The 72,089-nt window shown below is 35.9% G+C and overlaps 1 protein-coding gene and 1 non-coding gene across 2 annotated transcripts; one reads left to right on the forward strand and one right to left on the reverse strand.

Moving 5' to 3' along the window:
- Positions 1–17,018: 17,018 nt before the first annotated feature.
- LOC150034759 (uncharacterized) lies at positions 17,019–18,404 on the reverse strand. Its single transcript, XM_090316839.1, has one exon. The coding sequence runs from the start codon at positions 18,402–18,404 to the stop codon at positions 17,019–17,021; it is 1,386 nt and encodes a 461-aa protein (XP_090172965.1).
- A 343-nt stretch (positions 18,405–18,747) lies between these two features.
- On the forward strand, positions 18,748–18,851 carry LOC120084341 (small nucleolar RNA R71). Its single transcript, XR_005483701.1, has one exon. It is a non-coding gene; the product is annotated as a small nucleolar RNA R71 (small nucleolar RNA).
- Positions 18,852–72,089: the final 53,238 nt, after the last annotated feature.

Raw genomic sequence — 72,089 nt, forward strand, 5'->3', positions numbered from 1 at the left:
AATTTTGTCTTGTGTAGCTGAGTTTCTAGCTCCCCAATTAGACAAATCCCCGAAAAGGTAGGATTGTTGAGTTGGCAATCTGGCCACTCTCACCCATACTAATCAAAGGACTGCCCTCATAGGCAGGAATTCCCAACTCACTCAGGATTAAGGTCATGTCACCTATGATCATTTTAGTGAAATGTAAGTCTCAATTATCAACAGATTTATATAAAGAGACTAATCATCTCGTGGTTTGGTTATACAAACTCTTTGTATAGGATACCCCCACTCGTATGTCTCCACATGAATAGTCAGGATTAGACCATTTGTAGCACTTTATAACACTTGTAAATATCAACAAAGTGGGTCATATTCATAGTGTCACCAGGATAAGGTATACTTCTTTATCCATCTACTACAGACCATTTAGGTTATTACTTAAGTCATGATCCACTTGTATGTCTCACATACATGCTTAAATTACATGAAATAACCACTGATCTTAGTTTATTGGATATGAGTAAATGCAAATAAAATAACATTTATTTTATTAAAAACAATGTGTACAAAATGTTTACAAACTATGAGTCCACCGAGAGAATTAGGACACCAATCCCAACAATCTCCCACTTGTCCTAACACCTCAGGAGACTAATGTACAATACATAAAAACAGTACAATATAACTAGGACATACTCTATACCCTAGTATCATCTCCCACTTGCCCTAGACAAGGTTCCACATGTACCGTAGACCCAGACTTTCCAGATGACCCTCGAACACTTTAGCCGTGAGAGCTTTTATAAATGGACCAGCAACGTTGTGCTTTGATGCGATCTTCGTGACTATCACATCATCACAATTCACAATCTCCTTGATCAAATGACATTTCTGTTCAATATGCTTGGCTCTTCGATGATTCCGAGGTTCCTTTGAATTTTCCACAGCCCCGCTGTTATCATAATAGAGTGTGATCGGCAAAGACATATTTGGAACAACTTCCAAATCTGTAAGGAACTTCCTAAGCTAAACACCGCTTTACCAACCTCACAAGCGACTACATAATCGACTTCCATAGTGGAGTCCGTGATGCGTCCTTACTTGATGCTTCGCTAAACTACAACCCTTCCATTTAGAGTGAACACTGACCTTGATGTTGATTTCCGAGAATCTCTAATAGTCTGAAAGTCAGAGTCTGTGTATCCTGTAAGGATCAAATTCTTTTCTCCAGACACGAGCATATAGTCTCTTGTTCTCCGAAGATACTTGAGAATCGTTTTGACCACCGTCTACTGATCTAATCTTGGATTGGACAACGACTTACAATCCCTATTGCATAGCAAATGTCAGGTCTAGTACATAACATTGCATACATGAAGCTTCCAACAGCCGAAGCATAGGGAATCCATCTCATTTTCTCAATCTTTTGAGGTGTCTTAGGACATTGTTCTTTAGACAAAATAATTCCATGCCTGAAGGGTAATAAACCCCTCTTGAAATTCTATATTGAGTACTTGATCAACATCTTGTCAATGTACGATGCCTGAGACAAGGCCAACCTCTTGTTCTTACAATCCCTAATGTTCTGGATCCCTAGAACATACCGCGCTTGTCACAAATCTTTCAGTTGGAATTGGGCGGCTAGCCACGTTTGATTGTCAGTCAGAAAACCTACATCATTCCCAATGAGTAGGATATCATCCACATACAGTACTAGGAAACCTACTGAGATGTTGATGATTTTCTTGTAAACAAAAGGCTCATCAACATTCTGATCAAAACCAAATGATTTGATCGCACTATCAAATCTAATGTCCCAAGATCTAGATGCTTGTTTCAGCCCATAAATGGACCTATTAAGCTTGCAAACCTTTTGCTCTTGATCTGGAACAATGAATCCCATTGGTTGAGCCATGTAGATGGTCTCCTCAAGATTACCATTCAGAAAGGAAGTCTTGACGTCTATTTGCCATATCTCATAATCATAAAATATGGCTATGGATAGGAGAATCCTGATAGACTTCAACATGACAACAGGTGAGAAAGTTTCCTCATAGTCCACTCTCTCGACTTAGGTATAACCCTTTGCCACGAGTCTAGCCTTAAAGGTCTGCACCTCGTTTTCTCTTGTAGATCCACTTACATCCTATAGGTTTTACCCCATCAGGCTGATCCATAAGTTCCCAGATAAAATTGAAGTACATAGACTCCATTTCCTGATTAATGGCTTTAATCCACTCATCTTTGTCAACATCCTCCATTGCTTGCTTATAAGACAATGGATCCTCAACTCCATTGCTAGCTAAACCCATATAGCATTCCGGTGGGTTCATAACCCACCCACTATGTCGAGGGTGTCTCAACTCTTGAGATGGTTGACTAGATGAACCGACGTCAACAACTCTTATTGACCTATCAGTCTTTTCAAAAACTCTTGTTGAACTCTCAGTAGTCTCACTAGAAATCTCATGTAAAACAAGCTTGCTTTGTGGCTTATGATCCCTTATGTGGTCTTCTTTCAAGAAGATAGCATTTGTCGACACAAACACTTTATTCTCTCTCAGATCATAGAAGTATCCACCCCTTGTTTCCTTGGGGTAGCCTACAAAGATGCAAACATTCGAACCCCGTTCCAACTTTTTAGGGTTAGCCACTAGCACGTGGGTCAGACATCCCCAAATTCTGAAATGGCATAAACTACCTTTACGACCTCTCCATAGTTCAAAAGGTGTTTCAGAAACACTTTTTGAGGGAATGTTGTTCAAAATGTAACATGCAGTCTCCACTGCAAATCCCCAAAACAAGTCTAGAAGATGAGTATAACTAATCATTGACCGAACCATGTCCAACAGGGTCATGTTTCTCATTTTTGATACACCATTCTACTGAGGTGTACCTAGAACCAAGAGTTGGGATGTGATTTCATGTTCTATCATATAGTTCTGAAATTCTAAGTCCATATAATCTCCACCACAATCAGATTGTAGTATTTTTATCTTCTTACCTAATAAGTTTTCAGCTTTAGTTTTATACTCCTTGAACTTTTCAATAGCATTAGACTTATGTTGCATTAGGTATAGATACCCATATCTTGAATAATCATCTATGAAAGAGATGAAATATTCATACCCACCTCAAGCTCTAACACTCATCGGACCACAAAGGTCTAAATGTATAAGCTCCAAGGTTTCCTTGGCTCTATAATTTTTTCTAGTAAAAGGTCGTTTGGTCATCTTGCCGTCAAGGCATGATTCACATATCGGCAAGGAGTTTTCTTCTAAACCATTTAGAAGTCCACATTTCACCAACTTCTCAATCATATTGAGGTTGATGTGACCCAACCTTAGATGCCAAAGATGGGTTTTTTTCTTAGGAGAAACCTTTGGTATTTTTGTAGTTTTCGCTGTTTTGAACATTTCAGTATTAAGCAAGGCTTTTATGACTAACGACCTTAGTACATATAAGTTATTTTTCATTGAACCAAAACCAATCTCCATTCCATTCTTGAAAATAAACACTTTATTCTCAGTTAAGAAGACAATATAACCCTGTTCAACCAGACATAAGTTCCTCTTGATATGAGGAACTACAAAAAAATTATCTAGTAATAGATAACGTTTCTTGTCCAAAAATAACTTCAGCCTGCCTACAGCAACAGTTGAAAAAACCTCACCAATACCGACTCAAAGAACTAAATCCTTAGTAGGAAGAACTTACGTGATTAGTAGCACCTGAATCAAGTATTCAAGCAGAATCATCATTCTCTACCAAACACGTCTCCAAGACAAATAAATCACATTTACTGTCTTTAGACTTCTTCCTCTTCTGAAGAGTAGTGGGATCGATATCAGAACCTAAATAAGCTCCAAGTTCCATTTCAGAGAACAATTCTCGTCCATGAACTTTTCCAGAGTCAACAATAATTGCTTTCTCTTTTAGTCCCTTGACATTCAAGAAAGATTGGAGGTTATCTTGGGAACTGACATTACTGGTTCCTTTATCATCCATCCCATTTTGCTCAAAAAGTGAGAACTGACATTCAAATAATTCTTGCAACGAGTCCATGATCTCACATGCAATGACCATATTCTCAACCCTGTTGGCTAATGCATCAACTATGCTAGTCAAAATATGAAGTCAGGCCATCGAATTAGCCTTCATCCACACCTCATATGCATTATGAACATTTCGCGATGCATCAAGGGTCGGGACTTGAGGACACTCCTCGACCATGACAAACTTGAGGTTGTTTACCACGAAATATGTTTTAAGAGGATTTTTCCGATGTATGTAATCGGTCAAATTAAAAGAGGCAACTAACGGAAAATCATACATGTTGCTAAAAAAACAAATACATTGATCTACATTATATTTTAGCAAATACTCTTTAAAAAAAAATCCAATTTGGTTTAGCAAAATCTAAATGAAACTCGTGTGACATCTAGTTTTGCAATGACGCTTCAGTGGTTTAGGACAAAAGCCACCGAAGGGTAGTCAACTTATCCCTCCTCTGAATTAAGGCAATCTCAACCAGTCATTAATATTAGAACAACTCTTGTTCCTATAACGACTAGTCATCATTGATTTGGTCAAGAAATCATTAACTTGCTTAACAATTTCCCATAAGTGTGACCCTTCATTTTAGATCCTAGAGTTTCACCTCAGGCAGCAAATCCAAAGGGGGAAAAATTCGATTGGGGTAAAAACTAAAGCGACTCTATCCATTTTTGGAGTTCACCTTGATATTGACCAACCGCACAAAGCATCCAAAGGGGGACGCTCCTAGGGCGCCACAAGACTGTGCAAAAAGATCTCACCGTGCAAACCAATGAAGGAGACTATAGGACATATTGACACACAACCTTTACCCACTTACTATAAATACTCTATCTGTCCACCTTGATATTGACTCATGCAAACACCATCTGAAGGGGGATGCTCCCAGAGCACCACGATGCCAACCATGAATCTCACGACATGAACATTCAAGGAGAAACGTGAGTTGCATTGACATATCATATATATCTTTTCCTCCCACTGAGTATTTTATAACCTAAAGTTTAGTTTACTTAGAAAAAACGCGGCTATGATTTTAACTAAGTGGATTTTTTGGATTTCCCAAAAGTAATGATTACTTTATAAAGTTGAACAACTTTTGATCATCATTCATTAATCTCTTTAACGAAGTCTTTGATCAATTGTTTCATGCTTGTAGCAAATCTATATAATTCACCTTTCCAGGTAGGTTCCAGGTAGGGGTGTTCTGTTTCCGTCAGCTTAAATATACCAGCCTAGACAGAACTCGCCTTAGACAAAAGGTCTCTCATAGATAGATTTAATACAAATTTAATATTTTATTCAAATCAATTTAATCCTATTAAATCGATTCAAAATATTAAACTTAGGTATCTAATTTCATTAAAACCAAGAACTTAGGTCTATCTCAATCAAATTTTAAAACCCTTTTAAAAACATAAGTTCACCTAAGTTCGCATACAACTCTTTCTTATTAATTTTAATTATAGTTTCCATTATAACTCTTATAAACAGACACAATTAAAACCAACCACAATGCAAAGCAACACATATAAGGCATTCATTACTCTTATAAATAAGCCTAAGTGTCATGCTCCATGCATTGTTCATTCATTACTACTGGTATATAACACTTATATAACAAAGCACTGAACCAAGCATACATGCTCTCATACACCCTTATGCTATAACTCTTATAATATAAAGATGATGCATGAATATGATTAATGCATGCATACATATAACTCTTATATTATATGATGCATGAGCATGCTTTCTTGTAATTTCATCATGCCATTTACTATATTATAACACTTATAATATATGATGCATGAATAAAATGCATAAACTAAAGTGGGTTTAAATCTATATGTCATACATTATGGCATATAAACAAACATACATCTCATGTACATTAAGTAAAAGTTGATGGACCAGGATAATTAGCCTCAAATACTGAAAAAAAACAAAGCTAACTATTACAAAGAGCAATAAGTCCACCAGTTCAAACAGGAAAACCGGGTCTTGAACCGTCTGGGCGAAGATCGCGTCTTCTTGATCATGTAACAACTTCTTGTGATCGTCTAGCAACGTTGTAAGAGCATAAACGATCATTTAGCAATGATCAGGTACCTTTGACTATGCGATGAAGCATGAAGGTCACGTGATCATGCAACGCATGTCTAAATGATCAAAGGGACGACAACGATGCGGTGAAGCATAATCATCTAAACAATCGCTGAGCAAGTGTAAGGTATCGTATACTGAGTGATCGTGTAGTCAGTGACTATGCGATGAAGCATGTTGAACTACACGATCATTTAGTGCGCGTGGCTATTAAACGATGAGCATCAAATATTCTATGCGATCGTTTACCTCAAACGTCCACGCGATCAAGCAGCCAACGCTATGCGATAGAGTAAACTCTTTACTCAATTGCTAGCATCAGCTATACGATCGTTTAGTAAATACTATACGATCGGGTAGAAATTTTCTACACGATCGTTTAGTCAAGTCTGAACGATCGTTTAGCTTGGGCTACACGATGTGACCAACTTTTGGTCTTATTCCTCGATGAGGACAACAAGTCCATGCTTCAAAACTTCATCATGAATGACTCAAAAAACATCAAACACATTGAATACAGACTCGATTGCTTGTTAATTATGCCCAAAAACGCAAGGGCCCTTACAAATTAACACTTTGTAAACTTAAAGAAAGCTTTAAAATGAGGCAATCATCCCGTAAACATCCATCAATACATCCACAAACACATTTAACTCTTAAACGCATTGTAGAACATACTTAAAACCCACCACGACTGTAAAAAAGTTCAATATAACAATGAAATTTGGAATATCAGAACAACTTGTCTCTGATACCAATTGAAGGATATCTAAACAGAGATTTCCATGAGCAGCGGAAGTGGATCGTTCCAAATCCGATTAAGAATGAACACAACAATTACAGTCTTAAACGGAAATGAACAGAATATGCATAAATAGAAATTACAGCATGCTACAAGAGGATACAAGGGATATAGTATGCATACCTTTGAAGAACTATTCTTCAAGTATCCCTCGATCAGTCTCCAATGCGTCCAAAGTAGCAGTCAAATGCAACTAACAAAACACAACCTCCACGAACGTCTGAATGAGCCTCGATCCAAATCGAGTCTAACTCGATCCATGAATGGATTTAGAACACCACCACAAGTGTTACCTTGGTATTCTTGGTGTGAGAATCTAGGAGTTGTGGGCTTTGTATGGTCTTGGATTGAGGAAGACAGGAGGTATACGATCGAGTAGAAGATCAAGTAAGTGGGAGATGAAGACTGTCTATCGTATAGACGATGTACTCGATCATTTAAAAGATGGAAGCCTATCGTATAGACTTTGCTACTCGATGTTTAGCAATGATCAACGAGTAACTATCGTATAGTCAACTCTTAGCTCAATCGTGTATGCTGTCAACACTATCGCTTAATAAAAACACTTTTTACTTGATAGCCCTTTTTTTTAGATTTTCCGAATTGAATCAACTTCTAATTTTGGAAAACAATTTTCCTTTTATCTCACAGTTACCACAAAACTTCCAAAAACCTCCCACTCAAATCGGTTATTAGAGAAAAAGAATTAATTATCATATAACTAATATATTATAAATAAATATGATAACCAACTTATCATATTATATCTATAACCTATAGTTTTAATATTTCATCATATGAAACATATAAACTATAGTTCTTTTCTTATTTTATGGTACTTAATATAAATCATATTTATATTAGTTTCTCCAATTAATGTATTTAATACATCATATCAATTATATCACATATAATTGAATTTCCTCCTATTAATTTGAACACTTAAAACTAACCCAAAATCTTATTCTCAATTGAGCTACCAAGGGGACCTCATGGACCTATAGTTTGAAGCTCCAACGGTACATGAATAACTGACTAAACTCTTTAATCATGAGATCCACCATCCGTTAACTGTTGGTCACTCCACTAAAGACTGACAGCTGCACTCTTCGCATTACAAATATATTTCTGTGCCCATATGATCAACCAACAGTGCGAATAACCCTTCACAAATCGCTCGTAAGTACAATTAGGCCAATTTACCATTTTGCCCCTATAGTTACATCTAACTCCTTAAGTACCACCAATTCCTCTAATGAACAATAAGTCTTAGTCCTACTATGACTGAGTCCTCTTTTCAAAAGAGAGGGTCTGACCACTATGTTCAAGACCCGAAATCAGCCCTTAAGGGAGCAATTTATCTACTTACCCTTGCTTCGGGGAATGAGTGAATTCCGTCTTGTGTAGCTGAGTTTCTAACTCCCCAATAAGACGAATCCCCAAAAAGATAAGCTTGTTGAGTTGGCAATTTGGCCACTCTCACCCATCTAATCAAAGGACCACCCTCATAGGCAGGAGTTCCCAACTCACTCAAGATTAAGGTCATGTACCTATGGTCATTTTAGTGAGATGTAAGTCTTAATTATCAACGACATTATATAAAGAGACTAATCATCTTGTGGTCCGGTATTATACAAACTCTTGTATAGGATACCCCGCTCGCATGTCTCCACATGAATTGTCAAAATCAGACCATTTATAACACTTTACAACACTTGTAAATATCTACAAAGTGGGCCATATCCGTAGTGTCACTAGGATAAGGTATCCCTCCTTTATCCATCTACTATAGACAATTTAGGTTATTACTTAAGGCATGATCCACTTATATGTCTCACATACATGCTTAAGTTACATGAAATAACCACGAATCTTAGTTTATTGGATATGAGTGAATGAAAATAAAATAATATTTATTTTATTGAAAATAATGTGTACAAAATGTTTACAAACTACGAGACCACTGAGAGAATTAGGACACCAATCCCAACAGTAAAGGTAGCTTATACCATTTCAGAATATGGGGTTGCCTAACACATGTGCTTGAGGAAAATCCTAAGAAATTGGAGTCTCGTTCAAAATTGTGTCTTTTCGTAGGTTATCCTAAAGGAATAGGAGGTGGTTACTTCTACGAACCTAAAGATAATAAAGTGTTTCTGTCGAAAACGCTACCTTCTTAGAAAAGTGAGCATAAACCCATAGTAAGATAGTGTTAAATGAACTTTTCAGTGAAACTATCGAACCTTCAACAATAGTTGTTGAAGAACCCAATACCTTAACAAGAATTGTTGAAATTGGTTCATCTAGTAGGTCACATCTACCTCAAATGTTGAAGAAGCCTCAATATAGTGGGAGGGTTGCGAACCCACCTATTTTTTATATGGGTTTATGGAAACTCTAGCTATAGTAGCTGACGATGATGTTGAGGATCCATTGTCTTACAAGAAGGCAATGGAAGATGTTGACAAAAATGAGTGGATCAAAGTTATGGATCTCGAAATGGAGTCTATGTACTTCTATTCAATTTGGGATCTTGTAGATCAGCCTGATGGTGTCAAACCTATAGGTTGCAAATGGATCTACAAAAGAAAACGAGGTGCATGGGAAGGTACGGACTTTCAAGACTAGACTTGTGGAATGGGGTTATACCCAAGTTGAAGGAGTCGTCGACGACGAGATTTTCTCATCTGTTGCCATGTTGAAGTCTACTCGATACTCCTGTCCGTTGTCTCATATTATGACCATGAGATTTGGCAAATGGACGTCAATACTTCTTTTCTGAATGACAATCTTGAGGAGACTATATATATGGAGCAACCTGAGGGATTTATAATCCAAGGTCAAGAGCAAAAGGTTTACATGCTTAATCGGTGCATTTAAGGATTGAAACAAGCTTCTCGATCTTGGAATATAAGATTTGATACTGCGATTAAATCTTATGGCTTTGATTAAAATGTTGACGAACCTTGTTTTTACAAGAGAATCATCAACAGTTTAGTAGCTTTTCTTGTGCTTTATGTAGACGATATCCTACTCATTGAGAATGATGTAAGTCTACTGACTAAAATTAAAAATTGGCTAGCGATCCAATTCCAAATGAATGATTTGAAAAAGGCACAGTTTTTTCTAGGCATTCAGATCTTTAAAGATTGAAAGGATAAGTCGTTGGCCTTGTCTCAGACATCGTATATTGACAAGATGTTTGTCAAATTTTCGATGCAGAACTTCAAGAGAGGCTTGCTCTCTTTTAGGTATGTAGTTATTTTGTCTAAGGAACAGTGTCCTAAAACACCTTAAGAAGTGAGGAAATGAGACGGATCCTCTATGTGTAAGCTGTTGGTAGCCTGATGTATACGATATTATATACTAGACTTGACATCTACTATGCAGTGGGGATAGTCAGTAGATATTAGTCTAATCCAGGATTTGATCACTGGATCGCCGTTAAGAACATCCTCAAGTATCTTTAGAGAACGAGGGATTACATGTTTGTGTATGGTTCTAAGAATTTTATCCTTATAGGATACATGACTCTAATTTCCAGACTGATAAGGATTCTAGGAAATCCACATTAGGATCAGTGTTCAATCTTAACAGAGGGGCAGTATTCTGAAGAAGCACCAAACAAGGGTGCATTACTGACTCCACTATGAATGCTGATATGTAGCAGCTTGTGAAGCTGCTAAGAAAGCTTTGTGGCTCAGGAAATTCCTGACTGATCTAGAAGTGGTTCCAGAGATGTAAAAATCTTTCATCCTTTATTGTGATCATCATGGTACAGTGGCTAATTACCGAGAATCTAGGAGTCACAAATGCGGAAAGCACATAGATTGGAAGTATCATCTCATTCGAGAGATTATGCATCAAGGGGACATGATTGTCATGCAGATAGCTTTGGCGTATAACATTGTTGATGTTGGATCGATACCATCACGCAGCAGAAGAGTTCAGGATCCATAAGCATTCTAATTCACATAATTTTGGTTCAAAATAAACATGCTAAAACAGAGTATAATGGGTTTCAAGAACATACCTTGGTCAAACCAACGAAATCTCTATTTCCAGCTACTAAATCCTTCGAATCCTTGTGTAGACCACCACAAGATCTTCCCTACTATCCTCTTGGTACTCTAGATTGAATTATGAGGCTCAAAATAAGTTGGAATCAAAGGGAATATGGAGAAAGCTCACTGAACCAACCCATTGAAGAACACCTTTTCCATCCAAATTTTTCAGCAGAAATTCAGTCGGGTTTTTTTTTTCATCCTTTCTTCACTCCAATCTCTTCAATATATTGTAGACTACCATGCAAAAGAGATGTGCTACATGGGATGCAGCTCATGCTTGGAGTAAACCAAAGGAAGAGGTGGGTTTCTTGTAATCTACTTTGAAGATGACTTGAAAAACCCATTTTTCAAGTTTGTATGATTTTTCAATTTCCAAAATTTGTTTTGATTTTAAAATCATATTTTATTTCTAAAATCAAAATTTATTAATTTTATAAATTAATTTCTTAAATTAATTTTCCAATAAAATTAATAAATAATTATTTAAACAATTTAAATAATTCTAATTAATTTAATATCCAATATTAAATTAATTTTTACACAAATTCAGCTTCATATATTTAAATCATATTTAAATATATTTTCTCCAATTCCTTTTGATTCTATTTTGAACGTTTCAAATTAACTTATCACACTATTCTAGAGCTAATCCATTTTCGAGCTAGTAGAGGGACCTCATGGATCTACAGATCATGGACTCCAATGATCCAAGATTAATCGGCTAAACTCATTAGACCGATCTAACCCCCATTTGTTAACTAATGAGTCACTCCACTAAAGCCCATAGTTGAACTCTCCTTACTGTAGATATATTATGTCCACTCGATATAACCATGATTAGTAAGTTATCCCTTCACAGGTTGTTCGTCATAACGGCTGGGTCAAATCTTTGTTTAATCCCGAAATTACCTCTTGTTCCTTAAGTCCCCACTGATCCCTTAATGAACAATTGTTTTGTGATCCAATCACAAAATCGAGTCCCTTGAGAGGGCGGGATCCCTTGTTCAAGCCCCAGAATTAGCACTTAAGGGAACAACCTCTCTACTATCCCTAAAGTAGGTAGGAGTGAATTCCCTCTTGCATCCTATGTCCCCAGCTATCTATCCGGTCTTACCCCTGAAATGGCAGTCATATTGAGCCGACACTGTTCAGCCAACCCTCACATATCCAAATCTAAGGGCAATCTCAAATAAACAGGAGTTCATAGTTAGCTTAGGACTAAGGTCAAGTTACCTATGTCATCGCTTTGAAATAGTCAGTCTTAAACAGTAAATAACGTTATAAAGTAAGAGTGACTCATTTCGTAGTCCGATCTTGTACAAACTCTTTTGCACAAGGACACCCAAACTTCTCATGTCCAACATGAACGAATTAGGATTACTTCGTTTGTAGCACTTTACAACTCCTTGTAACAACTATGGAGCAGGCCGTATCCAATAGTGTTACCAGAATGAGGTACCCAACCTTATCCATTAGATCATTTTGACTATTTACTCGAACCTGATATACCTTTATGTCTCCACATAAAGTTCAAGTACTCATCCAATGGTCAAGGGACTTTTAGGTTTATTGGATTTCTATTCAAGCAATAGATCTATTCAATAACACCTTTATTGAATTTTCAGAATAAGCTACATTATTTACATACCACAAGTTTTAGGACATAAAACCCAACAGTTGATCTATTTACAAAGGTCCTCACGACTAAGGTGTTTGAGGGTCATCTGCAAAGTATGGGTCTACGGACATGCAACATCTAGTCAAGGGCAAGTGAGATTTTGTACTGGACGCGTTTTATACCCTAGTTTCTTACTTTGTGTACTTTAGTATTAGTTTGACTTTTATGATGTACACTCTACTAGCTTTAGGACAAGTGGAAGATTGTTGGGGTTGATGCCCTAAATCATGTGGATTTTGTAGTTTGTAATTGTATTGTATATCAATTTATTTATTGAATAAAATTTGAGCTATTTTATTCTATATTTAGTAGCATTAACACACAAAACCAATAAACTAACATCTAAGGTTATCTTTTGTAGCTTAAACATGTATGTAGAGACATACAGGTGAATCATGTTTAAGTGATAACCTAAATGGTCTGTAGTAGATGCATAAGGTTGGGTACCTTATCTTGGCGACACTACGAATATGACCCGCTTTGTAGATGTTAAAATTGTTATTAAGTTCTACAAATGATCTAATCCTGATCATTCATGTAGAGACATGTGAGCGGGGGTGTTCTATACAAAAGAGTTTATATAAGACCAGACTACAAAATGAATAGTCTCATTATATAAAGTCATTAATAATAAAGGTTTACATTTCACCAGGATGACCATAAGTGACATGACCTGAATCCTGAGTGAGTTGTGAACTTCTACCTATGAAGGCGGTCCTTTGATTTGTATGGGTGAGAGTGGCCAGATCCCCGACTCAATATGCCTACCATTTTGGGGATTCGTCTGATTGAGGAGTTGAGAACACATCTACATAAGATGGAATTCATTCATTTCTTAATGTCGGGATAAATAGATAAATTGTTTCCTTAAGGACTGATTCTGGAGCTTGAACAATGTGACACCACATCCTCTCTTGGCCTGAGAGGGGTTTGGTCATAGTTGGACTATGATTTATTGTTCATTAAAGGGATTAGTGGTACTTAAGGAGTTAGATGTAACTATAGGGGTAAAACGGTAATTTTGGCTCAACTGTACTTACGAACAATTTGTGAAAGGTTATTGCACTATTGACTGGTTATAACCAATGGACACAGAGATATATTTTTTGTGGGAAGAGTGCAGTCATCGGTCTTTAGTGGAGTGGCCGACAATTAATGGATATTGAGTAATTTAATTAAAGAAGTTTAATTAATTATTCAAGTATCATTGAAGTTTCGATCTCCAGGTCCATAAGATCCATTCTATAGTTCAACTGGGATTATTGAGAATTAATTTTGGATTAATTTGAATTGTTCAAATTAATTGAGGGAAATAATTAGATATGGTACAATTAATTTAGATTAATTATATGTGATATAATTAATATAACATATTTGTTACATTATAATATAATATTTATTTTGATGGGAATTAAATATTTGAATAAGATTTAATTATATGGATTGGATTCATATAAGTAAATTTAGTATAAATTTGATTTATATTAAGTACTACGATTGATTGAGAGAATTCAAACTATAGATTATATTGTATTCGATACAATATAAAAATTATAGTTATGTGTTATATTTGATATAACATATAGTTTAATATATTCTATATAATAAGGTGGTTATCATATATATATTAAATAATTTATTGAATAATTTCTTAAATTATTTATTAAATTCTAATTTTAATTAAGGAGGGAGTTGACTCCCCCCTCTTAATTCTCTCAATCACTTAAAATCTTGAAAGAATCTGGGAGTTAGTTTTTTTTACGTATTCATCATCTTTTTCACGAGAGAACACAAACAGTTTGTGTGAATTTTTTTTCACCTCCTGTTTGATTCTCTACCAAAAGGGGAATACAGAGAAATACCTTTTTGTGGTGGTCATCTTGGATTGTTGTTTTTGGTTCAAGGAGAATTAGCATTGGAAGAAATTTCGTGAAGATTTTGACTTAAGGGGTATTTAATTTCTAACCCTTTTTCCTTCTCTAAAAAGTATGCTTTAAAATTCTGTTTATAATGTGTAATTTATGTTCTCCGTAATTTAATTTTGTGATTTTGAAAATAGGAAACGATTCCCACTTCCATAGTGAACCTCACGAGTCCTTCAATATAGACACATATTTAGAGCTTCATGGGCTAAATTATTAACAAGCTACTACTTATACCCACTTTGATACATAGTCTACTGCAAGCAGGATATATTGTTGGCCATGGAAAAGGGGAAAAGATCCCATAAAATCAATATCCCAAACATCAAGCAGCTCAACTTCGAGAATATTGTTCAAGGGCATTGCGTCCCTTGAAGAAATATTCCCGGTGCATTGGCAGGGGTCACATTTACGAGAAAACTCTCTCGCATCTTTGAAGAGGGTGGGCCAGAAGTATCCGCTTTGAAGGATCTTCACAGCGATTCTTTGCCCATCGAAATGCCCTCCGTAAGGAGAGTCATGAAACTCAACCAAGATTCGTTGTATCTTCTCCTCTGGAACGCATCGACGACTTAAGGGGTCAGGGCCTTGTTTATAGAGAAACGGTTCATCCCAAAAATAAATTTTGTTGTCATGTACTAACCGTTTCTTTTGCTAAGAGTTAAAGTTCCAAGGGAATTGCTTAGTAGTTAAGTAATTGACTATGTTTGCGTACCAAGGTTCCCTGCCTTCAACTTTGAACAGGATTTCATCAGAAAATGCATCCTTTATTTCACTTTCTTGATCTTGCATTTCTTGATTTTCTAGCCTGGACAGGTGGTTAGCCACCTGATTCTCGGTTCCCTTTTTGTCCTGAATATCAATATCAAATTCCTGTAACAATAGCACCCATCTTATCAATCTTGGCTTCGCGCCCTTTTTACACATCAGGAATTTTATGGTTGAGTGATCGGTATATATGGTAGTTGACGCACCAACTAAGTACGATCTAAACTTCTCAATGCCAAACACTATAGCCAACATTTATTTTTCAGTGGTATTGTAGTATTCCTGATAGTCATTCAGTGTTTTGGATGCGTAAGAGATGGGATGTATCAAATTTCCCTTCTTCTGCCCAAACATTGTTCCTACTACCACATCACTCGCGTCGTACATGAGAATAAAACGCTGCATCCAATCCGGTGCTATTAGTACTGGAGTTGTTGTCAACGTATATTTCAATGTTTCAAACGCGTCATAGTAGTCTTCATTAAAATCGTAGGGTCGGTTTGCCTCTAGTAATGCGCTCAGAGGTCGCGTAATTTGAGAAAACCCTCTAATGAACCTTCGATAGAAGCTAGCATGCCCTAGAAAACTTCGCAGAGCTTTAACATTTGATGGAGGTGGAAGTTTAGCTATGACATCTATCTTGGCTTCATCTACTTCCAACCCAGCTTTAGATACTTTGTGGCCTAAGACAATTCCTTCAGTCACCATGAAATGACATTTTTCCCAATTCAGCACGAGGTTTGTTTCCTCGCATCGAGCGAGGATGGCCTCCAAATTATCTAAGCATGATTGGAATGGGTCTCCAAAGGCTGAGAAATCGTCTATGAAAACTTCAACGGTCTTCTCCAAGAAGTCAGAGAAAATAGCCATCATACACCTTTGGAATGTTCCAAGTGCGTTACACAGCCCAAAGGGCATGCGTCTGAACGCAAATGTTCCAAAGGGACAGGTAAATATTGTCTTCTCCTTATCTTCTGGGTTAATTAAAATCTGGTTATAACTAGAGTATCCATCAAGAAAGTAATAAAATTATTTGCTAGCAAGTCTGTCAAGCATTTGGTCAATGAAAGGAATGGGGAAGTGGTCTTTCTTAGTTGCCGCGTTGAGCTTCTTATATCCATACAGATGCGCTAGCCTGTGACAATCCTCAAAGGTATGAGCTCATTATTGCTATTGACTATCATAGTTGTTTCCCCTTTCTTGGGAACGCATTGGACTGGGCTTACCCAGCTACTGACGGATATAGGATAGATCACTCCTGCATTCAACAATTTTAGGATTTCTTTCTTGACCACTTCCTTCATTATGGGGTTCAATCTTCTTTGAGGCTCAATCGATCCCGACTTTCCTTCTTCTAGCCTGATCTTATGCATGCAATAAGATGGGCTGATGCCACGGATATTCGCTAGCGTCCAACCTATTGCACGCATGTGCTTTTTCAGCATCTGCAAGAGAGAGTGCTCGTTAGGCTCAGTAAGATTCGCGGAAATCATCACAAGTAAAGTTTTGTTTGTTCCAAGGAAGGCATATTTCAGGTGACTAGGTAACAGTTTCAACTCGAGTTCTGGTGGTTCTTCAAGTGATGGACACGTTGGTTTTGTCCGCCCCTCACTTAGACTTTGCGGCTCTAGTTCTTTCTAGTTTTCCTCCAACACGAGGACCTCGCATACATAGGTCTCTTCTTCAGGCAACTCTATACTGTTCAGCTGATAATCTTCACTGTCTGGGAACTTTAATACGTTTAACACATTAAACTTTACCTCTTGATTATCTACACGCATAGTTAATTCTCTTTTATGCACATCAATTAAAACTTTCCCAATAGCTAGAAAAGGGCATCCAAGGATAATTGGTACATCCCTATTCGCTTCATAGTCCAAGATAATAAAGTCTTCTGGGAATATGAAGTTGTCAACCTTTACAAGAACGTCTTCAATTTTTCCTTCGGGGTACTTGATTATTCTATCAGCAAGTTGAAGAGTAAACGAAGTGGGTTGTACTTCGCCAATTCCCAATTTCTTAAAGATTGAGAGTGGCATGAGATTAATGCTAGCTTCTAAATCGCACAACGCATGACCCATATCTAATCCTCCTATTGAGCAAGGAACTGTGAAGCTCCCAAGGTCCTTCTGTTTCTTGGGTAGACTGTTGCTTACTAACGCGTTGCACTCCTGCGTTAGTGCGATTACTTCCGTCTCGCTGACTCTTCTTTTCTTCATCAAAATGTCCTTAAAAAATTTGACATATGTTGGCATTTGCTCTAAGGCCTCTATAAGTGGAATGTTGATATGAAATTGCCTTATGAGCTCAAGAAAGTGCTTGAATTGTTGTTCATCATTCTTCTTCATCAGACGTCTAGGGAGTGGTGTGTTTAGCGGCACCGCAGGTTTTTTCGCTTTAGACGTACTGGGTTCTGAACGGCTTGTGGTCTCAGGCGTTCTTTCTTTTTGATCTTCTACTGCCATTGAATGTGTGTTGCATTCTTTTGAAGGACTACTATTTCTTTGATTAATTCTTCTTTCTTTAAGAGCTTTTCCACTTCGCAACGTCACCACGTGACATTGCTCCTTTCCATTGTAGTTCCCAGGTGTTTCAATGTTGCTAGGTAGAACTCCAGGCTGCCTGTTCTTCAACTCACTCGCTATCCGCCCTACCTGTATTTCCAGGTTTCTGATAGACGACACCTGGCTTTTCAGCAACGCGTCATTCTGGGCCATGTACTCCTTCAATAGGTTCTTAAGCGGAGATCCTGAGCTCGAAGCCTGTCCTTCTCTATTAAAGGACTGTTGATGTGGTTGATGCATTTGTTGAAATGTAGGTGGCGGTCCTTGCCTTTGCTGTTGGTTCGCCCCAAGGTGGTGCTTCTGATGATTTCCTCCTGTCCAAGAAAAATTTGGATGGTTCCTCAATCTAGGATTATATGTATTGGAAAATGGGTTGTTTTTAATGAAACATACAGACTGAGGATTTTGTGGGCAATCCACATAGGAGTGAGGATCTCCGCAACCCACACAGCTGACCATGGGCTGCCCAAACGCTTATACCTGATTCACCATCTACTGATTTGATGCGTTTCCTAGCGTTATGTTCTGCAAAAGGCTGGTCATCGTAGTCACTTGTGTAGAAAGTGTGGTTATTGCGTTGGAATCGATAGAATTAACATTCTGAGATCTCTTCTTCCTGTCAGCTCTTTCATCATACGTATCGTCGACCCATTCCATGTTGTGTTTAGCAATGCAGTCTAATATCTCTTTAGCCTCAATGTAAGATTTATCCATAATTCCACCATCCGCCGCTGTGTCTGCTGCCATCTGCGATGCTCTATTCAATCTACCATAAAAAGTCTCCATTTGGATAGTTAGTGGTAGTCCATGATTCGGGCAATTTTTTACCAATCCCTTAAAACGCTCCCATGCGGTGCTTAAGGTCTCAACTTCTTCTTGTTCAAAGTTCATAATCTCTCGACGTCTCCTCACGTTAGTGGTAGGTGGGAAGTATTTTTGCATAAATTTCTCCACCAACTTCTCCCAGGTGGTGATTTCACCAGTCTCTAGTGAGCTTACCCATTGTTTTGCGTCATCACGCAAAGAATAAGGGAACAAAGACAGCCTAATCGCCTCTGGGGTGATTCCAGGAATCACAAATGAATTACACGTTTCCAGGAAACACTTCATGTGGGCGTGAGGATTTTCACCACGACCACCCTCAAATTGTCCAGCAATCTAGAGCATTTGAAGCATTACAGATTTCATCTTAAACCTCGTCCTATCTGGTGTTAGGTATATGATTTCTGGAGAGAAATCACACAATATAGGGGACGCGTACTCCTTCATGGGACGCGTGCTACTGTTCACCATTAGGATCAGATTTTGTGCAGCATCAGCTAGTTGCTAATCTAAGTTTTGATTTGCCTGATAGTTCGCCATTACTTGTTGGCTGTTCTGTTTGTTAAGAAACTGTTACCTCAACCTTCGACGACGATTAGATCGGTTTCTACCTCGGAAGGTCCTTTCAATCTCGGGGTCGTATATGAGTTCAGAAGTGTTCTCCCTACTCATAAACGTTCACAAGTTTAGGCTCAACTTGTAATACTTCCTTGACTGAAGTGTTCCTACAAAAGATACAAACGAAATTTCTGGTTAGTCTTGTTTCTGAATCCCCGGAAACGGCGCCAAAACTTGTTCATTGCTATCGTGATTCGAGCTGGGAGTGTATTGTATAAAATAAATTGGAAAAATAAGTTCCAAGTATAAATGATGCGTTGATGCCTTGACGTGTTTATGTAGTTGTAATGCGTTGGTGCATTAAGGATGTGACACAGAACGCACGACACTCCTTCTATTGTCGTTCAAGTTTTCCTAAACCAGACCCAAGTATAAATCCAGTTTAGGTTCCTGGTAAGTCCAGGATCGAACTCACGGATTCAGTTAAACTAATGCAGACCTTGCGTTGTAACGATTGTAGGGGTTTCCTAAATGTATGAAGAGAAATGTGTTATTTACACTAAAGTGTTGTGCTTGTGCAAGAAGAAACAAAATAGTTGAGTAGTGAGTGATGGATCATGCGAAAATGGATTTTAATGTAGTGTACACAAACCAGAGTGTGATGTGGATGATATGGGATGATTTGCTTATCTTTGTTATGCATTAGACTTTATTCAACACTTCTCAATGCGAAGAACATACAAAACCTATCTCTAGGATGCATGCGTCTAACACAGAATGCAATAGACACTAGTAAGTCTATCTCTAGATGTACTAGGTGTCCTACTTGATGCTGGCTTATCTATTCTTTCGAATAATCTAAGCTAAGGATTCTTTCACCAATTGATCAAGTCGACTTAAGCATTTGAAATGAGATTTTGCATAAAGTATAAATGCATTCAACATAAACAAGAAATAAACAATGGCAAATGTGATGGATCAATATGAATTTATAAAGAAGCAAATTGTCTTTAGAAAAGCAATATTCAATCAAATGAAATGAAATCGATAGATGAGATGAAAGGAACTGAGTCAAGCCGCAGAGTACAATCTCTTGTATCTCTTTGGCTCAATTCTATTGTGTACAATCACTTATATAGGATTTGGACGAAGTGTCTTTCTCAAGCTTGACTTCCTCCGCTCCCTGACTGGCGGTGGTGGTGGTTCTCAACCCTTCTGATTGTCTTAGTACCATAGCACAGCTTCTAAAGAACTACAACTATGACTACACTATTATAGAGAGTGGGAATCTTCATAAATTTCGGTGTATGTATATGTATCTCTAGAGGGACTTCATCTATTTATAGGCGTTAGTCATTTCCACTTGGTGATGGGCAGCATTAAAGTCCATGCCCTGGTCAGCCGCTTAACGCTCAGAAGTTTTTCAGATGGTGATTTGACATAAACAGCCTGCATCAATGAATCTTCTCTGAGGTTAATTCCCTCCGACGCATAGCCCATGTGTTAGAACTTTTGCCTGCAACACTTCTTACTCATGCATTAGCTTCTTCTCTTGTTGAAATCCTATAATACAATGCATTAGTGTCGCAGTATTTGGTAATAAAACTTCTTTTGCATGAGTTTGCTAATGTTTGAGTAATTCTATGCGTTTCTTCTAAAAATGAGGAGAATTTATCATTAAAAACCTTAGTTGTTCCAACTTAAGAGCAAAAATAACTTGTATTTCTACAAGTTATTATAGTCTAAAGATAGAATCTAGGCTTGAGAAAGTCGGATTAGAATCGCATAAACAAGAAGCAGAAACTTAGATATAAGTTTTATCTGCTATTTACACATCGCATGCACCATTGAAATAGGATATGGTGGTATGCGGTCATCTTGTCTTATGTGCACCTAAGCAAGAATAGAAACATAGAAATAAGTTCTATCGACATTTTCGTATATGCATCGCGTGCGTATATTTATGTATAGCATGATCGCATAACTTATGCTGGCTGGGGTTACCCTTGCGATCAAGCTTAATAATGCGGTGAAGTTATCCCCTCCACCATTTTATCTATTTTTCCATGCATCTTATTACGCATTAACAGTTGCCACGTCTCTACCAACTCTCATAGTCATACTTCCTCTGCTAAATCTGTTTAGTTAGGAGTAGCACATAGCCTTTTAACTTCATTATTCTTTCATTCATCGTTGCAGACATATTACCTCCCAATATTTAGTTACAAGTCCTTGAGTTCGACCTCGGATCACCCCAAGAAACTTGCGATCTCGTTATACTTGGAGAAAGAGTAAGAAAACTTGTCGCAAGAATGCATGGTCATTGCATACGTTTTTAAACTCATCTTGCATATTTCTTAGTCCAACGCATGACCATTGACGCATGGATATCAATGCATATCATAAAATGCACGCATATTTACTCTTCATTTTCCACCCATCAGTATCCTATACAAAGAGTTTGTATAAGACTAGACTATGAAATGATTGATTTCTCTTTATAACACTGTTGACTGAAGAGATTAACATTTCATTGTTGACCATAGGTAACTCGACCTTAATCTTGAGTGCGTTATGAACTTTCTATCTATGAGGGTAGTCCCTTGATTTGTATAAGTGAGAGTGGCATGAATAACTCGACACATCAATAAGCCTTGCGTTGGCTTGAAGGAAATATTTTTGCATAAGCCAAGTTAACACCTAGAGAAAAATCCTAAGTGTTCAACACCTAAGGAAGATGGCATTGGAAGATAAGGTCAATATGTCAAGGATAATATGAGCTTAATTCCAAAAGTTGGTCTCAAAAGGGAGACCCTTGATAGAAGCTAAAATATGTTGTTATGTCCACGGGGTTGACACTAATAGGAGAAGCTTATCAACCCTAGGAAGATTGTCAAAGTCGTGAGTGACTATGATTGTTCTCTAAATGTTTTAGAAATCCATGTTTTAATGAAGTTTATTCTCATGTTATTCATTTTACAAGAAGTTCCAAACAAACTAGTTTTCCTAAGTTATGAAAACATGCTAGTTTATTAAGGAAGCTTCTATAGCATATGCAAAGTATAAAGTACATGTTGTTATGTATAAGTATATGTACTTTTAATGTTTATAAGCATGCGTCAAAGAACCATGTTCACATGAAAGTTATGTTAAAGTTATGTTTATAATATCATATTTTTAGTAAGCATGTTCAATAGAGATGTTTCTTTAAGGATATGTTAAGCTCGATACTGAAGGACTTAGAAAAGGTATCCGAGCAACTCGATACTGAAGGAATTAGAGAAGTAGTTCGAGGCAGATACGAAAATAGAAGGAACAGCTGAGAATATGCTAGAAAATAACTCGGAACTGAAGGACACAGAGAAGGATCTGAGCAGTAGTAACCTAAGGTATGACGACAGTACTTAACCAGAACCACCTACATGAAGGTAGAGATGATATTGAAGGAATTGAAGGAAAAATCTTCAAATGAGAGATCTCCATGAGTGAAGCAAGATCTTTCCAAGTCTATTGTGAAAGAATAAAGGCATTCACAAACTTACTGAACAGTTATGCATCTTAAACAAAATTACAATATGCTTTCTTAATCAAATACAAAAGGAATTGAGAGATATACTTTTCAAGAACTTTTCTTCTATAAATATCTCAATTTTGTGGACAATTGGACAACAATCTCTCGCTCTTGTAAGCAATTGAACAGCAATCTCTCACTGTTGTCACAATCGTCTAGTCAATCTCTCGCTGTCGTTCAGATCACGAACAGTCTGCTCCTCGAACAAGAACCCTTCGACACTACCACTCGACAACCTTGGTATTCTCAGAGTGAGAATCCAAGAGCTGTGGGCTCTGTGTGAATTTAGTAGAGGGAAGGAGGAAGAAAGCAATCGAATACATGATCAAGTAAGTGAGAGAAAAGTTCTGTCTATCGCATAGATTGAGAGTACTTGATCATTTAGTAAATCTCACTTGCGTGAGAATCGCCTAGATAATCGTCTAGGAAATCTCGCTCGATCATTTAGTCTCTCGCTCAATCGTTTACATGATCGTTTAGTCTCTTGCTTTACATGATCGTTTAGTCTCTCGCTTTACATGTTCGTTTAGTCTCTCATTAGAGGGCTATCATGTAGTCTCTCGTGAGTAAACGATTAGTGATTCACTAAATGAAGCGATCTATTTGTAAAATGAAAACACTTTTCATTTTATTCTTCAGTTATCAAAAACTGAACATAACCTCCCACTTCATGCACGGTTAAAGGAAAAACCAAATAACCACCCACAATTATCATATAATTGTTTTATTATTATATATGAATATAATAACCAACTTATCATATTATATTTATAACCTATTGTTTTATTATCACATCATATGTAATTTTTAAACCATATTTTTTTCTCCTGTATTTAATATAAATCATATTTATATCAAATCCTCCAATCTAATAATATATCAAATACATTATATCAATTATATCATATATAATTAAATTAATTTAATTATATCATATATAATCAAATTCTCTCTTGTTAATTTGAAAATTTCAAACTAACCTAAAAACTGATTCTGAACTTGAATCTATTGAGTTACCAAGGGGACCTTATGGACCTGTAACTTAAAGCTCCAACGCTACGTGAATAACTGACTAAACTCTTTAATCACGATATCCACCATCCGTTAATTGCACTTCTTCTCATTACAGATATATTTCTGTGTCCATTGGGATAACCAATCAACATTAACAATACGATAACCCTCACAGAACAAGCTCGTAAGTACAATTGGCAAATTTATCGTTTACTATTTTGTCCCTATAGTTACATTTAACTCCTTAAGTACCACTGAATCCTCTAATGAACAATACATCATAGTCCTACTATGAGTGAACACTTCTCAGGCCATGAGAAGGTATGGCATCATATTATTCAAGCCCCGAAATCATCCTTTAAGGGAGCAATCTATCTACTTACCCTTACTTCAGGGAAGGAGTGAATTCCGTCTTGTGTGGCTGAGTTCCCAGCTCCCTAATCAGACAAATGCCCAAAATGGTAGGTTTGAGTTGGCGATCTGGCCACTCGCACCCATGCAAATCAAAGAACCACCTTCATAGGTAGGAGTTCCCAACTCACTCAGGATTAAGGTCATGTTACCTATAGTCATCCTAGTAAATTAAAGTCTCTGTCATGAACAGTGTTATATAACGAGACTAAACATTTCGTGGTCCAATCTTATACAAACTCCTTTGTATAGGATACCCCCGCTCGCATGTCTCCACATGAATGATCAGGATCAGACCATTTGTAGCACTTTATAACACTTGTAACATCTACAAAGCGGACCGTATCCGTAGCGTCACCAGGATAAAGTTCTCCTCCTTTATCCATAAACTATAGACCCAATTTAGGTTATACAATTAAGGCATGATCCACTTGTATGTCCTCCACATACAGTGCTTAAGTTACAACGATAACAAAGAATCTTAGTTTATTGGTATTGTGGTTAATTGCCAAATAAAATATCTCATATTTCATAACAATAGTGAAGAAATATCTCATATGATTTACATCACAAGCGATTGTTCAATATAGGTGTTACAAACTACAAGAGCCTACAAGATTTAGGGCATCACCCCAACATTCCCAAGAGTTAAACAAAAGGGTTCTCCCTCAACTAAAGATCAGTTTAGCTATGTTTTCAAATACGATATGTTTACAAGTTTTGTGTACATGCTTGTTTGGCCAGTTCAGTTTTCAGTATTCAGTTTTCTAGTTTCCAGTTTTAAGCGTGAGATTTATGTATTATTTAAGTCACTCACTGGACTTGTAGCTCATCCTATTTTTAAACATTTTTCCCTCCCCAGGTAGCGGTCAACTCCCAGAGGTTAATTCTTTTGTTGCTCTACCACTCAAGGACTCAAGTAAAGAAGAAAGACTAGGTGTTTGTTCTATAAATACTAGTACACATGTTTTGTGCATACAGGGACTAGGTTTAGCATACTGGACTCACTGGATCATGTAATGTACATGAATTGTATATATGATTGGTTGTTATGAAACTCTGTTGATGGAAGATTGTGGAGTTCTTGTTAGTCTGTTCAGTATGTTTATGAGTATGTGTGTATGTATTCCAAGGTTTCTAAGTCAGGTTAAGCATGCTAGTAGGCAGTAAGTGCCAACAAGAGGGTTGGTAACTATTGCCGTCATATTTTCTTTCAGATTAAGAGGGTTCTGGGAGGGGTGTAAACAATAGCATATGGCTATTATGGCAATGCAAAAGTCAGCGTCGCGACATTCTTACTTCCATCAGCGTGCACGCCTAGCAGTTGTAAGTCTGGGTTCGAGTAGTTGCGCATTTTTCTCAAGCAATTTTTTTTTTTTACCTATTATCGAATTTATTTTGCATTTTGTAATTAATTTGTAATTATTACTATTAATTTGTATTTAATAATTAAATTAATATAAAAGTTATATTAATTTAATTTAATTATTTAGGATATCAAGTTTGGTTCATTGTTGCTTATTTATATTATTATACATGTGATGTATGCATTTTTATTTATATAGCATATTGTATGCCATATAGATTAAAATCCCACCATAGGATAAACATAAATCATGCATCATATTTAATATAGGAGTTATATTATATAGTTGCATGAAGCATGTTCATACATCATATTTAATATAAGAATTATATTATATGATTGCATGCATAGTAATTTGTTCATGCATCATATTTTAATATAAGAGTTACATGATGCATAATATAAGTGTTATATTATGTGATGGATGTGTTATTTATTTTCATTATTGTATAATATAAGTGTTATATTATGTAATGAAAATAGATATGCATTAAGCATGATACTACCTTAGAAATATAAATGTTATATTTTTATGTATGTCATTAGATGCATGACTTAGATTTTAATTGTTTTATTAATCCTTATAAAAGGTATAGGTTAATGAAATTAGAATTAAAATCTATAATTTAGAGTTGTATGCAAACATAGGTTAAATTAATTTTAAATGTTTAAAATTGATATCACTTAGACTTATGTTAGTATATTTTCAATGTGATTAGAAATAGGTTTTTTTTTTTTTTTTCTTTTTAATAGGATTAAAATGAAAATCATAAAATATTAAATTTATAATATAATTGTGTATAAGGAACTTTTGTCTAAGAAAGGTTCTATCTATGGTTGGGGTATTTAAGCTAACAGAAACGAAATATCCCTACCTAAAAACCAACTAGAAGGTGAATTACACAATATTGTTATAAGCATATAATAAATGATTAAGTTATATTGAGTCAATTTAACAAATCACTTAGATAGTTTTTTTAGCCTAATTTACCTAAGGAATAAACCCTCATTTGTAAAATACTTAGTGGGAGGAAAAGATGTATATAATGTCATTTTTTCACTCACATTCTCCCTTAAAGTTCATATCGTGAGACTCAAGTTTCGCCTTGAGGCGCCATGGGAGCATCTCTCTTCGATGATGTTTGCATAGGTCAACATCAAGGTGAGTGGAGAAAGTATTTATAGTTAGTGGGAGAAGATGTGTATCAACATGTCTTACAGTCTCCTGTTCTTTTTTTCTATGTTCTTTCAAGAATTTTCTAAACGAATTTTGATGGCACACGTGTTCATGCGTTTCCGTTGAGGAATTCGATTCCTTCAATTGGTATCAGAGTCAAGTTATGACTCTATTTTTCATTTTCAAAACGAAAAATTAGATAAAAAGTGGATTGTTTCTACATAATCTATGTGGGTTTGGGTAATAGATGTTTACAAACATTGGCACATATATTTACAACTTTTTACTTTTATTTGATCAATCTAAAGATCTGATGTTTTGAGCATTTATTCTGTACATCGAGTCTATAAGTCTACCTTACTCGTGGTAACGTATTTGTTGTGAAAAAAACAAAAAACAAAAAACAAAAAAACAAAACGGAGGTGAAAGACAAATTTCGGAGTGCAGACCCGAGAGGTTTTTGTGCAAAATTCCGTCGTCCACCATGTTTTGTGCATCATTAGAAGTTTCTAATTGTTGTCCATGATTGTTTGTGTGTCATGAAAATGTCATGACAATTTTCCTTCAACATGAATGCGACAATTTTCATAGAGCACGAAAGTGGTTCTTTTCTTCCAACAATTGAAGGCTGTTTTGGTGTTTTAAAATTAAATTAATGTAATTTAATTTAATGTTTAATTAGGGTTCCAATATTTTGTTCATTATTGCAATAATATAGTTTTATTTTGCACGATGTTGGGATGTATGCCTTAAAGCCTCATAGTTAAAATATGTTATTTGAAATAGTGATTGATTATTTTATATATGCAATCATCCATTAAAGAAAGCTCCAAGGTTGTTTTATCAAACTTGAACAGTATGTGAGGGACATACTGATGGATCGTGTTCAAGTAATAACCTAAATGGTATGTAGTATTTAGATCAGATTGGGTGCTTTATCTTAGTGATACTACAGATACAACTCACTTTGTATTTGTTACAAGAGTTGTAAAGCGTTACAAATGATCTGATCCAAATCATTCATGTGGAGATATGCGAGTGGAGATATCCTATACAAAGAGTTTGTATAAAACTGGTCGTGAAATGATTAATCCCTTTTTATAATATTATTGACTGAAGAGATTATCATTTCATAGGATGACCATAGATGACTCGACCTGAATCCTAAGTGAGTTATGAACTCCTGTCTAAGGGTAGTTGTCGACTGAAATTTTAGATGATTATGATGACTCAGATATTCGTTGTATGTATTGCGCCAACAACTTGTAAGGTTGATGATGTATGCGCTTTGCGACAATGATAATATGCGATACTACATTCTAAATGATGTATGCGGTGATGTTTAGATGCTTCCGTAGTATGCGTTCGTGTAGTGTGCGAGTGTCATAAGTTTTCTTACACTGGAACCAAGTATAATTCCAACTCAAGTTTCTCAGAGTGATCTGAGGTCGAACATGGGTATTGTGGTGATTAATGCGATACTGATGTGATATATGCTACTGGTATACAAAAAGAATAATGAATTGGATTTAAAAAGTAAAATGCGATAATAAAGTAATGTGCAATGATAAATAAAGTGCAATAATAAAATGTGGTGATAAATAAATTGCGGTGATAAAATAAAGTGCGGTAAAGTAAATTACGGTGATAAATAAAGTGCGGTAATTAAAAAATGAATAAACAATTAAATATACAAGTTGAAGACTGGCTGTGAAGATGTGCAAAAGTATCTGATGAATGTGGTGGCAAGTTTTCTAAAATGAGTCAGAAAGAGAATGGGTTGAGATAAAGGACATCGCAAGTTCATTAATCTTGTTGAGGATTGCAACTAAGGTTTCGCTTTCCCTTGGCTTACAACTTTTAGTGATCGGTCGCATTCCCATATGTCTATGGTGAAATAGGGATGAACGTGGTGAACGCAAGGTTGTTTCCATCTCTAGAAATACTTCTCGCTTTAGTTAACGCATTCTTCCAACCTTCTTTCGAGAGACGGAATAACATCTTCACTTCTGCTCTCACAGGTGAAGATGTCGTTGAGCATGCTTTAGCTAAACTCAGCCAATTTCTTCAGCAAGGATTAACTTACTCGCTTAATCCTTCCCCTTTACCCTGGGGGATTAGTTACTCATGGTGAAAGAAATGGATGATGAATGTATGGTGAAGAACAAAGAGATGATGATGAATACGATAATCACATTGAAATCTAAAAATAAGCGTTTGTTATAGATAGTGAATGAAATATTAGAGATGAACACAGTAGATGAATAGAAAATGAGAACAAATATGGAAAGAGTGTCAATATCTTGACACGAATCCCGATTAGAGACGATTTGCTTGCCGACGTGTGGTAGAAATGGAGTGGAAAGCTTCGTTCTCAAGCTTTTTTTCTAGGTAGAAGTGATCTTTGCACAGAGCTTCTTCTTTAGGAATGAAAATAATTGCTTGCTTCAAAGACTTACTTCTCAGTCTTGTCTCGTCTTTCTCCCCGAATTTATATAAATTGTCTCTTCAGACCAGCCTCCTTTCTTTGAATTTGATGAAGCTATTTGTAGACCTTGGCTCCTTCTGCATTATTGGTCCCACTCTGAAAAGCTGATAATTCCTGCCATGGCTTAGTGGAAACATCCGCTCTGCTCCACATTTAATTTGTCAGAATCGTATAACAGAAAAGCTGTACAATTTCAGAAGTCCTTGCGAATGCATCACTCTTTACATCTATGATCGATCGCCACATGTGGTGTAATTGTTCTGATCTTTTATCATTGTCACATGTGGTGGAAATGCGTTGATCGTTTGAGTCCATGATCGATCTCGCATGCGTTGCAATTGCGTTGTTCTTTTTCGTTCTTGAATGATTGTCGCATGCTGTGATAATGCGTTGTTCTTTTTGTCCTCGAGCGATTGTCGCATGCGGTAACATATTTTCCTGCAAAACAAAGACTTGGACATTCCATTTTGCCATCGCAATAGGGTGATTAGAATCTAGACTCGGAAGAGCGAGATTAGATCGGCATAAGCAAGAGATAGGAACTTAGAGATAAGCTCTGTTTGTCAACACTACATCGCGTGCATCCTAGGAATAGGAATGATGATATGTGGTCGCCTTGTTCATGTATCATCGCATAGACAAGAATTAGAGGCTTATGTATAGGCCCTATAGACACCTCTGCATATACATCACATGCGTTCTAGCATTAGAAGCCGTAGCATTCGCACCGAGAGGTGGTTTACTATTGTATGAGTGTTGCATGATAGCATTAGTTTGTGTTGACTAGGGTTGCCCTTGCGATTACTCTTAAGTTTTGCAATAAAAACATCTCCGCATTTTATCTATTTTCCCACACATTTATTTCATGGCAAGGTCTGTCGCATCTCTACTTTTCATGTATATTCTCATTGCGTTGTCTGATAGATAGGAGTAGGAGTAGGATTAACTTAACAACATCCCCTTCATTCTTTTATTCAATCGCCGCATGCACAATCACCGCAAACATATAGTTGCAAGCCCTATGTTCAACCTCGGATTACCCGAGAAACTTGCGTCCATGTTATACTTGGCGTGAACGCAAGAAAACTTGTGGCAGGACGCATGGTCATCGCATACAATTATTAACGCTACTCATTCCAACTCATGATCATCGACACATGACTAACAACGCATATCTTAGGAACATGCATCGCATACCGCATCCAAGGGAAGTTGGTTGTAGAGTAAAATTGACTTCCAATTTTCCGGCATCACATATACTATGCTTCAAGGACCTTGAATCCTACTTAGTGCAATTATACCACTACAGAAAAAGAACTCCTCTATATTGTTTTTGCTTTAGAAAAGTTTCAATCATATATTTTTGGTCCCATGTAACTGAGTATTCTAATCATGTAGCTTTGCATTATTTGATCGATAATAAGGAGTCTAAACAACGCCTTCTTTGTTGGATCCTCTTGCTCCAGGAGTTCGATGTTGAAATAAAAGATAGGAAAGGTTCTGAGAATGTTGTTGCTAACCATTTGAGTAGGTTAATGGAAGGAAGGAACTACTTACCATTTGATGGAGATATCCTTGATCAGGCCTTGCTCTAGGTTGATGACATCTCAATGACTCCATGCTCTGCTGATCTCGTTAATTATCTTGTCACAGGTGTGTTCCTTTTAACCTCTATAGCCATTATAAGGCTAAATATTATGTTTGAGAGGATCTGTATCTTTGGAAATTTTGTGTTGATAAAATAGTTAGCATGTGCATGCCTAATGACGAGTTTTTCTCTGTTTTAGCTTTTTGCCATGAACATGCATACGAAAGGCACTTTAATCCTAAGCGCATAGCTAAAAAGGTGTTAAACTCAGGTTTTTATTGGAACATACTTTTTTGGGATGGATATTTCTATTGTAAAACATGTAGAGATGTCAGAAGTCTGGAAGTTTCTCTTGTAGGAATGGAATGCCCCAAGTCCCTATTGTTGTTTGTGGGATATTTGATGTATGGGGATAGATTTCATGGGCCTCTTTCCTTCTTCTTGTGGATTTAAATATATTATTCTTGTTGTGGACTATTGTCCCACCCTGTTCCAGATTTCTTCTCTAATCTAGAATGAAGCGTGAAGATGTTAAACATCACTTCTCTCTATGACATCTAACATCCCAACTCTTAATATATCCCGTACTCAAAATCAAACCCAAACTTCCAAACCAATTTTAAAAAATAGTTTACATTCATTAATAGTGTTTAAGAACTCAACTCAGTTCAAATTACATAATTGTTTAAAAAAAATTACAAACCAACAGTAAGGATTATATTTAACAAAACCTCCCCTGACACGTAACTCACTAGTTTGACTCTCTTGAAATACTATCAAATATGTGCACAAAAAAATACAGTAGATGTTTAACAACACTAATTGGTGTTTCATGGCTTAGCAGGCACCAGGAACTTTATCGCTATCTGGAGAGGCGGGAGGGCAGAAACATAAACATTGAAAGCATGAGCTAAAGCCCAGTGAGTGGTAATTTAATACGAACATAAGTTTTCTCTTTCTAAAACATTAAGAAAACTATTTAAGTCATTCAATAAATCATTGGTAAAGTATATAAGATTCAATAACATTTCAAACACGTGCTAGTAAAATAATGGCATGATCATATCTCATATAAAGCACATTATAAAGCATTTATGACTTATAAGAAAATCACACCAACTCTCTACCTAAATACTCATTTACAACGACAAATTACTTTGGACAAGGAATGTTTCCCACGGTGTAAACTAAATACTAAGGTCATCCATGCAGACAGAGTTGCCTTAAGGCCAAATATGGATACACACCAAAGGCTCAGGTTCCTCTGAGCTCCCTGGTATAATCTGATCACATTTGACCCAGTAGCCCCCTGATCCCCTAGATGGCACTGCAGGCATAGGTTCCTCTAGACTTTCCAATATATTCTGGCCACATCTAGCCCTGTTAGCCCCCTGAGTGGTGTTACTAAAACAAATTCAAGTATCATGGGAAAAATAACCATCTCTTGGATACAATAATTAGTAGTTTGAAATCATTTTCACAAACCATTCAACATCATTTATTCCACCATCAATAGATTTCCTTACAAACCTATACAAATCATAATGATGTTAAATCAGGTTCTACATTACATTTTCATAAACATCAAACTTATAAAAAGGTCAATGGCAATTCAAAAATCAAGATTCAAGCATTTTTGAAATAATAATCAAGTAAAACAATCATCCAATCATAGCATACTATCATATTTATACACTTTTCATGTCAAAATGCTTAAAACCATTCACAGTTCAAATATATAGTTTATATCGAAAACAGTTGAAAATAAATCACTCATAGTTATCGGCTTTTCCTCGAATACTAGTTCCCCTGACTCTCGTTTAACCTGAAATTATATTGATAATCCTCTGGTCACATGACCTAATCTAATTAAAATAACCAAATTGACTTAATCCTTTCCCAAAACCCTAATTTGATCCAATATAGGATTTACTTTGCAAATTTGTCCTTTAATAACTTTAAAATTAACTTAAAATTCCAAATTCATTCAATCCCAAGGCCAAAACATCTTGTTGATATCTATTAGAACATAAGTTAAGGTTAGGAACACCTTCATTAATCTTAATTTTGTCCAATTTTGCATACTTTTTTTCATTAACCTTAATTAGGGTTTAATTTAAATTAACCCCTTAGTCAACTTTAAAATTGACTTAGGATCCCAATTACTTTTAATTTTAGGTTTAAAATATCATAACAATACCAATTGGACCCCTATTAATGCTTAAAAGCACCTTAATTAACCTAGAATTTAGTTTTCCAGCTTTTAATGATGGACAAAAGATGATAGAAAGCAGTCATATATAACCTCCGACCCAAAAAAATCAGCTTTTTGGTGAGAATTTCGATGACCAAATTCTTTGATTCTAGCCAATTTTAGTCTAATTAACCTATGCACACCTCTTACCCATCCTTTGAATTATCTTACCTCGAATTTTGGATGCCCAAAGCACCCTAGATCTACGAGAATTGATCAAACACTCCTCGATCCCCTATTTTTCTGACGAAAAAGTTGCAGAATTTTCAGAAATTTAGATCAAAATTTTTAGTCAATAACAATCAAATAAAAAACCATAAAACTCTAGAGGGACCTGAGAAGTAACTTATCTTTAAATTTAGAGCTTCAAATTAGCCTCTAAGTCCATGAATTTGTATAAACCAAAAGTCTTTTGTTTTCCATGATAAACTCCAACGTCGTGAATCTTCTTCGTTTTTCTTGTCTTTCTGACCAAATTTCATCAAATAAAACCTTCTACGAGCTTTTCCTTTACTTCCTCTTTAGTTTCGTACCATTTTTCCCAATTTTCTGTTATAAAAACTATCACACCCCCTCCCGAGCTTATCCCTGAAGCTCGAAAGGAGGCGTGAAGACAGCAGACACCACCCTGTTGTGATATCTACTGTCCATTCTTCCCCATTTTACCTGGTAATCCTTAAGATCAAATGTGTCTAGTTCCAAGTTATTTTGATTATAACTATGAGTGTCTATGCCAAATAAATTTATAACTACACTTTTGACTCTTGCTAAACCCTAATGATTCCCTATAGTAACAAGATCTGAGGTTTTGCTCTACAAGGCTAAAGGAACTTTTATTCAAGAGAACTATTTAGCAGAAGCAAGATCGTTCCAAATCCATTGTAAAAGAATATATCATTTACAAACATACAAGAACAGTTATGCATTATATAGTAAATTACCACACGATTTTCATTTAAAACCAAAAGGAATCGAGTGACATACCTTTGAAGAACTCTTCTTCACATATTCCCTCGATCTACACTGGTCAGGCGTCCTTACAAACTCGATCACGAGCACGAATGCAACAAACAACCAATGAATTCCACGAACGGTGAGATCCTCGAACCTAATCGAGTAATACTCGATCCTTGACCCTCGAACAACAACACTTGACACTACCACTCGGTTGCCTTGGTATTCTCGGTGTGAGAATCTAGGAGATGTGGGCTTTGTGTGGATTTATTAGAGGGAAGGAGGATGTATATGATCGAGTTAAATGATCGAGTAAGTGGTAGAAATAGAAAGTCTATCGTACAGACATTGGGTACTCGATTGTTTAGTAACGAGGAACAATCGTCTAGTAAACTCGCTCGTCGTTTACTCTTTCAAAGGGCTATCGTATAGCTCTCTCTTTTCACTCGATCAATTGTAATGCGATTAATCTTGCCATCATGAAAAATGAAAACTTTTTTCACTTTTATTCTTCAGTTATTAAAACTGAAAAAAATAACCTCCCACTTCACGCCCGGTTAAAGGAGAAACCAATCAAAATTATCTCATAATTGTTTTTATTATAAATAAATATAATAACTAATTTATCATATTATATTTATAACCTATAGTTTTAATATCACATCATATATAATATATAAACCATAGTTCTTTTCTTCTTTATTTAATATAAATCATATTTATATTAATTCTTCCAATTAATGTATCTGATACATCAAATCAATTATATCACATATAATTGAACCAATTTAATTATATCATATATAATCAAATTTACTCTTGTTAATTTGAACATTTCAACCTGACCCAAAAACTTATTCTCAACTTGAATTCATTGAGCTACCAAGGGGACCTTATGGATCTATAGCTTAAAGCTCCAATAGTACGTGAATAACTAACTAACTTTTTAATCACGATATTCACCATTTGTTAACTGTTGAGCACTTCACTAAAGACCGACAGTTGTACTCTTCTCACTACAGATATATTTCTATGTCCATTGGATTAACCAATCAATAGTACAATAACCTTTCACAGAACACTCATAAGTATAGCTAAGCCAATTTACCGTTTTGCCCCTACAATTACATCTAACTCCTTAAGTACCACAAATTTCTCTAATGAACAATACATCATAGTCCTACTATGAGTGAACACTTCTTGAGCCATGAGAAGGTGTGACACCACATTGTTCAAGCCCCGGAATCAGCCTTTAAGGGAGTAATCTATCTACTTACCCCTACTTTGGGGAAGAAGTGAATTTCGTCTTGTGTAGCTGAGTTCCCAGCTCTTTAATCAGACAAATCCCCAAAGTGGTAGGTTTGAGTCGGCGATCTGCACTCGCACCCATGCAAATCAAATAACCGCCCTCATAGGCAGGAGTTCCTAACTCACTCAGGATTAAGGTCATGTTACCTATGGTCATCCTAGTGAAATGAAAGTCTCTGTCATGAATGGTGTTATATAGCGAGACTAAACATTTCGTGGTCCAGTTTTATACAAACTTTTTTGTATAAGATACCCCCGCTCACATGTCTCCACTGAATGATCAGGATCAGACTATATGTAACACTTTACAACACTTGTAATATCTACAAAGTGAGTCATATCCGTAGTGCCACAAGGATAAGGTTTCCCTCATTTATTCATATACTACAGATCATTTAGGTTATCACTTAAGGCATGATCCACTTGTATGTATCCACATACATGTTTAAGTTACAACGATAACCAGGGATCTTAGTATATTGGTTTGTGGTTAATGCAACTAAAATATCTCATATTTCATAGACAATAGTGAAGAAAATATCTCATATTATTACATCACAAAAGTTTGTTCATACACGTGTTTACAAACTACAAGACCCTACGAGATTTAAGGCATTAACCCCAACATAGGCTGGCAGATCCTAACCTTGAGTGGTACCTTCAGAATGTCCTCTTCTGCTACGTGGGGAGCAGGGAGGAATAAACAATTGGAAAACATGAGCTGGGAGCCTAGTGAGTGGTATGTTTTTATAGAAATTAGATTTTGCTTCTGAAATTCATTTTGAAAGCAACTCCATAGGCAAACAATCAAAACAATATAAGAATATAAAAACATAACCATCCCAGCCTGATAACTGAGATAATACTGATGATCATGTATTTTTTTCGAGTAATCCACTTCAACCAATCTGGAGGTTGAGGAAACAAACCCAGTACCCAATATAGTCCGTTGAATGTGTATATGTCAACAATATCTTGTTAGACGTGTTCGAGACACACTAAAATTTTCCCAGGGTATAATTCCAGTTTTTAGTCAAATCCTTAGAAAACACGCCTTCAAGCAAAATCAGAGTTAAATTAGTCATTCAAGTAAACAACGGAAAAACCAATGATTAAAATCCAAGAAGACACGTTTTCCGATCATGCCAAGGTTTTCCAAACCATACATGTATATAATATCATATATGTACATAGATACAACAAAAAATACTTGCAAATAAATCACACATAGTTCACCAGCAGGAGTTTCTCTTTCCTGAGTCTTTCCTGCTTTCTAGTTCTTCCTAGATCCTGGACCTGTATTAGTTCAAAAGTTAATTTAGAATCCTAGGGTTAGGGCTAAAATAACTTTAAAATACCTTCTTGACCCTAGCGCTATCTTACAAACTCCAACAGATGTTAACCTAGACCTTAGGATAAGCAAAGACGGCTATGAGCGCAGGGGTTGACTTTCCTCATATTAGTTGGGTGCAGGGTACTCCTCTTCAACGCATGGTAGGCCTGCTCAATGCATGTGGCCTCATTCAATGCATAGGCCTCTTCCCAAATACCCAATTCTCTCAAACTCTCTTGTTTTCAGTCATCTTGATAAAATTTTGAGTTGTGTAGGAAAATGAGACCTCATCCAGGTATTTTTAGGTATTCAATAAGTTCATTGTCATCCTTCCTTTGCTCTCAATGCATAAAACATCATGTGTATAGAAAAACTAAGTGTCAACACCATGCAAGGCCCACTTTTGACACCTTCTCCTACCATGCAAGGGTTAAGTGTCTTCACCATGCATACGGCAACGCATAGCTTTCCTTGAAGTGGCACGTCCCAACCCTTTGCATACGCTCTCATGCATCAACCTCATCCTTGGTTCGGTCTAAAACTTCATTTGGTCGAGCCACGTACCTCACTCCATTCCTTGATCCTTAATGCCCAAGAAACTCAAGTCAATGCATGATATCCTTAGGTTGGGTGCATGGTTGCCTCACCATGCATTCAACTCTAATTAAGTCATTCTCTTTTGACTCTTGTTTTCTTCTCACAGCATGATTTCCTCCCATGAAAGTTTATAGCACACTTTTTCTCATCTTTAAGCCCTTATATGCGTAAATATCTATGTGCCCACTTCATCATCTATGTGCCCAACATTCCAACTGTTAGGGTTTCCTCCATTTATCGTGTTATATGTTATCCAACACTTAGCCAAATTCTCATCACAACATATCTATACGTTCAACTCTTCCCCTATGTGTCTAATTCCTCCTCAACTTCCTTCTTCCTTGGTTTCTTTCTCATGGCCTAACTTTCTCTTTTGAGCTCATAGCATATCTATACGTCTACTTTGACTATCTTCACTTCAAGGTATGCGTCCTAACCTCTCTTGGTTGTGCATAGTTCAACGCATGGTTCGTTCAATGCTTAACCAACTATTCCCTATGCTTTTACCTTGTCCTTCAACTCAATGCATGGTCCCACAGTTTCATAGCATAATTTCTAAGTGAAGGAAATTGGATTCGAGATTTTCATGAGCAGCAGAACAAGATTATTCAAAATCAAAATCATAAATGAACAAAAAATTTATAGTTTACTTCAAACAAACGGTTATACAATTACTACAGAAATTATAGCATGAAAAACTCAAATGAACAAAGAGCAAACTCTATGCACATTTGAAGATGCGTCTCCACGCTCCATTGCGCGATCGCTCGAACAACAGCAACCTCGAACGCTCGATCTACACGACCGCAACATAGTACGAACACTTCACGCTCGTCCTCAACGATCACCTCAGCCACGAACTCCTCCGTAATAGCACGAACAATGTCTAGAAAACCTCGACGGTGTCGAGTTGAGTCTAACACCACCAACAAGACTACCTTGGTATTCTCGGTGTGAGAATCTAGAGGGTGGGCTCTGTTTAGACTTGGTATGAGGTAGACGAAGGAGGAAACACCGATCGTGTATACGATTAGGCAAGTGGGAGATGGTGGAGACCTACCGCATAGGTCGATACACAATCATTTAGACAAAGCTAAGCGATCGTCTAACAAAATCTATGTGATCATTTAGCTCATCGCTTAGCTCAGTCTATTGCCTACATAGTCTACACGATCGTTTACTTTGGCCAAGCGATTGTCTAGTAAAACTATGCGATCGTTTATTAAATACTGCACGATCATTTGGCTCATCAATGTATGATCATTTAGCTCGCCTAGTCATCGTTTAGTAAATATGTATTTACTTGATGACTACTTTGAGATCCTTTGTGCCGACAGAAAAATCTCAAAAACTTTTTCAATCTTTTGTAAAACTCCTTTTCAAAATAGGAAATTCACTTTCCTTTTAAACTCACGGTTACCATGAATCCAATAATCACCCACTCATTTGGTTATTTAAAGAAAAAGAATTAATTATCCAATAATTAATATTATTATAAATATAAATGATAACCAACTTATCATACTATATTTATAACCTAAAGTTTTAATATTTCATCTCATGAAACATATAAACCATAGTTCTTTTTCTATTCTATGGTACTTAATATAAATTTCATTTATATCAATCCTCCACTAGATGTATCTCATACATCATACTAATTATATCATATATAATCAAAATACCTCTTTTCAATTTGAACAATTCAAATTAACACCAAGAACTAATCCTCAACTGAATCCATTGAGCTACCAAGGGGACCTTATGGACCTATAGCTCGAAGCTCCAACGGTACATGAATAACTGACTAAACTCTTAAGCCACGGAATCCACCATCCATTAACTACCAGCCACTCCGCTAAAGACCGACAGCTGAACTCTCCTAACCACAGATATATTATATGTCCATCTTAACCAATCAGCAGTGCGACAATCCTTCACAGATCGCTCGTAAGTACAATTGGGTCAATAACCGTTATGCCCCTGTAGTTACATCTGTCTCTTTAAGTACCACTAATCCCTCTAATGAACATAAGTCTTAGTTCTACTATGACTGAGTCTTCTCTTCCAAAGAGAAGTTGTGGCCACTATGTTTTTAGCCCTGAAATAAGCCCTTAAGGGAGCAATCTCTCTACTCATCCCTGCTTCGGGAAAGAAGTGAATTCCATCTTGTGGATTGAGTTCCCAACTCCCAGATCAGAAAAATCCCCAAAAAGGTAGGCATGTTGAGTTGGCAATCTGGCCACTCTCACCCATACTAATCAAAAGACTGCCCTCAAAGGCAGGAGTTACCAAAACACTCAGGATTGAGGTCGTGTCACCTATGGTCGTTTAGGTGAGATGTAAGTCTCTAGTATCAACTGTAACATTCTGATTTTTTTAAGAAAATTTAGATTAATTATCTCAAATTGCTGAGTTTTAGTTTCGTAATCTTTGGAATTTGGAAACAAATTGTTACAGTTGAAGAAGTTTTATTGGTTAATGTGGATTCTTTGAGTATGAGTTTTAAATTAATTGGAAGGGATAATTGAATTATTTGTATAAGAAATTTTGAGTTTTTGTGAAATTTGAAAGGAAAAAGAGGAAATTGTGGTTTTAAGATTTTACCCTCTTTAATTTTAGAACTTGGATCCAAAATTTAAGTAAAGAATTAGGAAAAGATAATTGGTTTATTTGGAAGTAATTAAATCAAGTACTTAAAAAGATTTGTAAATTTGGATTCAAGTTAATTTGGAAAGTTAGAATTTAATTTTGGGATTTAGAATTTTTGGAAAGAAGTTATTTAAAGTTGGTGAATTTAGTTTTAGGTTTATTTACTTAATTGAAGAAGAGGTGAAAGATTTGAGTTTGATATGACATATTTATTAAGGAGAGGAAATTTATATATATATAAGGGTTTTGGAATTTAAGAAAAGAAAAGGAAAGAATATATATGGATTTTGGAATTTAAGAAAAGGAAAGGAAATAATATTATATATATATTATTTATGTATTTGTGTGGTGGAGAATTAAAAAGAAAAGAAATATGGAATTTTCAAATCCCCACTTTCTCACATTCTCTCTCGTTTAGACAAACTTCGGCTGTCGCACCGCCGATGTCCACATCATTTCCTCCGTCAAGTTGGAATTGCGCCGCTCCGACCTTCACGTCGTTGGATCTTCTCACCGTTGGTCCTCCTTTCTTCCAGTCGTTGTCCTCTATCGAATGTCGTCGTGAGGTTCGTAATTTTCGGATAAGATCTAAATGATTTTCATGGTTTTGTTGAGGATCTTGAATACCCAATAAATAACGTGTTTAATTATCATTTCAATCGTGATTTTGGAGGTTGAATTGGAAAGTTTGCAGGAGTTTAAAAGGTCATTAGCATGATGTCAAGCTGAGTGAAGGTAATTTCGGCAAGAATTTTGGTAAGATTTAGGGCTTTGTGACTTGTTCAGTTCGAATGTAATTTATACGAATTAAGTTATTAAGTTTTGTTGCTGATTTTGGCGTGATTAAACACTTAGGTGTGAACCTAAAGGTTAAATTTTATTTTGGTTTATGTACTAAGATTTAATTCAAAGATTGTGGAGATTATAAAGGGTTAGTTGCTCAAATATTTGGCTTGATTTTCACAAAGATTCAATTACTTTTTGGTTCAACCTAATATAAAAGTAAGTAATCTTACTACTGGAACTGCCCCAGACACTAGATATATGTCAGCATGATAGATGAATATTATGACAGAGCATAACATGATAGATGGATAGTATAGTATGCCCGATATGTGTTCTTGAATGAGAATCTGAAAGATTTATTTGTGCACGTAGAGACTTGCATGCTAGTAAGAGGTGATACTTGATTCATTGAGGGTGTATTTGATATGAGGATATAGAGGTATATATGCATGTTGTATAGCCATGATGTTAAGGTGTATATGTATGTTATAAAATCATATTATAATAATTGTGATGTTGAGACTGTGATAGTGTCTTTACTGATTAGTTAGATGCCCACTAGGGATTGTGTTTCCTTCGAGATTCACCATATTGTGTTTCCTTCGAGATTCACCAAATATTGTGTTTCTTTCGAGATTCACCAGATATTGTGTTTCCTTCGGATTCACCAGATTGTATTTCCTTCGAGATTTACCAGATATTGTGTTTTCTTTGGGATTCACTAGATATTGTGTTTCATTCGGGATTCACCAGATGTTGTGTTTCCTTCGAGATACACCGGAGGTAGTGGGCATACTTAACTACAGTAGGATAGAAACTAGTTTTGCATGTATGTATGTGTCCCATGAGAACTAGAGCAATTTTTATGTTCCACCAGAGGTAGGTATCTAGAGGACATATATACCTAGGCCGATCCCAGTAGTGAGGTTATTTACTAAGTATTTTATACTCACCCTTTCTTATGTTTATGTTTCAGGTAAGGGCAAGGATGCACTGGCGAATGACAAGAGGAATCCTTACACGAGCCACTGAGGACCAGTTTTATGCTTCCACTTATGATATCTAGATTTCTTTCCATGTTTTTCAACTTTCAATTTGATGTTTGAAACTTACTATTAAGATTTGTTTTCAGACCTATTTATTATCATTTATGATTTATGAGTACCCTATCATCTATTTTTAATATCTAAATTTAATGAAGGTCTTTTGAGTTCAACTTATTTATTTAGCATTTATTTCACTATAGAAGGATGTCGTTTTAAGTTCCATTCATGCATATGTTTAGTATCGGCCTAACTTGAGTCCTAGGGGGTCCGGTCTTTACATCAAAAATTTTATATACAGAGTCTAGTCATCTCGTGGTCCAGGTCTTATATAAAATCTTTGTATAGGACACCCCCGCTCACACGTCTCCACGTGAATGGTCAGGATCTATCATCTGTAGTAGTTTATAACACTTGCAAACCTTTACAAAGTGAGTCGTATCCATAGTGTCACCAGGATAGGTATCCCACCTTAATCCTTATACTACAGACCTATTTAGGTTATCACTTAAGACATGATCCACTTGTATATCACATATATATGCTTAAGTTCACATAAGATAACCAAGGAGCTTTGTTTATTGGATATGAGTAAATGTCATAATTAAATAACACTTATTTTATTCATTGAACAATGTGTATCTTTACAAAACAACAAGACTCCGAGAGAATTAGGACACCAATCCCAATACTATGCTCATACCATAGCTCCTCATGCTCACAGCATAGTTTCTTATGCTCATAGCATAACTCTTCATTCTCATAGCATAGTTTTCAAGATGTCTTCTACGCATTAAAGGTGACTTCCTTCCCCTTATAATACGCTTAATTTGTCCAACTAAGGTTTCTTGGGAGTCTCCTATGCATCCAACTTACCCCATGCATCCAACACTATGCGCCCAAGGTAGATTTCCTATGCTATGAGTTGCACTACTTAATCTATGCTATGAGTTTATGCTACTATGCTATGACTTACTTAACTATACTATGAATTGAATCCCTCTATTAAGGTTAGCCAAATTTTAGTTTCATGTGTTAGACATATTTAAATAATAATATGTTTAATTAAAGTATGAGCTATGTATGTGGATTAATAATTTATCACATTGGGTTATTTTATTAGATTGGGCCTTATTATGTAATCTAATTAATTAAGGCCCTAGATTCCTAATTGAGTATGGACTTAATGGGTAGAAGCTCATTCCTAGTTAATTAGGGTTTAATGGGAACCCTAATTGAACTAGTATATAAAGAGACCTTAGGCTATAGTCCCCAATATACCAAAGCAATAAGCACTCAGTCTTTCTTGAATCTCATCTAGAGAGAAATCCCACTTAGGGGATTTGGAGCTTTGATTGAGGAAGATAATAGCCGCCACTTTAAAGTCATCATAAATCTTTCAATGGAATCCGATATGTATATATTATTGACAATTTGACATGAATGATTCTAGGGTTTATCTATTCAATATAGATATAGAGTATTTATGCTAACAAGTAGTATCAGAGCATGAATTTCATGTTAAATCGTTGACTTATATTTGTTTTTCAATCATATTGTGATTCAATTTTGGTTCGGCTTCATGTATTTTTCAATTAAAAGAAATATAGTTTCTATTTATTTTGTGGAAAACCCATTATGTGGCTTGCCCGCGGTAACATGCAGGTGAAAACCCCATTTGATTATATTTTTTTTAAGGGAATATTAATTTTAATTTGATGAAGTTAATGGTTTTCGTGGGTACTGATCAAATATCGAGTACTATGTTGCCGGATATGTATATGTGTTACACATTAAGGGTTTGGAAAACCATTATGGCATTATCCACATATATGGAGCACCATTTTTTTTTTGTGTGGCAATTTTGTCACTTATTGTTCAGATATGCCCATGAAAATTGAACCCTATTGAACTAAATTTCAGTCCGAATGAAGATCATGACATGTAGGTGGCAGATTAAGGGATTGTTTAGTCGATAACTTTGATAAGGTTTGATTGACAATGTTGAATTTGGTGAATTTAATCAATTCGGTTTTTTTTTTTTATTGAAAATCTTGCATTTTGTCAAGAATTAATCAATTCGATAAGTAATTCCTATTTAATTAGGAATTAGTTGATAAATTAGGAATTAAATCAATCAAATTATGAAGTTAGATTTAAATTGGATCAATCACATTGTAAATTTAAGTTTAAATTTGATTAATCATGTTGTGGATTTAAATTTAAATATGATTGATAATGTGGTAAATTTAAATTTAAATTTAATTGATATTTTGGTGAATTTAAATTTAAATTTGATTGATGATATTTAGCGATATTCACATGTTTTGTTGCTTTAATTGTATTATGTGTATGCAATTATTAAGTGAATATTAGTAAAGACTATTTGGTGTCTTCCTCCTTTATTTTTGTACAATAATATTATTATATTAATGTATCTTATATTTTAGATTGAATTGGTCAAAATAATATGTTACCAAAGTAGCCTCTATTATCTAGATTAATTTAATTCTAAAATATAAGATGTGCATATTCATGAATTTATGCGGATAATGATCGGCCCAAAGGAAGATAATTATTTGGTCAAATTGTGGGTATGCATGTGGTAATGAGTATGTGACAATTATAAGGATTGTTCATGTAAAAAAATAGTCAGTCCAAAGAAAGGCTATTTTTTGACAAAGTTAATTGTTAATACTTTGATTACTACGTTGAGAGTACCATTTACAGTTGGTGTTTTTGCTCAAAGGTTGGACATCAATGTTGTGTTAGGTATCTTGTTAAAGGGGCCCACCACATATGTAAAATTATTTTGTTATATTTTAATTGTGAGCATATATTTTGTTGTTTATTGTTTCAGTTGGTCTTACTCAAATATCTAGAAATCTGAGTTCAATCCCTAAGTTGAATGGATCAAACTTCAAGATTTGGAAGGAAAGCTTAGAGATACTTCTCGGGTGTATAGATTTGGACCTTGCATTAAGGACCGATAAACCTACTGCTACTGAGGAACAGCCAAATACGGCTAATATAGAGAAGTGGGAACGGTCAAATCGCATGTGTCTGATGATCATTAGGCACTCCATTCCGGAGTCTTTTCGGGGCTCTATCACAGAAAGTGAAAATGCCAATAAGTTTCTTGCTCAAATTGAGAAATATTTTGCTAAAAATGAGAAAGGGGAAGCAAGTAGTCTTTTGACTTCTTTAACTTTTATGAAGTATAAGGGCAATGAAAACATAAGGGAGTACATTATGGAAATGTCCAATCTCGCAGGTAAATTAATGACACTTGATATCGAGATAAATGAAAATTTACTCGTGCATCTGATACTTATCTCTCTTCCTGCACAATTCACTCAGTTTAAGATAAGCTATAATACTCAGAAGGATAAATGGAGTATTAATGAGCTTATCTCACAATGTGTGCAAGAAGAAGATAGGATTAAGAGAGAAATGACAGAAAGTACTCATTTGGCAACATGCTCTCGTGATAAGAAGAAAAGGAAAATTGTGGATGTTGCAGAAGGGACATCTCAGCAGAATAAAAACAAGAAACAAGCTACTGAAAATCCTTGTTTTTTCTGCAAAAGGAAAGGTCACTTCAAGAAAGATTGTCCCAAATACGCCAAGTGGCGTGTAAAGAAGGGTAAACTTCTTACTTTGGTTTGTTCTGAAGTTAATTTAGCTTCTGTACCTACAGATACTTGGTGGGTAGATTCTGGTGCTACTACTCACATAAGTATATCAATGCAGGGTTGCCTGTGGAGCCGGCCGCCAAGTGATGCTGAAAGATTCATCTATGTGGGCGATGGCAAAGCAGTTCCAGTTGAAGCTATTGGAAATTTTAGATTACTTTTAAAAACTGGTTGTTATTTGGATCTGAATGAGACTTTTGTTGTACCGTCATTTAGACGGAATTTAGTTTCTATTTCCAGTTTGGACAAATTTGGTTTTTCTTGTTCTTTTGGAAATAATAAAGTTAGTCTTTTTCAAGATTCTAAGCTTATTGGTACCGATTCTTTAATTGATAATCTATATATGCTTGATTCTTTTGCTTCATTTAACAAGATCCTGTTATCTAATTCATGTGGTACAAAGCGTAAATTAAATGAGAATTCTACTATGTTATGGCACAAGCGTTTAGGTCACATCTCTAAACAGAGAATTCAGAGACTTGTGTCAGATGGAATTCTTGATTCCCTTGATTTAAGTAACTTCAACGTTTGTGTGGAATGTATTAAGGGAAAACAGACAAACATAAGAAAATTAGGTGCCAACAGATGCTCAGACGTCTTAGAACTAATACATACAGACATTTGTGGTCCATTCCCTACGGCCTCTTGGAATGGACAACAATATTTTATTACGTTCATAGACGACTATTCAAGATATGGGTACCTATATTTAATTCATGAGAAGTCTAAATCCTTGGACGTTTTCAAGTCTTTCAAAGCTGAAGTCGAACTTCAACTTGGAAAGAAAATTAAGGCTGTCAAATCTGATCGTGGTGGTGAATATTACGGTAGATATGATGGATCAGGTGAACAATGTCCAGGGCCCTTTGCCAAATACCTAGAGGAATGTGGAATCGTCCCGCAATACACTATGTCGGGCAAACCCAGCATGAATGGTGTAGCGGAGAGGCGAAATAGAACACTTAAGGATATGGTAAGAAGTATGATTAGTCATTCTTCTCTACCAGAATCCCTCTGGGGTGAGGCACTAAAGACTGCAACATATATCCTTAATAGGGTACCTAGTAAAGCAGTAGTTAAAACCCCTTATGAGCTATGGACAGGAAAGAAGCCTAGTATTAGGCATCTTCACATCTGGGGTTGTCCAGCTGAGGCTAGGCCTTATAGGCCTAATGAAAGAAAATTGGACTCAAGAACTATTAGCTGCTATTTTGTTGGGTATTCTGAGCACTCTCGGGGTTTCAAGTTTTATGATCCCACTTCTAGATCATTGTTTGAGACAGGAAATGCTAGATTCCTTGAGGATGTTGAGTTTGGGGGGAAGATAATATAAGGAAAGTTGTCTTTGAAGAGGAATTGGTTTCTTTTCCTCATGTGATTATAAATGATGTTCAGGCTTCAATTCCTGACTTCATTATTGAACCAATTATAGAACAAGACAACATTGAAGTCCCCGTTGTTGAACCTGAAGTTCAAACTCAACAACCTCAAGAAGTGCCATTAAGAAGATCTACTAGAGAGAGAAGAAGTGCAATTCCAGATGATTATATTGTGTTTCTTCAAGAACATCAGGATGATGTAGGCGTAATGGAAGATGATCCAATCAACTTCCAACAAGCTTTACAAAGTTCTAACTCTCAAAAGTGGATAAGTGCTATGGAAGAGGAAATAAAATCCATGAAAGACAATGACGTTTGGGAACTTGTCGAACTGCCATCAGGAGTGAAACCCATAGGTTGTAAATGGATATTTAAAACCAAAAGGGATTCACATGGCAATATCGAAAGATATAAGGCTCGTCTTGTTGCAAAGGGTTTTACTCAAAAGGAAGGCATTGATTACAAAGAGACTTTCTCTCCGGTTTCATCGAAAGACTCTTTTAGGGTAATCATGGCACTGGTAGCTCACTTTGATTTAGAGCTACACCAGATGGATGTAAAAACTGCGTTTCTCAATGGGAACATTGATGAGACGATTTATATGGTGCAACCAGAAAACTTTGTGTCTGGTAATTCAAAGTCTATGGTGTGCAAATTAAAGAAATCCATCTACGGTCTCAAGCAAGCCTCTCGTCAATGGTATCACAAATTCCATGAAGTGATAACCTCATTTGGTTTTGAGGTGAACATTGTGGAAGATTGTGTATATCACAAGTTCAGTGGGAGTAAATCAATCTTTCTGGTGTTATATGTCGATGACATACTCATAGCTAGTAATGATGTAGGTTTATTGCATGACACTAAGAGATTTCTCAAAAGAAATTTTGAGATGAAGGATCTTGGTGATGCTTCTTTTGTATTAGGAATTGAAATACTGCGAGATCGTTCTCAAGGTATTTTGAGATTGTCACAAAAGAACTACATTGAAAAGATCTTGAGTAGATTTGGCATGAAAGATTGTGTGCCAGGAGATACCCCGATCGCTAAAGGTGATAAATTTCATTTAGGTCAATGCCCCAGGACCACACTCGAGACTAAGGAGATGCAGAAGGTTTCCTATGCATCGGCCATTGGAAGTCTAATGTATGCCCAAGTATGTACACGTCCAGATATTGCGTTCATAGTTGGAGTATTAGGCAGATATTTGAGTAACCCGGGGATAGATCATTGGAAAGCAGCCAAACGGGTTATGAGGTATTTACAGAGAACAAAAGATTATGTGCTCACTTATCGGAGATCAGAAGTTTTGGAGATCATTGGGTATTCTGATTCTGATTATGCTTGATGTCAAGACACTTTGCGATCCACTTCAGGCTATATCTTCATGTTGGCTGAAGGAGCTGTATCCTGGAAAAGTGTTAAACAAACACTTATGGCTTCTTCTACTATGGCTGCGGAGTTTATAGCATGTTATGAGGCATCCAATCATGGAATATGGTTGCAAAATTTGTTCACTGGTCTGCGAATAGTGGTTGGCATAGAAAGACCACTAAAATTATTTTGTAACAATAAGCTGGCTATGATGTATTCCAACAACAACAGAAGCAATACAAGTCAAAGCATGTAGACGTGAAGTTTCTGGTTGTTAAAGAAAGAGTTCAGAATGGTCAAATTTCGATAGAACACATAGGAACAAACTCTATGGTGGCAGATCCATTGACTAAAGATTTACTATCTAAAGTTTTTTATGAGCATGTTGCTCACATCACTTTTCTGATTCCATGATTCAGTGGGAGTTTGTTATTGAGGATGTTCTTTGACCTTATTTTGTTTATTTTCTATATAGAATAAATTTGATGGTTTATGTTTTATTATCTGAACTTATTTATCATGCATGCAGTTTAGCATAAAGTTTTTTAGAATGATCTCATTAAGGAATTTAGACCAGTTGGAAACATGCATGATTTAGATCACTTTGCATGTAGTTTCCATGCTATCCATCCATACTTGATCTATGTCATTGAATGTATTAGAATTGGTGATCAAGGAAGGTTTAGTTACAAGGGTAGTGACGAAAGCCGCTTTGATTCCATTCTAATACAGGAGATGGACCAGATTGAACTAAAAGAGAATTATATTATTGAAATAACCTGTTTATGCGCGCTTAAGGTTTATGTGATTTAATTATATTAGGTATATAGACATAGCCCAAGTAAGAGATTGTTAGACATATTTAAATAATAATATGTTTAATTAAAGTATGGGCTATGTATGTGGATTAATAATTTATCACATTGGGTTATTTTATTAGATTGGACCCTATTATGTGATCTAATTAATTAAGGCCCTAGATTCCTAATTGAGTATGGACTTAATGGGTAAAAGCCCATTCCTAGTTAATTAGGGTATGATCCCCAATATACCAAAGCAATAAGCACTCAGTCTTTCTTGAATCTCATCTAGAGAGAGATCCAACTTAGGGCATTTGGAGCTTTGGTTGAGGAAGATAATAGCCGCCACTTTAGAGTCATCATAAATCTTTCAATAGAATCCGGTATGTATATATTATCGACAATTTGACATGAATGATTCTAGGGTTAATCCCTCTATTAACGTTAGCCAAATTTTAGTTTCCTGAACTTAGCCTACAAACCCTTTTTAATTTCTTGGCTCAAGTGTTGGCTTGGCTTACTTCCTAGCTTTACATCGAGGGTTTACAAAAATACACTAACTTTTTCCCCACCTCCTTAGGCCGGCCGAACACCAAAATTAAAATTCTCAATTTTCCTTTTGATTATAGCTTCAATTTGAGGCTCAACACGTGCTCAGCTAATTAATCATCTACCTCTCAGCCAATCATTAAGAGAATTTCATAGGAATAACTCAATTTTACCAAAAATTCTTCAACTTCTCTCTTTTTTTCTTTCTCTTGGGTAATTCTCTTTTTCCTTTAAATTTTTCTTAAGTTTCTAGCTCAAATTACCCTTAATAGGCCTTAAACATCCTAAAATTATCTTTACACTTCAAAATTTTCCAAAATTCACCACATTTCAAAATGTTGTCTTTTGTTGACTTTAACTTTGATTATTGACTTTTCCCGAGCATTGCTACTTCACCCTCAAATGTCCTTTACATGCTCAACTAGATTTGTTACCATCAAATTATTCCCAGATCCTTATCTTATTTTCCTTAATGAACAAAACGCCAGTTCCATTCATCTTATTTCCATGTATATCTCTTAACTAAAGTTCTAAAATAAAACTTAATCTTGAGTTCTTGTATTCAATCTCAACTATAAGTTCCCTAGTATTTCTATTAAAGAGTAAAAGAAGAGATGGCTTACAACTATGTTTTCAAATGGGTGAAAGCAAAGACCACTATTACTGATGATTTTAAGGTTGGTGCAGGATTTTTTAGATCTCACGGAATCTTTTAGATCTCATATACTTAGCAGGTTTGGTTTTCCTCACACAATCATCAGTGATAATGGTACACATTTCTGCAACAAGCTGATATCAACTCTCTTAAAGAAATATAGTGTGCAGCATCAAGTTGCCACCCTTTACCACCTTCAAACGAATGGTCAGGCGGAAGTTTCAAATAGAGAGGTTATTTTGGAGAAAGTTGTGAATCCTAGCAAGAAGGATTGGAGCTTGAGGCGAGATGATGAATTAGGGCCTACCATACAACCTTCAAAACACCAATAGAGATGTCTCCCTATAAGAGGATATATGGTAATGCTTACCACCTCACTGTGGAGATACAACATCAGGTCTACTAGGCAGTTAAGTAGTGCAATTGGGATCCTAAGGCATCAGGTGAGACTAGATTTTTATAGATTCAAGAACTTGAGGAGATAAAGTTAGAATCGTTTGAAAATTTTTTTATCTACAAGGAATGAATGAAAGAATTCCACGATAGCATGATAGCACCTAAGGACTTTGAAGTTGGCCAGAAATTGCTCCTTTATAATTCTACATTAAAGTTTATGGCAGGTAAATTTCATTCTAAATGGTTAGGTCCTTTTGGTCTTACTGATGTTTATCCTAATGGTGCAGTAAGAATTCAAAGTTTGGAGACTAGCAAATGATTTGTAGTTAATGGACATCGACTAAAGGAGATTCTCTGGTTTTCTTTGATCTTGCTTAACAGCTGGATTTACCGGTCTACATTTGAATAAAGCCAAATACGATCGAGAAACTGACCTTAAAAATTTGTGTTTCCTAGAGGCAGCCGAACTTTAAATCTTTATTGCTTTCATAGTTAAATTTTATTTTTCATAATATTTCTCTCTTCTTTATCTTAATATTTTCAACCTTCTTGTTTTGTTAGGCTTTTGAGTTGGGGATGCTTGTTTGAGAGGAGCCTTATTCCCCCATTCACCCTCAAGGGAAGTTTTTTGTTTCCTTATGCTCTTAATTTCTCACATTGGGTGTAATGTGTATCTTTTAAAGTTGGGGTTGGGTGTTTGGTATTTTGGTACTTATGTTGATGCATATCTGGTAGTCTTTGAGCATCTGAGACTTGTGCTTTAGAATGTTTGTTTGCTTTTTTTTTTTTTAATTCTCGTTATTATGACCGTTGATGATGCACTCATTGAAAACTTGCATGTTTTAGACAATGTAGGAAGAAATTAATGATGATTTTTTAGGTTTTTTTTTTTTAAGAAAAAACTTTTTCTTCATTCTTTCATGTAATTTGAGTTCTTTACAAGATTTCCCTAGGTCTTACATGCTTAGAATGACATTATAGAGTCAACATTTTTCTTGTCACCCCAAAAGGCCTTAGTGGCCTTAGTGATAGAACTGGACTCCCCTAAATTTCAATTTAGCAATACGATTGCTAGGTAAAAACTAACTAATTTTCCATAAAAATGAAATATATATATATATTCAATAAAGAGACATTTACTCCGCTTTCTTAGGGACATGCCTAACCTAAGGCAGTTATGTGTTGGTTTTAGCAAGCTAACAGTAGAAGAATTAAGGATCATTAAGCATTTTAATTCATTAATTTTAGCTTCAAATTAAGCATGTTCATATAATATGAAGAGGGTTTCATAAATACCTTTGAAGAACTTCTTTGATCCATGAAATTGGCTTCAATCTCCTCAGTTACAAGTTGTGAACCATCAAAAGATCTTCCCTACTATCCTCTAGGACCTTAGATTGAGTTGTGAGACTCAAAATGAATTGAGATTAAAGAAAATTATTGAAGAATATCACTGGCATTCAGTTTCTTATCCTAAAAAATGAAGAACTCTTCTTCAAAGAAACTCTCAACCAAATCCTCTCTATGCATGGCCTCAAAATAAGTATAAAACTTGAGTTTTGTACCAAACTCTCATCCAATCAAATTGCACAACAATTAAACAGCTCTTACTTGAGATTTTGAGTGGATCTTAGTGGATTTGTGTGTGAGGTGCTTCAAGTTTCAAGTGGAAAAATCCCACTTTCATGGGTTTTTCTAATTTTTAATTGAATTTTTTTAATCAAATTAAAAAATGAATTTAATAAATTAATTCGTTTGAAATTGATTTAAAATAAACTTTTTGAATTTTCTTTAAAATTCAATTTTAATTAAACAAAGTTGATTCTCTAATTTTTTTAATTTTCTCGGAAACTCAAAATTTCAATTTTAAATTCAATTGATTTAATTAATTAAAAATTTTAATTAATTTTGTTAATTTAATATCAAATATTAAATTAATTAAACACCAATTCCACTACCATGAATCTTTATTCATGAAATTAATATTTAAATCATATTTAAATATTAATCAATTCTTCAATTTCGTTTAATTCGACAATTAAACGTGTAATTATATCACATATTATTAGTAATTCCCTTAATTCGAATTTAAACGTTTCAAATTAACTCATCACACTATTCTAAGGTTTATTCTGTTTGTGAGCTAGTAGGGAGACCTAATGGACCTACAGATCATGGGTTTCAACAATCCTAGATTAACCAGCTAAACTCTTTAACCTAATTATCCACCATTCATTAACTACCGAGTCACTCCACTAAAGCCTAGTAATTGTACTCCCCTCACTGTAGTTATATTGTGTCCACTCGATATAACCATCATTAGTAAGTTAACCCTTCACAAATTGTTCTTAATAACGGCTAGGTCAAATGACTGTTTTTCCCTCGAGATTACCTCTTGTTTCTTAAGTCCCACTGACCCTCTAATGAACAATTTGTTTGTAATCCAATCAACAAACAAAATCCCTCTCTGGCCAATGAGAAGGTGGGGCCCTTGTTCAAGACCCAGAATCAGCATTAAGGGAACAACCTCTCTACTATCCCTAAAATAGGGTAGAAGTGAATTCCATCTTGCACCCTATGTCCCCAACTATCTACCCGGTCTTACCCTTAAAATGGGAGGCTTATTGAGCCGATGCTATTGAGCCATGATAACTTGTAGAAAGACAAGTTATCTTCTCTCGAAAGTTGGAACAATCAAGATTCTTAATGATAAAAACTCATTTATCTTAAAGGAAAACACATGGAATTCTTCAAACATTACTAGCCTTTATAAAAACATTCTTTTTGATATAAATGCGTCACTAACGCATCTTATCGTAGGATTTCAATAAAATTCGCTAAGCGTTGCAGGCTCAGCTAATGCAAAGTCCTGCGTCTGAAGGATTCCAACGCATAGAAGATACATTATTGGTTCGTGCTATTCCTGTCAAATCACCACTTGCAGTTATGGGTATCTGAATGTCAGCGTCTGAAAAGCAACTGAAATGATAGACAGCTGACCAGGGTATGGAAATTAATATTGTCATATCACAAGTTGTTGAGAGAAAACGCCTATAAATAGGAAGACTTGCAATTGAAGATGGTAGCATAGCATATATAGAACACTTTAGAGCTTAGATTATAGTTGTTTTGCTGCTGCAAGAAGAACAGGGAGGAAATGAACCATTTCCATTGTTGATCAAGAAGAATTGTAAAAGACCAAGCTCGAGAGAGAATTCTTCTTCATTTCCTTAACAAGTTGGCTGTACACATTAAGATCAAGCCAAAGAGGATAAGAGATTGAACTCTGCGGCTTGACTCTTTTCTTTTCACTTCATTTCCATTTATCATCGCATGTGATTAAGTGTTGCTATTGTAAAGACAACTTCATTCTTTATAAAATCGTACATTTGATCCAACACTTTTGCTTCTGCTTACAATCTATTGTGTTAAATGTGTTTGTGACTTTGTGCATGCTTAATTTCTAAAGCTTTAATCATTTTGACCATCTGGTTGAAGTTATCTCAACTAAAACCATTCGAAGAACAGGATAGCTAGAAACGCATTGAGGCACAGTAGCTTTAGAGATAAAAATACTTATGCTTCACTGCTTTCTGTAACCAACACATGCACCCTGTAAATAAGAACATGTGGCATTCGCACTGAGAGATGTTGAATAATTAGATAAAAAGAAACTCAACGCATCTACCTACATTTGGGTTGTAAAAAAGCATCTCTCATCTTCATCTTTACCCACACTCTTACACGTGTTCATGTTACTTGGATCAACGCATACCCTTGTAACTTAGCACCATTCCATCATTAGACCCTGTATTTCACTTGAACTCTTGTGTATTCTTGTACGCATGTAGTAAAAATATTGTAGATAAAACTTTTCCAGCATTTATTTAGAACCTTTTTATATCTGCTGCAACGCAAGGCCTGCGTTAGTCTAACCTAAATCCCTGTGTTTGACCTTAGACTTACTAGGAACCTGAATTAGATTTATACTTAGATCTTATTCAAAAAAAGCTTGTATGTATTAGAGAGAGAGGGTGTAACGCATCACCCAATCTTTTCACCTAGAGAAGTAATTCACCATTCATTTTTATTCACATCAATCTTGTCTTCCATCTTCATTTATAATACACTCCTTGCACACATCACGAATTCAAGCCAAACCTTACCTATGCAAATCTAAGAATAATCCCGAATAAACAAGAGTTCATAGTTAGCTCAGGATTAAGGTTAAGTTACCTAGGTCATCGCTCTGAAATAGTCAGTCTTTAATAGTAAACAACGTTATAAAATAAGAGTGACTTATTTCTTGGTTCGATCTTATGCAAACTCTTGCACATGACACCCCCATTCCTTATGTCACCACATGAACGAATCAAGATCATTTCGTTTGGAGCACTTTAGAACTCATTGTAACAACAACAGAGTGGGCCACATCCAATAGTGTTTCCAAGATAAGGCACCCAACCTTATTCGTATACTATAGATCATTTTCACTATTTACTCGAACCTAATCCACTCTTAGTCTCCACATAAAGTTCAAATACTCATGTAATAGTCATGGATCTTTTAGTTTATTGGATTTATTTTTTAAACAAAATAAGCAATTCATATATTCAATAATATCTTTATTGAATCCACACTTCAATAACAACATTATTGATTTATAGAATAAGTTTATTGTTTTACAAAACCATGAGTTTTAGGACATAAAACCCAACACAAAGTCCATCATGTGCCCAAATTAACCTCAATGGTACATGGCTGCCACACACAAGGCGTCACCCTTCAGCGCACAAGGCCAACCACCACTAGCTTCCATACTTAGCCAAGATTCCTACTAAGTGCCTACATACCTTGCTACGCAAGAGCTTCCACCTTAACACTTAGAATATTTATTCCTTCTTTATTCATTATTAAGCTTCTTCCCTAAAATCATAACATTATCATAAGCTTAATCTTAAATAACATGTTACTTAACATACCTAAGTAGGAAAAATAGGGTTCGGGGTTTACACCTCCGCCTCATATATGAGGTCAAGTCTAGACTGCATTACTCTTCTTCATCTACGATATCAAATGTGATCTTCCTAGCTTCGCCTCATCTGCAAGATCGAGTCTGATCTGTCCGAATCTGCCTTATTTACGAGATTAAGTTTGATCTGTCTGACTCAGCCTCAACTGCACAATTAAGTCGGGTGCCTTGTTGCGCTTCATCTGCACGATCAAGTCCAATCTACCATGCTCCGCATCCAATCTACCAAGTTTTGCCTTATATGCAAGATCAAGTTCAGTTTGCTTTGCTTCATCACATCTACTAGATCAAAGCCAATAGAATTCGGAGATCAAAATCGGTAGAACATTGAGTTTAAAACCGACAGAATGCTCAAGACAAAAACTGAAGCCAAGATCGATGGAATCCTCGGGACGTGCACTATGATCGAAGCTAATAGAATGCAGAGATCAAAGCTGGTAGACCACTGACTTGAAACCGACGGAATTCTTGAGCCAAAGACTGAAGCCAAAACCGACGGAATCCTTAGGTCGTGCACTAAGATTGAAGCTAATAGAATGGGGAGATCAAATTTAGTAGAGCACTGAGTTTGAAAGCGACGGAATGCTCAAGTCAAAGGCTGAAGCCAAAATTGAGGGAATCCTCAGGTCATGCACTAAGACCGAAGCCAATAGAATGCGTAGATCAAAGCTGGTAGAGCACTGAGTTTGAAACTGATGAAATGCTCAAGTCAAAGACTAAAGTGAATCCTTAGGTCGCGCACTAAGATCGAAGTCAATAAATGCAGAGATCAAAGTCGGTAAAGTACTGAGTTTGAAACTGACGGAATACTCAAGTCAAAAATTGAAGCCAAAACTGATGGAATTCTCAAGCCGTGCACTAAGATCGAAGCCAATAGAATGCAAAGATAAAAGTCAGTAGAGCACTGAGTTTGAAATCGACGGAATGTTTGAGTCAAAGACTGAAGCCAAAACCAACAGAATCCTCAAGTTGCACACTAAGATCGAAGCCAATAGAATGTAGAGTTCAAAGCCAGTAGAGTGCAGAGATCAAAGCCAGTAGAACACTTAGTTTGAAACCAACAAAATGCTCGAGCCAAATATTGAAGCAAAAACCGACGAAATTCCCAAGTCGCGCAATAAAATCGAAGCTAATAAAATGTAGATACCAAAGCCAGTAGAGCCCTGAGTTTGAAATCGATGGAATGCTCGAGTCAAAGATAGAAGCCAAAACTGACAAAATCCTCAAGCCACACACTAAGATTGAAGCCAATAGAATGCGGAGATCAAAGCTGGTAGAGCACTAAGTTTGAAACCGACAAAATGCTCGAGTCAAAGACTGAAGCCAAAACCGATGGAATCCTCAGGTTGCACACTAAGATCAAAACCAATAGAATGCGAAGATCAAAGTCGGTAGAGCACTGAGTTTGAAACCGACGAAATGCTCGAGTCAAAGACTGAAGCCAAAACCGATGGAATCCTCAGGTTGCACACTAAGATCGAAACCAATAGAATGCGAAGATTAAAGTCGGTAGAGCACTGAGTTTGAAACCGACGAAATGCTCAAGTTAAAGGCTAAAGCCAAAACCAACGGAATCCTCGGGTCGCGCACTAAGATCGAAGTCAATAGAATGCGGAGATCAAAGTCTGTAAAGCACTAAGTTTAAAACCGACGAAATGCTTGAATTAAAGACTGAAAACAAAATCGACGGAATCCTCAGGTCGCATACTAAGCCAATAGAATACGGAGATCAAAGTCGGTAGAGCACTGAGTTTGAAACAGATGGAATGCTCGAGTCAAAGAATGAGGCCAAAACCGACGGAATCCTCAGGTCTGGCACTAAGATCAAAGCTAATAGAATACGGAGATCAAAGCCAGTAGAGCACTAAGTTTGAAACCGACGGAATGCTCGAGTCAAAGACTGAAGCCAAAACCAGTAGAATCCTTAGGTCGTGCACTAAGATCGAAGCCAATAGAACGTTGAGATCCTCAAAGACTTAAGACGAAATTCTCATGTCGCGGACTAAGGTCGTGCTTCTAGAAACCCCGAACTACCCCTCATTCTTTTCATAACTAAAAAAAATCCAAAAACAAAACAAAAAACTTCACCCTTTACAAAACAAAACAAAACCAAAAAAAAAAAAAAAAAAAAAAAAAAAACAAAAAAAAAAAAAAAAACCCTGAACTTCCAGAAACCCCTCGTCCTTCTCTCAATTTCTCCGACTTCCAAAACCCCATCTTCTTTTCTACAAATTTCTTCTCTCTCCAGTCTCTTCCTCCCACAATCTCTTTTCTTCTTCTTCAGGAAAACAACACATTAAAATTGGAAGAAGATGAATTGGGTTTGTGAAGAGATAATGATCTCCGCCGGCGACGGATCCATGCCGCACCGGGATCTATGCTTACTGCCGGCGAAACGAATGGGCGCCTCGTCGATCGCTGTCTCCAATATAGAAAAAGACGTGTTTTAGCGGTCTCACAGCACTTCAGTTGTTTAGACGTGTTCCGACGACCTCTACTAAGCGGAGACAAAAGGAGAATCTAAGAAGAAGGGAAAGGAAAATCAGGAAAGGAGAAAGGAAAAAAAATAGAAGAAATAAGAAAAAGTTGATTCAGATTTTTTTTTTTAAAAAAAAAAACATTTTTAAAGCCAAAGTATGAGGCAATACCAGGCTGCCGGTTTTGGAATGGAGTTTCAATTCTGGAGGTTGTGGGATGATGTGATTTATAGAGCCACGATCTTAATCCAAATGTTAATTGAATTTGAAATTTCATGACCAGAATTCTAAATTGGAGATAATATCTTAATTTGATTTTAATTAGATTTTTATCTAATTTAATTTAAATTGGGTCAAATCTTTTCCCACAATTTAGATTTGGGATTCTAACTCGTAACATTGGCTTCAAAATTGATGGGCAAATTGTGATAATATTTCAATTTTCATCCCAAATTCAAATAGTTTAGGCTTTGTCCGTCAAATTAAATTGGGATAAAATCTCAAATTCATCTCAAACCAAAAATTGGTTATATTTCAAATTTTATCTCAAACTCACATTATCCCAATTTATTCTCAAATTAAATCAAGAAGGGGATGAAATCTCAAATTTATCTCAAACCAAAATTTGTTCATATTCCAAATTCTATCCCAAATTCAAATCATCCAAATTTAGTCTTCTATCCACAAAATTAAATTAGGGATAAAGTCTCAAATTTATCTCAAAATAAAAATCGGTCATATTCCAAATTTTATCTCAATTTCAAATCAAGTTTAGTTTTTATCCTCAATCCATATCAAATTGGGAGATAAAATCTGAAATTAAAATTTGGCCATATTCCAAAGTTTATCCCAAATTCTAGTTAAACTTATGTACTAAATTCAAATTGCCACATCATTTACTAAATGAATGACGAAATTTCAAATAATTGAATTTGAGATTAATTAGAAGTAAACATGTGTCCCAAATTGAAGCTGAAAACATAAATTGGCAAATTCCGATAATGCCACATATTTTCTTCATGATTGTTGGATTGAATAAAATTAATTCGGTCTAATTTAATATTATTATTTAGGCTAAAAGTCCAATTGAGCCTAAAAATAGGCTTAATTTGACCCAAATATCAAATATGGCTCAAACTCAATTAGTTGGATCCAAAGGCCAAGTCTATGGACCAACCGAGCCCAATTCTATGAAACCCACCTGAGAACTCTATATATAAAAGAATTCTCTTCATTTGAAGTGCTCAGAAATTTTAGATTCCAGAGAGTCTAGAGAGAATTCTCTAGAATCAGAAGGCTCTTTAACTACTGAAGCTGACCACATTTGAAAACTGAAGTTCTTTAGAGATACAAGCATTCTTTCTTCCAAGATTCCTACTTCAAAAACATCCACACGCTCCGCTTCCATACATCAACTGTACACATCCAATCAAGAGAATTAGAGAAGCAAGTACTAGAGATCGAACCACAGTTGCATCAAATCTACATCAACACAAGTTTAACTCCACGAAATACATTTCTCCGAAAGCCTCATGCAGACACTGATCCCCTAAGAAGAACATCAAGCTCAAAGGTCGATCCTCCAAGAAGATCATCAAGCCCAAATGTTGATCCTCTAAAAAGATTATCAAGCCCAAAGGCCGATCATCCAAGAAGAACATCAAGCCAAAGATCTATCATCCAAAAAGATCAACAAACCCAAAGGTCGAATATCCAAGAAGATCATTAAGCCCAAAGGTTGATCATCCAAGAAGATCATCAATCTCAAAGGCCAATCATCCAAGAAGATCACCAAGCCCAAAGGTCGTCATCCAAGAAGATCGACCAGCTTAAAGATTATTGTTTATTTTGAAAGCATCAAAGGATTATGTATTAGAGATTATACTTGTTATACTAAAATTAATATAAATAACAAGTTTAACTCCACGAAATAAATTTCTCAGGAAATCTCGTGTAAACACGGTATTTAAGCTAGCGGAAACAGAACATCTCTACTTAGGAACCGACCTGGAAGTTGAATTAGTCAAATGTTTTATAAGCATGCAATAGATTATTAGAATTTATTAAAGTGTTTAATAAATCATACATTGTTAAACTATCCAATATAAGAGTTATATTGGGCAAATTTAACAAAACTTGGATAAATTATTTAGCCTGATTGACCTAAGTAATAAACCCTCATTTTTAAAATACTTAGTGGGAGGAAAAAGATATATATGATATGTCATTTTCTTCTCACGTTCTCTCTTGAAGTTCACACAGTGAGATCTATGCTCGATCTCGTGACATTTCTACTTGTGTCTCCCTTTGGAAGATGATTGCACAAGTCAATATTAAGATGAATGGAGTAAGTGTTTATAATAAGTGGGAGAGGGACTTGTGTCAACACGTCTTACAATCTCCTTCATTGATTTTCAAGTCATATTTTATGCTCAGCCTTATTGTATGTCGATGTGTATTCCAGTTTGAAATGTAAACGTATGGAATCAATATTAGGACAGACTCTAGTAATGGATAGAGTCACTTTAATTTTTGCCTCAATCAGTTTTTCCCTCCGATTAGTTCATTGGGGCGAAATTCTAGCATCTAAAATGAAAAGTCATACTTATGAGAAATTGTTAAGCAAATTAATGATTTCTTGACTAAATCAATTGTAACTCATTGCTATAGAAGGAAGAGTTCTTCTAGTGTAATAATTGGTTAAGAATGTCTCAATCTAGTGAAGAAATAACTAATCACTTTTCAGTGACGTTTTTTCTAACTTACTGGAGAATCATAGCGATAGAAATTTTGAATTAATAAGAAGAAAATTAATATTAAATCTATTGGTTTATTTTTAATTTCTATGCTCAATTAGAATGAGTAAAGATTGCATATAGTCAAATAACATGTTTTATATATTTTTTCAAGGTTATATATTTTTCTCTCAGGAGTTTTAGTTTTTAACTACCAATATAAGTCAAAAAGTTTGATAAATACATTACTTGGAAAAATTTCATCAACACTTAATAGCAGTGTAATTTAAAATTTTTCTCTATTTTTAGGAATTGATCTAAAAAAAAGATGTTATCAATTCATGAAGTGTTCATAAATTATAAACAAAGTGATAGTTTACTTTTATCATCTAGATAACCTATGATGTGTCTAGATTATAAGATAAAGTCATGAAAAAATACATATTGTATATTGGAGTCATGGAAGCTAAATGACCTCAAAAATTAAATATTATTTAAGTCCAAGAATTTTTTTTTGTGACTCGAGCCAATAAGAAAAAGGTTTTTAAATTAGCTTGAGATGTTACACAATGAGGAATTTTAGAAATGCCTCAAAAGGAAGAAAAATAATAACAAGGTAAATTTGATTTACTAAGTTCTTGGTGGAGAATAAAGATTCACATATTGATAGTTGAATAAGGATTCACTATCAAAACATTTTTTTCATTACACTTAAATTGTATTTCTTAGCAACTACTTAAATCAATAGAATAGCTTCTAGTAGTTGGCAATGAAAAGCTCATCTTAGTTAAAGTAACGAGAGACATTAAAATGTTGTTTATTCATGTTGAATATGGTGTTTTTATCACCATAAGAGAAATTCAATTTCTCCATACTTTATTATTAAATAATTCATAGAGTATGAATAATTTTAGTGATAAGACATGTTTTAAAATGTTTTTTTTGTGAAGGAACCATTGGATATAACTAGTCCACAATGCGATAACCCTTCACAAACTACTCGTAAGTACAGTTGGGTCAAAATTACTGTTTTGCTCCCGTAGTTACATCTAACTCTTTAAGTACCACTGATCCCTCTAATGAACAATAAATCATAGTCCAACTATGACTAAACCCCTCTCGGACCAGGAGAAGGTGTGGCGCCACATTGTTCAAACCTCGGAATTAGCCCTTAAGGGAGCAATATATATACTTACCCCAACGTTGGGGAAGAAGTGAATTCCTTCTTATGTAGTAGTGTTCCCAACTCCCATATCAGAAGAATCCCCAAAATGGTAGGCTTGTTGAGTCGGCGATCTGACCACTCTCACCCATACAAATCAAAGGACTGCCTTCATAGGCAAGAGTTCACAACTCACTCAAGATTTAGGTCATGTCACCCATGGTCATCCTGGTGAAATATAAGTCTCTATTATGAATGCATTATATGATGAGACTAGTCATTTCGTAGTTCGGTCTTATACAAACTCCTTTGTATATAATATCTCCGCTCATATGTCTACACATGAATGATCAAGATCATATCATTTGCAGCACTTTACAACAATTGTAACATCTACAAAATGAGTCATACTCGTAGTGTCACAAGGATCCGGTATCCAGCCTTATCCATATACTACAGACCATTTCGGTCATCATTTAAACATGATCCATCCGTATGTCACTACATACATGTTTATGCTACAAGATAACCTTGGATCTTGGTTTATTGGTTTGTAGCTAATGTAACTAATTTTGAAATAAAACATCTTATATTTTATTACATAAATAAAATATTTGTACATTATAATTACAAACTATAGGACGCTATGAGATTTAGGGCATCAATCTCAACATTATAAAATATGTTTAGCTTTAAATAAATACCTTTTTCTGTGTGTTAAAAGTTAACACAACTGAATACTAAACTTAAGAAGAGTAACGATTAATGAATCCAGAAAGAAATACAAATTCTTTTCTTTTAAAATGATACTTGTTTTTTGTATTTAAATGACAGTTACGGGTAAATCTATAAGAGTTAGAGTTAAATTACTATTACCTATCAATAATCTTGCTTTACATGCAAGAGTGTCATTGAACCTTATTAGATAAGGCTACTTGGCCAAAGAACCTGTTGGCCTTATACATTTTGACCCAGGTGGTCTAATGATTGGAAGAGTAAGTATGACTTCATAAATAAGTCATTAATATGATTGATCAGTATTTATGAATGAAAGTATCTTAATCTAATGCAACTTTAAGTATTATTTTTTTAAAAAATGTTCAAATGAAATTAGACTAAAATTTGTCATTTAGGCAAGTCTATTATGACATTATGATCAGATCATAATGATTAGCACTGGAAATTTTCATGGACTATGCCTAATTAATAGAGATGAGATAAGATCTCAACTTCAAGCATTAAATATAATTTGGATAAAATTGTTTAGTAACAGAAGAAATTTGGTCTTGTTAAACTTAGTAATGTTAAGTATTTTGTTAAACATATCCACTACTCTAATGTCAGACTCCACAAAGGAAATGCAATAGAGATTGCAATTTTTTAACATTGTTTCCTACAAAAAAAAAAAAAAAAAAAAAAAAAAAAAAAAAAAAAAAACTGAGAAACAATTTTGGATTATGAAAGTGTTGTAAAGCCGATTTACGACATTTCAGTATTTGGGTAAGTTAAGATACTCGTGTCAAAATGAACCCTTAATAAATATGCTTGGCGAAACAAATATAGGTAGTCCTTAAGGAGTTACAAATTGACCTTTTGTAGACTCCAAAATAAAATAATGTATTTGTGTAATAAATACTGATTTTATTAGGAATGTCATATAAAAGGCTATGAATCTGTAGAAAGGTTAATTTTTGTTGATGAACTAGTTTCAAGTAAAACCACTTAATAGTTAACAAGTGTTATTAACCAATTATTTTTATTTGAAAGTCAAATTTTGATTGTCAACCTCACAAGTCTTCATCGTAAAGGGAGAGTTATGAGATAACTCAACCTTTATAAAGGTTTACTTGAAGTCTACATTGTCAAATTAGATGATAAGATGAAAACAATAAATCTCAAAAGTAGTGGGAGAGTTATGAGATGACTCAACCATCGCTATAACTTATTGGAAGTCAAAGTTGTCATATTGGATGACAAGAATTGAAGGATACCGACACAAGAAATTATGTCAAAGTCATAAAACTTGAGATAAAATATATGGACTTATTCTTAGTCCATTTTTGTAGATTTTCTTAATGGGGTAGAACCTAGAGGATATGAATGGATCTACAAAAAGAAGACTTGAAAGTGTAGAACTTGGAGATAGAGATCTTCAAAGTAAGACTCTTGGCATAAGGTGAAAACCAACACTGAAACTGATGGGTGAAAATAGACTATAAGTCTTTATGCATTATTTGATTCATTGTTGCATATGAGATATGTAAAAATGAATTAGTTCTTTTATGAAAAGAAGTTCATTGCATCTACACAAATTCAAGAAAATTTTCAAAGATCGGATTGCAAAAGGTTTGCAAAATTTTGATGTTCATTTGAGAAATAAATTTCACAATTAGGATCTTTGAGAATAAGGGTTTGATATAGTATCATTACCCATGACTTTGAATGATGACAATGACAAGAAAATAAATAGTGGATACTTATCTGTTTTATCTTGATATTTACTCATAATGAATGAAGTAAAGATCAATATGAAAGTTTGACTATTTAACCAATTTCAAATAGTTGATTTGAAATTATTTTTTATATTAAACGTCTACATAGAGATGTTGAGAACATGATGTTAAGTTTGTCTCATGCATCCTACATTTACAAAGTTGTTATTAAATTTTCTCACTAGTTACTATAATAGAGTCTTTATGCATTATTTGATTCATTGTTGCATATGATATATGTAAAAATGAATTAGTTCTTTTATGAAAAGAAGTTCATTGCATCTACACAAATTCAAGCAAATTTTCAAAGATCGGATTGCAAAAGGTTTGCAAAATTTTGATGTTTATTTGAGAAATAAATTTCACAATTAGGATCTTTGAGAATAAAGGTTTGATATAGTATCATTACCCATGACTTTGAATGATGACAATGACAAGAAAATAAATAGTGGATACTTATCTGTTTTATCTTATAATTTACTCATAATGAATGAAGTAAAGATCAATATGAAAGTTTGACTATTTAACCAATTTCAAATAGATGATTTGAAATTATTTTTTATATTAAACGTCCACATAGAGATGTTGAGAACATGATGTTAAGTTTGTCTCATGCATCATACATTTACAAAGTTGTTATTAAATGTTCAATGCAATAGCTTCAGATGGAATGATAATGTATCATTCTACAATGAAGTTGATGTCTAAGGAAATTTTTCCTGAGCTTCTGTCCATTCACGTTTAGCGTGATCTCTCCTTTATGCACATCAATCTGGGCGCAACCAGTGGATAAAAAAGGTCGCCCCAGGATGATGGGCACATCCTTGTCTGCTTCGTTGTCCAGGATGATGAAGTCTACTGCCAATTTAAATTTGTCGATTGTAACTAGAATATCCTTCACCTTCCCCTCTGGATGCACAAGAGATCTATCCACTAATTAGAGACTCACCGTCGTGGACGCAAGTTACCCCACATTCAGCTACTTGAAAATTGATAGGGGCATCAAGTTAATGCTGGCCCCGAGATCGCATAGCGCTTGACCGATGTATAACCCTCAATTAGAGCAAGGTATAGTGAAACTCCCAGGGTCGCGCATTTTCGGTGGGATGATAGATTTTCAACTCTGCGTCAAAGCCATCGTCGCGAACTTACTAGGCTTCTCTTCTTTGTCACCATATCCTTTAGAAACTTCGCATATGTAGGCATCTTCTCAATTGCTTCAGTGAACGGAATATTAATATGCAACTTTTTTAACATATTCATGAAGCGTTGATACTGTACCTCATCATTTTTCTTCTTTTTGAGTCTTTGTAGGAATGATGGCAGCTGTATTCTTACGGTCCCCAGTTCTTTCGGCTCCGAGGTGGACGTAATCTATGGTTTCATCGCCTCTTTTTCTTCTGTTTCTCCTCGAGTCAACGCAATCTCTGGTTCCAACATAATTAGAGCAGTCCGACTAGACTCCTTCTTCTCCCCTGCCACAGTCTTTCCGCTCCACAACGTCACAACTTGACATTGCTTTTTACCCGTACCCCCTGGGTTGCGTGGGAGTTCTGTTGAACTCAGCAGGGCCCCTTGCGGTCTGTTCTTGAGTTCACCCGCAATTTGGCCTATTTAAATTTCTAGGTTATGGATAGACATCGCTTGGTTTTGAAGCACAGTTTCGTTCTTTTCAATGTATTGCTTCAACAAATTCTCCAAATTGGAATATTGTGGCGCCTGTGAACTGCTGGCTTGATTATTCGTTTGACTATTGGTTCGCGGAAAAAATCCGGGTGGCCCTTCTTTTTGCGCCACTGATTGAAAATTTTACTGTTGATTTTTTCGCGTGAAGTTGAGGTGGTTTCTCCACCCAGGGTTGTACGTGTTAGAAAATGGATTATTCTTCACAAAATAGATTGATTGTGGGTTTCGCGGGCATTCCTACATTTGATGTCTTTCACAGTAAGTAGCATAATTTGCAGTCGTTTGGTTGATTGCATTCACTTGCCCACTATGCGTTGTTGGACTATTAATTGCGATTCCCTATATCAAGTTCATCATCGCAGTCATTTGACTCTGAAGGGATGCAATGGCACCATTGTTCATGTCACTGTCCTTGATTATGAATCTTTTATCACTTTCTCTCTAGTCTTCGTGATTTTTAGAAATGTGATCAAGGATATTCTTGGACTCATCATAAGTTTTATCCAGCAGACCTCCAGCTGCTGCCGAATTGGTAGCAGTCTGTGATGCAGGGTTTAATCCGTGATAAAAAAATCTCCATCTGTAAGCAATCTGGTAAGTCGTTATGCGGGCAATCTCTTACCAGCCTCTTAAACCTCGCCTGCGCGTCGCTAAGTGATTCGTCAATATCCTGTTCAAATTGGTTATCAACTTTCTTCTTCTGGCATTCTCTGTCGGAAGGAAGTACTTCTTCGTAAACTTCTCTACTACATGCTTCTATAAGGTGATCTCCCCTGGCTCGAGAGAATAGGCCCATTTTCATGCTTGGTCACACAACGAAAATGGAAACAAAGTTAGTCAAACCTCCTCAGTGGAGATGTTAGTGAACACAAAAGTGTTGCAGATCTCGATGAAACTCCAGAGGTGGGCGGCGGATCCTCGCCACGCCTACCACCAAACTGTTCAGCAGTTTGGATCATCTGCAGCATCACCAGTTTCATTTCAAATCTTGATCCGTCAAGAGCAAGCCTTATGATTCCTGGGGAGAAATCGTAGAGGTTGGGCGACGCACAGTCCCGACTGGGCCTATTGCGATCGTTTGCCAATAGGAAGGGATTCGCCATGACGTTATTTTCATTTGGTGCTCCATTTGCTGGTTGTTCTACCATGATATATTTCTCTTGTTATTGTTGTTAACGGCTATCTCTCAATCTTCGTCGAAACGTTCTTTCAATCTCTGGGTCGTAATTCGCCAAAGATCGAAAGTTGCAAAGAGAATTAGAAAATTACCGCTAGCATACTGTATTGTCGAGGTCCTCAGAAACGACGCCAAAAACTTGATGCATTATTTTATGCGATGAAATAATGGTAAGGATTGTGTTGGTGGAAAATGCGTTGAGCATGCAAGTTTTCTCAGTAAGATCCAAGTATAAATCCTGCTGAGTTGCCTGGTAAGCCCAGGGTCAAACTCAGTGACTAAGGAAAATAATATGCGGTGGTTTGCGGTAACAAATAAATCAAGGAGTTGGTTGGTTTGTTGTTTAAAGTATAAAAAGTATACGGCGGAATTGAGAAAAGAACAATTATGCGATAGATACACTGAGTATGCGGAGGAACGCGTTGAGAAGGTCTTTAGTTAGTGTTTCTCGAGAATGCATTCAAACTATGCGATCATGCTACACTCATTCGACCGAAACTCATTTTCCAATGCAAATGCGATGACTCCTAATTTTAGGACACATGCGATGAATGCGATAATGTCTATAGGGCTTATTCCTAAGACTCTACTTCTTGCCTATGCGATGATGCAAGATGCACACAAGGACAAGGTGACCGCATACAATCATAACCTATCTCTAGGGTGTATGTGATTCGTTAATAACAAATAGAACTTATTCCTAAGCTTCTATCTCTTAATTATGCATTTCCAATCTGACTCTCCCGAGCCTAGATTCTAATTTGACTTTTCCAAGCCTAGATTCTATCCTTAGACTCCCCTCCCGAGTATCTCTAATGGACGAATGACGCATATATAATACAAGATAATCGCATAGAATGAAGATCCCAGGTTATCCTAGCTAAGTGTTTCTCAACCCATTTGAAGAATTTAGCTACTTATGCGTAATGTACAAAGAGTGAACAGATATAAAGATACAGTTTCCATTTCTATAAATGAGTTCAGAGTACAAAATGACAATGGAAATAAGGATAGAGAGCTTGGTAGCAATTCCTTGCTTCCCAAGGCTTTTACACTATGTTATCTCTATTCCGCCCAAAAGATGTTCTTGCTTCTGCAAGAGTCTACCCTCTCTCTAGTTCCAATGCTTCCTGGCACTCTTCCTGGTTCACCAAAACGATCTCTCGGTATAATCTTCCTTCACTCGCTTCCGCCTTCTAAGTGAAAGAAAACTATGAACAAGATTACTTCTATCTATAGGGAAAATTCTCTAAACTGAACGAACTCCTTCACTGAAGGTGGCCTTCGGTATTTATAGAGCTTCGGGATGAAAGGCTTCTTCTCTCTTATGATTGTACTGATGGGATGGCATTAATTCTCTGTCTAATGCGCACAATATTTGTCACCAAAAAGTTGAGTGTACTTGCTACAGTAGGTCCTTAACGGCTTGTCAACTTAATTAGGAATCGACCGTCATCAGCTTTCTGTCCCATCGTGATTTATTAAACTTTTCACCCAAATGCGCCCACCATGATGCGTCGGCTCTATGCGGCCACCTTCTCGTGCAGATTTTCGAACGCAAATGATCGCATAGCCTTGCACTCGCAATCTCTTATGCGTCCGAACGTTAATTTCTTCGGATCGCATTTTCGCCTTGCGTCAACGCATTTTCCTGCACAAAAATACATAAATTAACTGTTTTAATGCGATAGACGCATGCGATCGCAATGTTGTGAACTTAATGCTTTTGGACGCAATATTGTATATTTTTTTCATCGCAATCCTACATTGTTTTATGACTTTGCATTGTAATAATGTACATTTCTGCCTGTTATCAAGGAACAGACTGGAGGAATAACAATCGTGTAGATGATTGAGCAAGTGAGAGATGAGAAGTGTCTATTGTATAGACAAATGCTCAATCGTGTAGAAGACAATAACCTATCATATAAATAATGCCATGTGATTGTTTAACTACGACCAGCTGGGTGAACTATCGTATAGTAACACTCCACGATCATTTAGTCTCTCTATCAACTATCGTTTAGTGAAACAATTCCATTTGATAGCATCTCCGTGAGTTTCTTTCCGAATTAAGCAACTCTTCCAAATTTAGGAAAACCTTTTTTCCTTTTATCTCACGATTACCATAATATCATCAATAACCTCCCACTCAATTGGTTATTAGAGAAAAAGAGATAATTATCCAATAATTAATATTATTATAAATATAAATGATAACCAACTTACCATATTATATTTATAACCTATAGCTTTAATATTTCATCTCATGAAACATATAAACCATAGCTCTTTTTCTATTTTATGGTACTTAATGTAAATCACATTTACATTAATCCTCCACATTATGTATCTCATACATCACACCGATTATATCATATATAATCAAATTTTCTCTTGTCAATTTGAACATTTTAAATCAACACCAAGAACTGATTCTTAACTTAAATCCATTGAGCTACCAAGAGGACCTTATGAACCTGTAGCTTAAAGCTCCAACGGTACGTGAATAACTGACTAAACTCTTTAGTCACGGGATCCACCATTCGTTAATTGCTAGGCACTTCACTAAAGACCGACAGTTGCACTCTCCTTACTATGTGTCCATATCAACCAATCAATAGTGCAATAACCCTTCACAAATCGCTCGTAAGTACAGTTGGGCCAATAAACTGTTTTGCCTCTATAGTTACATCTAACTTCTTAAGTACCATTGATCCCTCTAATAAACATAAGTCATAGTCCTACTATGACTGAGTCCTCTCTTCTAAAGAGAAGTTGTGGACACTATGTTCAAGTCCTGGAATCAGCCCTACTTCGGGGAAGGAATGAATTCCATCTTGTGTAACTGAGTTCTCATCTCCCAAATCAGATAAATCCCCAAAAAGGTAGGCTTGTTGAGTTGGCAATATGGTCACTCTCACCCATACTAATCATAGGATCGCCCTCAAAGACAGGAGTTCCCAAACCACTTAGGATTAAGGTCATATCACCTATGGTCGTTTAGGTGAGATGTAAGTCTCAAGTATCAACGGTGTTATATAAAAAGACTATTCATCTCATGGTTCGGTCTTATACAAACTATTTGTATAGGACACTCTCGCTCACATGTCTCTATATGAATGGTCAGGATCTACCATCTGTAGTAGTTCACAACACTTGTAAACCTCTACAAAGCGGGCCATATCCGTAGTGTCACCAGGATTAGGTATCTCTCCTTAATCCTTACACTATAGACCTTTTTAGGCTATCACTTAAGGCATGATCCACTTGTATATCTCATATACATGCTTAAATTTACATACAATAACCATGAAGCTTTGTTTATTGGATATGAGTAAATACCAAATAAAACAACTCTTATTTTATTCATAACAATATGTACAGTGTTTACAAACTAGGAGACTTCAAGAGAATTAGGACACCAATCCTAACAATCTCCCACTTGTTCTAATGCCTCGAGAGACTAATGTACAATACATGAAAAATACAAGTACAATTTACAATAAACTAGGGCATACTCTATACCCCAGTATCATCTCCCACTTGTCCTAGACAAGATGCCACATGTCCCATAGACCCAGACTCTCCAGATGACCCTCGAACACTTTAGCCGTGAGAGCCTTTGTAAATGGACCAGCAACGTTGTGCTCTGACGCGATCTACGTGACTATAACATCACTGCGATGCACAATCTCTGTAATCAAGTGATATTTTCGTTCAATATGCTTACCTCTACGATGACTCCAAGGTTCCTTCGAATTTGCCACAGCCCCGCTGTTATCACAATAAAGAGTGGTCGATAGATCCATATTTGGAACAACTTCCAAATCTATAAGGAATTTCCTCGGCCGAATAGCCTTCATAGTTGCTTCACAAGCGACTACGTATTCTACTTTCATCATGGAGTCGGTGATGCATCCTTGCTTGATGCTTTGACACACTACAGCCCCTCCATTCAAAGTGAACACTGACCCCGAGGGAACCACGTTCGAAAGTTTGCCTCTTTGTAGGCTACCCCAAGGAAACGAGGGGTTGATACTTCTACGATCGGAGTGAGAATAAAGTGTTTATTTCTACAAATGCTATCTTCTTGGAAGAAGACCACATAAGGGATCATAAACCACAAAGTAAGCTTGCTTTATGTGAGACTTTTAGTGAGACTACTGAGGGTTCAACAATAGTTGTTGAACAGGCCGATAGATCAACAAGAGTTGTTGATGTCGGTACATCTAGTAAACCAGCTCAAGAGTTGAGACTTCCTCGATGTAGTGGGAAGGTTATGAACCCACCGAAATGCTACATGGGTTTGACTGAAGTCAAGAACATCATTTCTAATGATGGGGTTGAGGATCCATTGTCTTATAAACAAACAAAGGAGAATGTTGACAAAAATGAGTGGATTAAAGCCATGAACCAGGAAATGGAATATATGTACTTCAATAATGTCTAGGAACTTATGGATCAGCCTGATGGGGTAAAACCTATAGGGTGTAAGTGGATCTACAAGCGAAAACAAGTTGTAGATGGAAAGGTGCAAACTTCAAGGCTAGACTCGTGGTAAAGCTATATACCCAGGTCGAGGGAGTGGACTATGAGGAAACTTTCTCACCTGT

This window comes from Benincasa hispida, chromosome 8, assembly GCF_027475165.1.
Source record: "Benincasa hispida cultivar pf3 chromosome 8, pf3_genome.v1.1, whole genome shotgun sequence".
Taxonomy (NCBI): domain Eukaryota; kingdom Viridiplantae; phylum Streptophyta; class Magnoliopsida; order Cucurbitales; family Cucurbitaceae; genus Benincasa; species Benincasa hispida.

What these genes read in the sequence shown, in the direction of transcription:
- LOC150034759 (XM_090316839.1), bottom strand. Translation starts at nt 18,404, where the DNA reads ATGGTCAGCTGTGTGGGTTGCGGAGATCCTCACTCCTATGTGGATTGC.